The following is a 71,409-nucleotide window of genomic DNA, read 5'->3' as shown; positions in this document are numbered from 1 at the left end:
TTGTGTGACCCAAGAATTTAATCTCCTTCAGCCAGAATTCACACTTAGACAACTTAGCATACAACTGATGGTCACGCAGTCTCTGAAGTACAGTATGCAAATGTTTGGTGTGCTCGGCTTCATTCTTGGAATAAACTAGAATATCATCAATGAAAACGACCACAAACTTATCTAGCTCCGGCATAAATACTGAGTTCATCAGGTACATAAAATAAGCCGGGGCATTGGTCAGCCCAAAAGACATCACCAAAAACTCATACAGCCCATATCTGGTTGAGAAGGCCGTCTTGGGAATATCGCTGGCACGGATCTTGATTTGATGGTATCCTGAGCGAAGATCTATCTTGGAGAACACTTTGGCTCCTACCAACTGATCAAACAGAACATCAATACGGGGCAGTGGGTATTTGTTCTTGATAGTCACCGCATTAAGAGGGCGGTAGTCAACACACATCCTCAAACTCTCATCCTTTTTCTTCACAAATAATGCTGGACATCCCCATGGTGAAGTGCTTGGACGAATAAACCCCTTGTCCAACAGTTCTTGCAATTGCTTCTTCAATTCTGCCAATTCCGCGGGAGGCATCCTATAGGGTCTCTTAGAGATAGGAGCAGTCCTGGGTTGCAATTCGATGGCGAACTCAATATCTCGGTCAGGTGGCATCCCTGGCAATTCATCCGGAAAAACGTCCGGGTAGTCACGGACCACTGGGATCTTTTCCACTGGGGACTCTATCATAACAAAGGCACAAGAATGGGTGCATCCCTGGTCGGGTAGATATAAGGTGATCTCGCCATCCAAAGGGGAGCGGATTTCTATGGCTCTGGCTGCGACATCAATCACCGCGTGGTGTCGTGATAACCAATCAGTCCCTAAGATGATATCCACACTATCCAATCCCATTATCAATAGAGTGGTTTTGAAAATGAGACTACCCAGCTTAATTGGTACGTGCCTATTGATCTGATAGGTGGCAACCCTGCCTCCTGGTGTTGAGATGGTAATACCCCCATTGGTGTGGTGAAAAGGCAATTGGCACTTGGCACTAAATTTGGTACTGATAAAATTGTGTGATGCACCAGAATCAAAAAGAACAATAGCAGGATAATTCAAAACTGTAAAGATACCAGTCAAGACGGGTGCTCCCTCTGGGATATCAGCCATGGTGGTGAAGTTCAGCCTGCCCTGCCTCACTTGCACCTTCTGTCTCTTGCCTTGATTCTGATTAACGTTCTGCCCCTGCCTCTGCTGGTTCCTGGGGCAATTCTTGGCATAGTGTCCGGTGTTGCCACATGCGAAGCACCTGTTATCATTTGCCTGGCGGTACTGCTGCTGCTGCTGATTGTTCCTCTGAGCTGGAAACTGGGCGCGGTTGGGTGCCTGCTGCTGCTGCTGCTGAGGTCGGATCACCCATCGCCCTTGCTGCTGTTGGGCTCCCCTGCTCTGAGTGTCGGACACAATCCTGAAGCGCTGTGGCTGAGCTGAGGGTCCTGCCACAGGGGTCTTCCTCTTCTTCTCTGCCTGTCTAGCTGTAATGCAGTCCTCTTGGGAGATAGCCATGTTGACTAACTCATTGTAACTGTTGGCCCTGACGGTGTTGAGACGGTCACGGAGCTTAGTGCTAAGCCCCCTCCTGAACCTGTCTCTCTTCTTCTCATCCGTATCTGCGTGATACCCAGCATACTGGCATAGGTCATTAAAAGCCTGGGCATACTGCAACACTGTCCTGTTGCCCTGAGTGAGTGCCAAAAACTCATTGAGCTTCCGGTCCATAATCCCGGCTGGTATATGGTGTCCTCTGAAAGCTGCCTTGAACTCCCTCCATTCTATCTCTCGGTCCTCTGGCTGCATAGCAAGAAAATGATCCCACCAAGTCCTTGCGGGTCCGCGTAGCTGCTGGGTGGCGAACCTGACTTTGGTGACCTCTAAGCAAGCTCCATGGAGTAGTGGGAATTTGGATTCCACCACTCGCGACCATACATCTGCATCAAGTGGGTCCTCTGCCCTTGTGAACAATGGTGGCTGGGTGCTAAGGAATTCCTGGTATGTAGCCGCCGCGGGGTGACGCTGATGGTCTCCACCACCATAGTGCTGAGGTGGTGGCTGACGTTGAGCCAGCTGCCTCAGGATCTCATTCTGCTGAGCCATGAGCTCCTGCAGAGTGGGAGGTGGTGGCGGCGGTGGAGGAACGCGCTCATTCTGGCCACGACGCTGCCTCCCGGCCGATTGAAAAACCACATACATGCTTAACACCACATCTCCAAGTTCAAGATTTTATCGCGGAGAAAAAGTTAAAAACAACATGATAGACTCCAACTTCAACAAAAGGATTTTAAAAGGCATAAATTCTTCCTTCCAAATTTAAACTGATGACAGCATCCATCAAACAAGCTTCCAAGAGAGTTTAGCATGATTACATCAATTTGTCCCAAAATGACTCAACTCTATCTAGCCTAGTACCCCAAGGGTGCAAAAGCTAGGCCAGCTGCGAGGAGTCCGACTCTCCAACTTCTAATCCTATCCTGAACACCTAGTGAGCGAACGAGGCAACACTCGACTCGGGGGAAGGTGGTCTTCCCGAGCCAGCAGTGTCCACACTGGAGGCAGGCTCATCTCCTCCCTCGATGTCGACGTCCTCGTTGGCCTCCAGGTCCTGGATCTCCTAGTGATGCATATCCAGGTGCTCGTTAGCCTCAGCAAGCTGCTGCTGAGTGTTAATGAGCTGATCCTCTAGAACCTCGATGGTGTTCTCCCTGGTGCCCACTAGCTCCTCCAACTCTTGGATATCAGTGGATAGCTGCTCCACCTGCAAGTCCTTCTCCACCATTTCTTGGGACAAGTCAACCACGAGTTCCTCTCTGTTGTCCAAGGTGATCTTTGTAGCCTCCAACAATGCCATTAGGTGGGACATCGCCTCACCGCGCATTACTTGCAGACGGTACAGCGCATTCATGCACCGTACGGTCAGGTGCGCAGTCTGTCCTGGGTAGATGGCCCAGATGTCCTTGGCATGCTCCACCCGATCTTTCCACATTGGGTCTTCCTCCCTCTCAGCGGGGAACAAGCCAATGGGGTGGGTAGCCAGCTCCAAAGGATGGAATCCGCAGAAAGTAGTCAATCCATGCAGAGCGATCGCCTCGATCGTGTCCTCCGCTCGGTATCCGAAAGACTCGAAGTCCAAAGAGCGCCAGCCTGGCTGCAGGGGATGAGGCTCCAAGGTCATCCTCACCCTACAGCGGGGCACTCGGTGCTTCTCGAACTGCTGCACCGCGTACTGAGGGGGTGTCGCGTATCCGGCCCCCTGAAGTACCTCCCACAAAATGCGGGGAAAGCCCTCTCGTGCAAGCCCGTCAGTGTGGGTTAGTGCATTTCCGTCATCTGAGGATCCGTGGGAAGTCATCTGTGTACGGTTAAGCGTAAGTAAAAGAAAAAGAATTATAAAAAGAACAAGAAAAATAAAACTCAGCCTTTCTCTAGTTAAAAAAAGGCACCGGGGACCTAGTTGGTTGTTATCTTGTTTTTGAGTCCTTACTCAGTTATCCATTTGCTTAATTAAGAATGCATGCATGCTCGTCCTGAACGACCTCACAACAAGATAAAAGGAATAGGGAAGAACTCCCATCCTGTAAAAGCGGCCTGTAGGGCCTAGTTACTTAGCCACCTAGCTACCCTTCTATTACCCTAAGGCTTCACGTCCTAGGTATATCCTGCTCGTCCTACTATCTATCCAACCTTGTTTCTATCAAGTTTTACTTGGAAAAAAATGATGGTATTTATATTTTATTGATTCCTCTGTGGTGGTACAAGCTCCGATACCAGCTGTGGCGGAACTGCCCGAATTATTCCAACTTAAGTGTCTAAGTCCCACTTTAAAGGCTAGACCACACTTAAAGGGGAATAACCCATCAATCCCTCGGATCTAGTCCGACACGGCCACTGACAGGATCAAGTACCACAATCTCACTCGATGGTGAGTCACAGAGCAAATACAATAAAGCATAAAACCATGCATGACAGAGTATTAAGTTATTACATCATCATCGGAGTTTTTCAAAAGTAGCCATCAGTGTTCGAAGTGCAGCGGAATAAAACTAACGGTAATTAAACAGAGAGATGGGGAAGCCTGTCCCATCACTCCTCATGCTCCTCCTCAGCCGAGGTAGGGTCCCACTCGACAGTCCAACCCGGTGGCAAGATGGACGGCCAAGTCACTCCAGCAACCATGTCCTCCAGAGAACCTGTAAAAAAATTATGCCACAAGCAAGGCTGAGTATACTAATACTCAGCTAGACTTACCCGGTGTGAGGAGTCTACTCCTCTACCTCTAGACATGCAGCTGTTTGGCTGTGGGGTTTGGTTGCCAAAAGCACTAGCTGAGTTTCTAAATCAAGTTGTTAACTTTGTCAAAATTAAGTGTGACTCTCTTAAGGCTAAAGATGTACTATCTACTCATACATAGTAGCAAACATTATTAGCAATCAACATCTTATATCAACTCATCATATTTCCACTTGTTACTCAATGCAGTACAATGGATCAAGCAGTCTCATTAGCTGCGAGAAGCAGACGATTCGAATCGAGTTTTTATCTTTGCAAGGTAAACCTATACACACGACATGTAGGGGCACTCCGTCCCCACACATATCAACCGTCCCCATCGATTCCCTGGCAACAGATCAGGGCTCACCGCCTTGGCGTACAATGCCTCACTGACCCCGACTGCCGTCGTGCAGTGACCGCACTTGTACCCACCATAACCGGAATGGGAGACCACGTCTCAGGTCGCGTGAGGGGCAAAGTCTACGGGCAGGTTCACTCAGGTACTAGGCTTGCCGATTTACCATATTTCTCGGTATGTGTTTAGTACGTTCAAACGCTTGACACAGGTATCCGCACGTTAATCCTTATTCCATTTTCCCATCTCGTAGACAACCAATCCCCATGGATTGTTGTCCACAACTAAAATCATGATAGTATGAAAGTGGGTACAACCAATTTCCTGATCTCGCGCGAGTGCTGGAAAAATCACTCGTCTTCTACCGAGCTCCTAATTAAATAAGCAACTACTCGGCCTATCATACTAGTGTCCATTTCAAAAGGATTCCTGAGATCATGCAACTAGAGTTTCAAACAACTCCTACACCTAAGTGCACAATCAATCCTACAATCATTAAGTGAAGTAAAATAGCATAAATAACAGGTTATGCATAAACCGGGGCTTGCCTTCCAAAGCAGTGGCAGGCAGGTCCTCTGGTGCAGGCTCGGGTGCTGGATCCGGGGCTATCTCCTGAGCAGCTCCTTGCTCCGGCACGAGGATGTACTCTCCGTCAGCAAGGTTACAGTCTATCGAATGCAATGAATATGTATGTCATGATTATGCAGGATTCAATAACATTATGCTAAAAAGAAACTAAGTCAAGAAGTAACTTAGGGTTTCTTGGTTATGTGGGGCTTCTAGTGGGTTAGACTTATCACCTTTAGGCTTAGGTTTTTGTTGAGGATAAACATAGGGAATTTGTATTGCTCTTGTATCCTTCAGTGGATAAGATATAAAGGATTTTAGGATGGCACCATTTTTCTATTACCCACTTTTCCCTTTCTTTTATTTTCTACTTATGGTTTCTAGGGTAGGTTTAAACTATGACAGGGGTTTAATATTTTCCAAAAATTCTGTAAAAAGTACAGTGGGTTGCCATTTGCTATTCTAGCTTGTTTTAAGAATTTGAGGCTTAAAGTACAAAGGCTAGGCTTTAAACAAAAATAACAAGAGTTATGCAAAATGGGCCACTTTACACTACATCTCTTAGTTAGGGGTGGGTTCTGTCCTAAAGGTTATTTTTGCTGGCATCCAATAGTAATAATAGGCTTCTGTGCTAAAAATCAAAGAAGGCTAAGGGGTGGTTATTTAGTTATGATTTTCTAAAGTTTAATGTAAAAAAGACACTTTCTACTACATTGTTATTTGAAAAATGTCAAACAGCAGATTTCATATTTTTCCTAAGTTCTTAATAACAAAACATTAGCTATCCCAAGGGTGGGGGTGTTTTCACCTTGGGGTTATTTTTGTAGGGTTTTTCTAAGTTATCCTTATTTTATTAAAATAAAAGGTATCCTACTTATTTTATACTAAACCAGGGTATGATAGATTTTTCCAGTGAACTATATTGAATAAGTATCCCAACAAAAATAGAGGTGGTCTCTGGTTCATTATTTATACCCCCTTTTCTATTTTCCTTAATCCTAAGCATATTGCATAATAAGGGGTAAAGACTAACTTATTGGGGTGGACAGAGAGGTTTAACATTTTAAACAGGTCAGTAGGTAGATATAAACTTCTCCAAATTTTTCTAACCCTAGTCAAATAGCACAACTATTTTTCTTTCTATTATTGAGCTTTTGGCTAAAACTATCATTAAATCAGAACTTTAAAGTTTTTTATAGTACCAAGGGGTTTTATATTTTTCTTAAGTAGGTTACATTAATTAAAGTCTGGCAAAATTGGTTTGACCAAATTTGGATGAACTAAACTGAAGTTATGAATTTTTAGAGTTTCTGTTCAAATTAAAAACAGACTTAATAAAGGTTTTCTGGAAAAAATAGTTTACACCGAGGTCCCTGGGTTTAAACTAAATCAACCTTCGCAACTCTACCCTTGCGCCACTATTCCCCTGTGTCTCTGACATTTCACAAAACCCCCTGACCTTCTCTCCCTCTCACCCGCAGTCCTCCCCCAATGTAAACAGTAACCGCGGGAAAGAAAAGGGTGGCGCGGCTTACCGGCGGCGAGGGAGGTCCGGCGAAGGGTGGGGTTGGCTCGGGGAGACTCTGGCGGTCACGTCGAGGTACGGCTTGACGTCGGGGATGGCCGGAATCGCCCGGTCCACGCGCGCAGGCGGGTGTTCTCGTCGGCGGCGAGTGTACCGGCCAAACCACGGCGAACTGGTTCAATACGGTGAGCTTCACGGGGTAACTTAGTGACCGTGTGCACAAGGAATCGAAGGATGGTTGAGTGGATTACCCGGTCCACGTACTCCGGCGGGGTTGAGAGCTCCGGCGAGCGTGGACTGGCCTCTCCGGCGAAGCAAACTCCGATTCCTCGCTCGGGGAGCTTCACGGAGGTGTGCACAGTCTTCTCCGAGGGCTGGACGGGGTTGGGAATGGCTCTATTGGCCGGTCTACGGTGGCAGAGGGATTGGGCGGCCGCGGACACGCTGCGCACGGGCAAACGGCGGCGAGCTAAACTCCGGTGAGGTTTGAGGGGGCGCGGAAGAGTGCAGTCGAAGCCTGGGAGGGCTTTATAGGCGCGGGCGCGGGCCATGGCGCTGGCTTGGCTCGGGCGCGGCGCTGGGCATGCGGGGGCGCGCGCGGGCGTGCTCTGGCGCGGGCAGAAAGCGTCGAACACGTGGAGGTGTGTTTCTTCCATTGTTCAAACGTCTGCAGAGATCGCAAACGTGCGAATCTTGCCATGAATTCGGCGCAGACCTCTTCCTGGCACCTAGGGCTATCTCTCATGTGTGAGTTCCAATGGAGGATACGCCCTAGATCAGGAGATAGACGGGCGCCAAATCTGGCTTGTCTCACTGCCCACCTCGCGACAAAACTGATGCCAATACCTGTCAAACGTCAAAGTCTCGGTTTCCACTTTTTCCAGGGGGTGCCTTAGGTGGTATGCCACACTTTTGGTATAGAACCCAAGTGGTTTTGGTGCCATCTTCAAAGTGAACACGGTTGATCTTTAAATTAGGGTTAAAAATTGGACTTAGAGAGAAATAGAGAGCTCTAGCTCTCTCTCCACTTGGAGATTTGATTTAGGGTTTCTCTAGGGGTCTTTTTGCAATATTTCCCTCCCCTAAGTGCTGGTTATAAGGTTACTTAAGGTTTGGGTAAATGTTACTCATGCTTTGCACACTTTCCCACTCTCTTTTCCCTCTCATCAAGGGTTTTGGGAGATAGGGTTTAAGAGAGGTCTAGGGTTCTTCTCCCCTCTTATCCAAGGTAGTAAGTGTGCAAGGATTAGGGTAAAGCTTCTTAGGTCATTGGCAACTTGATTAGCACATGATCTCCAAAGTTCTTACGTGTTGCCCTAAGCCTCTACCACATATAATTCACAGTCCTTAGTGCCAAGGTGTGCTCTAGCCATGGTAACACCTGGGGTGTTACACTTTCTTATGTCTTTTGATCTTGATATGCATTGAATTAACCTGATAGGTTTATAAATGAAATATAGACAATTTTACTGGCTTTCTAAAAAGTCTAGGAGCGCCTGAATTGGATGACTGAGACTCCAATTATGGATTTTTTGAAGTGAGTAGTTAAATTATGTCCAAGTCTGGACAAAATTTACGTTTCGCATTGTTTGCCCTTTCTAAGTGTCAAATCTTGTGGTGATGATAATACCAAGGGTATAGTGGACTTTGTAAGCTTTCCATAAAGTCCTAGTTTACTTCTATTGGATGCATATTTTGTGAGTTATGAGGAAAACCAATAACCGTTGTGCTGCTGTCTAGAATTATGCAAGCATTAAATTGATCTTTTGAAGTTACTCTTGTTTGGATAGGTTTGGTTTAGGCTATTTGAGCACAGTATGTATTGTATTCATATATATATATTTTCATTGAAGTACTTGCATGTGTCAATGTTGATTTGGTGTCAGGAAAGCTTTGTTCGAGTTATATAGGACCGTCTACTATCTTAGCCCGAGTTGGCAGCTTGGCTTAGCACCTACAATTGTCGGAGTCTATGATCAGAGTACACCATGTATTCCATGTCTTTATGTTGAGGAAGTATTTGCGGAATCCAGACCATCAAATCGAGCTAGAGCCGATTCCTGTGTAGCAAGACCAGACTCTAGAGTGTCGTCTGCTACGTATCTTAGAATCCTAGGAGCTTGAGGAGCTGATGCGGCAGAAGTACCCGAACCTTTCTTTATGTGTGAGTTTTGTTGATTCATTGATCTTTCCTTGTCGTTCCGATACAAGCGTCGGAATTCGAGGTCGGATTCTTTTTAAGGGGGGTAGAGTGTGATACCCAATTTTCTGAAAAGAAGTTAAATTTATTTTTCCCTTTGCTTTCGTGATCTGTGTAGTTGGAGTTGGAGTTTTTTAGGAAGCATTCACCAGTAAAACAGTAGAATACTTGTTGGATTTGTACGCTGGGGTCGGGAGCAGACGTGAGAGCGAGTTTGGGCCGTGGATCTCGATCTGGCGGTGGGGAGCCCATTAGTTCCCCCCCCCCTTAACCCTAGCCGCCCCCTCCCTCTCACTCTCCCACCCCTTTGGCCACCCCCCTCTCTCTTCCTCTCTTCCACTCTTGCAGCCGCCCCCATCCCTCTCCTTCTTCCCCAAGTGATTGCAGCGCCACCCCTCAACCCTAGCCCCCCTCTTCCTCTCCAAGGTGGAGCCTCCCCACTTGGTGTCCGTCGTGTGGGTGCGAGTCTTCCATGGGAGTTTGGAGGGAGGAAGAAGGAAGAAAAGAAGGAGGAAAGGAGGAACCCAAGGTGATTTTCGTGATCATTTTGTTGTATTTGTGCTGCAATCCAATTGGTTACATGTTTACCTATGCGATTTGGTAGAGGTGCTGTCCAGAAATTTAGTGGGTGGACGAACAACAGTAGTTCTAGGGATTTCTAGGAATTTTTCGTGGGCAATTAGTGGGGATCAGTGGGAGGATCATTTAGAGCTTTGTCATACCTTTCCAACGAGTACTTATGCGCTCGATTCGGAGTTATAATTTAGGAGATATCGTTGTTTGAATTCGGTTATGTTGCTGTCCAAAAAAAACAGATTTTTCAGGTGGGTGAACAGCAGTAGTATTAGCATTTCTGGGAATTTTTCATGGGTAATTAGTGTTAACCAATATGATAATCATGTAGGGCTTTGTCTTATCTTTCCAATGAGTACTTATGTGCTTGATTTGGAATTATATTTTAAAAGATATCGCTGTTTGAATCCGGGTATGTCGCTGTCCAAAAGACAAAAAAAAAACAGATTACAGGGTTCATCTTGTGGACTGTTTTGGGCTAATTAGATGTTGAAATTGAATTATAAATTGTATACAAAACTTGTGGGGAATTTTATGTAGATGCCTGTGGAGTTTTTGTTTGTTACCACTGCTGTCACAATTTTAAGGTTATGAAATTATTAAGAAGCGTCGCTGCAGTTAGGTGGGTGTGGGGAGGGATGTAACCCGCGGCGGGGTTTGAGTTTGTGCGTAGGTGCGACGTCGTTTATGAGCCTGATTATGTGAAATTGGTGCACTAAGTTGTGTGTCAAAAACAGGTGGTGGACTTCCGGATCGTACTTAGAGATTTTCCCGAACTTCCGGTAAAGGCAAGTAAATACAGTGGTGGTTGCTACCGTTTAGTTTGCATCCTATTTCCTGTCATTGAGTATGCATAAGTTTTAATTATGTTAATCATTGAATTCTATGATGAAGTTTATTTATTTGGAAGTATTAATTCTCAATTGTCTAATATTGTGGATGATCATAATTTGGTAATGATATATGTGGTTGATTCTCATCTTGGATGAAGTTGAAGTATCTACTTTGGAATCACGTTATATAAAGTGTTGTAGGCATGACATGCACATCACATCATCCATCTTGCATTTTGAAGTTATGTCGTGATCTTATGGTCCGACCGTACCGGTACATTTTTAGCATCGTACGTTGCCCGAGGAGGGGTACGATGCGTCTTCATATCCTTCGAGGTATGAAGACAGAAGTCATCCTTGCATTTGCAGACATTTGCACTCATGAGGTATATATGAAGTGTGACATTACTATGTTACTATTGTGTTCTACCCACAAGGTGTGGTGACTAGGTGTGTTGTACGTTGTATACGTGCTGCACCTTCGTAATAATAAAGTTGTGGAATCAAGTGGTGGTAAAACAATGTTCTTATGTGGTTAAACAGTTTGATATTATTTTACTTGCTGAGATGTGTCATCTCACTCTTGCATTACTCAATACAGGTACTTGATACATGTTGGGAATGAGGGGAGTAGCAGCACGTCCACTTTCACTCTCACAATAACGCTGCCCAGGCGCAGCTATGATTTAATTAGAAATTTATTGTCAAAGGAAGTTTGTTTTTTTAACTAGTCGTGTGCACTAGTTAATTCAGTTCATGTCGTATGTTTAACTTCTCTTTGCTAGCCGATTAATAATACTTAGTATGTTTTTGTCATGATATATGTTTATACACTGTTGCCCCCTCATTTATGCAATTTTGCAAAGGGGATGCTGCCAAAATTTTATATATAGATGTCAGAAGTGTTGTTTAGTAGCATTCCGGGGTGTTTGTGGACCTCAGGGTGTTACACATTTGTTAGTCCTAACACATGTTCTCCCTTTAGAAGTTTGTAAAGGTTCTTCATCCCCACATGTGCTAGACGACGATGCCACAGCCAGCCCATGCTAGTCTTAGCAATTAAGCATGCATCTAGACCGGCCTCCTCTTTTGCAAAATCAACTAAATAAAGTTTGACGTCTAGTACACCCTTAAAAGCTAATGAACCATCACTCCTTATAAAGACAAACACATCTACATTTGTGAATAAGCAATTATAACCCATATTACAAAGTTGACTAACGGACAACAAGTTGTACCCGAGCGACTCAACTAAAAACACATTAGAAATGGAGTGCTCGGAAGAAATAGCAATTTTTCCTAGTCCTTTAACCTTGCCTTGGTTCCCATCACCGAATATGATTGAATCTTGGGAATCCTTGTTCTTGACGTAGGAGGTGAACATCTTCTTCTCCCCCGTCATGTGGTTTGTGCATCCGCTGTCGATAATCCAGCTTGAGCCCCCGGATGCATAAACCTGCAAGGCAAATTTAGGCTTGGGTCTTAGGTACCCAACTCTTGTTGGGTCCTGCAAGGTTAGTGACAATAGCCTTAGGGACCCAAATGCAAGTTTTATCTCCCTTGCATTTTTCCCCTAATTTCCTAGCAATCACTTTCTTATCCTTTCTACAAATTGCAAAAGAAGCATTGCAAGCATGATAAATTGTAGAAGGTTCATTACTTGCTTTCCTAGGTACATGAACAACATTTCTCCTAGGCATATTATGCACAATAGAAGAACTAGAAGCAGGCATAGCATATGAATCATAAGAATAATTCCTATAAGCATTTCTAGAGAATTTTCTATCACTATAAATGAAAGCATGATTCTTTTGAACACTATTAGCCATAGGGGCCTTCCCTTTCTACTTGGCGGAGATGGGAGCCTTATGACTTGTTAAGTTCTTGGCTTCCCTCTTAAAGCCAAGCCCATCCTTAATTGAGGGGTGTCTACCAACAGTGTAGGCATCCCTTGCAAATTTTAGTTTATCAAATTCATTTTTGCTAGTCTTAAGTTGGGCATTAAGACTAGCCACTTCACCATTTAGTTTTGTAATAGAAGTAAGGTGCTCAACACATGCATCAACATTAAAATCCTTACACCTATTGCAAATCACTACATGTTCTACACAAGAATTAGATCTATTTGCTACTTTTAGCTTAGCATTTAAATCATCATTAACACTTTTTAAACTAGAAATAGTCTCATGGCAAGTAGATAATTCACAAGAAAGCATTTCATTCCTTTTAACTTCTAAAGCAAGAGATTTTTGGACATCTACAAATTTATCATGCTCTTCATACAAAAGATCCTCTTGCTTTTCTAACAATCTATTCTTGTCATTCAAGGCATCAATTAATTCATTGATTTTATCAATTTTGGTTCTATCTAAACCTTTGAATAAACTTGCATAGTCTATTTCATCATCGCTAGATTCATCATCACTTGAAGAGGCATATGTAATAGTATTCCTAGTGCATACCTTCTTTTCCTTTGCCATGAGGCAGGTGTGATGCTCGTTGGGGAAGAGCGATGATTTGTTGAAGGCCGAGGCGGCAAGTCCTTCGTCGTCGGATGAAGAGCAATCTGAGTCCCACTCTTTGCCAAGGTGTGCCTCGCCCTTCGCTTTCTTGTAAGTCTTCTTCTTTTCCCTCTTCTTTTCTTGATTCTGGTCACTATCATTATCAGGACAGTTAGTAATAAAGTGACCAACCTTACCACACTTGAAGCACGAGTGCTTCCCCTTCGTCTTGCTCTTGTTGGGATGCTCCTTGCGACCTTTGAGCGTCGTCTTGAAGCGCTTGATGATGAGGGCCATTTCATCTTTATTTAGCCCGGCCGCCTCAACTTGCGCCACCTTGCTAGGTAGTGCCTCCCTGTTACTTGTTGCTTTTAGAGCAATGGTTTGAGGCTCGTGGATTGGGCCATTTAACGCCTCATCAACATATCTCGCCTCCTTGATCATCATTCGCCCGCTTACGAACTTTCCAAGTATCTCCTCGGGAGTCATATTGTTGTACCTAGGATTTTCACGAATAGAGTTTACAAGATGCGGATCAAGGATGGTGAAGGACCTTAGCATAAGCCTGACGACGTCGTGGTTCGTCCATCTCGTGCTTCCATAGCTCCTGATTTTGTTGACCAGGGTCTTGAGCCTGTTGTAAGTTTGAGTTGGCTCCTCCCCCTGATCATCGCGAACCTTCCTAGTTCGCCTTCCACCAACTCCATCTTGGTGAGTATGGTGACGTCGTTCCCCTCATGCGAGATCTTGAGGGTGTCCCAAATTTGCTTAGCGTTATCCAAGCCGCTCACCTTATGATATTCTTCCCTGCACAATGATGCTAACAAAACAGTAGTAGCTTGTGCATTTTTGTGAATTTGTTCATTGATAAATATGGGACTATCCGTACTATCAAATTGCATTCCATTTTCTACTATCTCCCATATACTTGGATGGAGAGAGAACAAGTGACTACGCATTTTGTGACTTCAAAATCCGTAGTCCTCTCCATCAAAGTGAGGAGGTTTACCAAGTGGAATGGAAAGCAAATGAGCATTGGAACTTTGCGGAATACGAGAATAATCGAAGGAAAAGTTCGAGTTAACCGTTTACTTTTTCTCCTTGTATTCGTCGTCCTTTTGGGAAGAGGAAGACTCGTCGCTGTCGTAGTAGACTATCTTCTAGATCTGCATCTTCTTCTTTTGACTCAAGCTGGAGTCAGTGGCTTTGTCGTCTCTCGGCTCGTTGAAGATGGACTCCTTCTCCTTATCGTTGACCACCATCCCCTTTCCCTTAGGATCCATATCTTCAAGCGATTAGTCCCTTTCTTGAAGAGAACGGCTCTAATACCAATTGAGAGCACCTAGAGGGGGGTGAATAGGTGATCCTGTAAAAACTTGAAACTTAAAGCCACAAACTTGATTGAGTGTTAGCACAATGAAATCAAGTGGCTAAGGAGAGCTCTTGTGAACCACAATTGACACAGTGAGAACAAGCACAAGAGACACAAGGATTTATCTCGTGGTTCGGCCAAGTACAATACTTTCCTAGTCCACGTTGTGGCGTCCCAATGGACGAGAGTTGCACTCAACTCCTTTCAAGTGATCCGATGATCAACTTGAATTCCACGGTGTTCTTTGTTTACTCTTTCCCGTTTGCGAGGAATCTCCACAACTTGGAGCCTCTCGCCCTTACAATGATATGATCACAAAGAAGCACAGATGTAAGAGTGGGAAGAGCAACACACACAAGCCTCAAAGCACGAGCACAAACACGCACACAAGTCACAACTTGAGCTCTAAGATCACACACGGAGTTCTCAACTCAAGAGGAGCTCAAATTGCTATCACAACAAATCAAATGCGCTAGAGAGATGTCTTGGTGCTAAGAAATGATCAAAGAATGCTTGGTGTGCTCCTCCATGCGCCTAGGGGTCCCTTTTATAGCCCCAAGGCAGCTAGGAGCCGTTGGAGAGCAATCCAGGAAGGCTATCCTTGCCTTCTGTCGGGTGGTGCACCAGACAGTCCGGTGCACCACCGGACACTATCCGGTGCTGATTGCTTTCCTAATCTGGCGCCGCCGACCATTGAAGACTTGGAGCCGTTGGCGCACCGGACACTGTCCGGTGCACACCGGACAGTCCGGTGCCCCCATCAGACCGTTGGCCCGGCCACGCGTCACGCGCGGTCGACCGTTGGCTCGGCCAACCGTTGGCTCACCGGACAGTCCGGTGCACCATCGGACAGTCCAGTGATTTTTAGCCGTATGCCGACGACGAGACCCGAGAGCAGGCAGTTCACCAGACGCCAGCCTGGCGCACCGGACACAGTCCGGTGCACCCAGACTGAGCAGAGTCTTGGCTGCTCGAGCCAAGTCTTTTTCATTTGTCTTTTCTTTGATTCTAGCACTTAGACAAATATGTTAGTACACAAAAACCAATGTACTAAGTCTAGAATCATACCTTTGTATTGATTTGCACTTTGTCCACCATTTGGCATAGTTTAACACATAACCATTTGTGTTCGACACTTAATCATCAAAATACTTAGAAATGGCCCAAGGGCACATTTCTCTTTCAACCCCTCCTCGAGGCGAATTTCAATTGGTATCAGAGCCCGGTACTTCATTAAGAGCCTAACCGCTCGAAGTGATGTCGGGAGCTCACGCCAAGAAGGAGATGGTGACCGGCGAGAAGCCCGCCACAAGCCACGGGAAGGCTCCATCGGGGGAGTCCGTCAACAAGAAGAGGGAGGAGTCACCTCCCCGCGTGAAGTCGCACCGGAGTGGTGACAAGAAGAAGAAAATGAAGAAAGTGGTCTACTACGAGACCGATTCTTCGTCGCCCTCCACCTCCGGCTCCGACACGCCTTCCGTCATTTCTAAGCGCCATGAGCGCAAGAAGTTTAGTAAGATCCCCTTACGCTATCCTCACATTTCCAAACACACTCCTTTACTTTTCGTCCCACTAGGCAAACCACTGGTTTTTGACGGTGAATATTATTGTATGTGGAGTGATAAAATGAGGCATCATCTAACCTCACTCCACGCTAGTATTTGGGACATTGTTGAATTTGGTGCGTAGGAACCATCCGTGGGGGATGAAGGCTATGACTCGGACGAGGTAGCCCAAATCCGGCACTTCAACTCCCAAACCACTACTTTACTCCTCGCCTCTCTAAGTCGAGAGGAGTATAATAAGGTGCAAGGGTTGAAGAGTGCCAAAGAGATTTGGGACGTGCTCAAGACCGCACACGAAGGAGACGAGGTGACCAAGATCGCCAAGAGAGAAAGGATTAAGGTGGTGCTCGGTCGCTTCATGCTTCATCAAGGGGAGGAGCCACAAGCGATGTACAACCGGCTCAAAACCTTGGTGAACCAAGTGTGCAACCTCGGGAGCACACAGTGGGATGACCATGAAATGGTCAAGGTTATTCTTAGATCACTCGTTTTTCTTAACCCTACTCAAGTTCAATTAATTCGTGGTGATCCAAGATATAAACTAATGTCTCCCGAGGAAGTGATAGGAAAATTTGTGAGCTTTGAATTGATGATCAAAGGCTTCAAGAAAATCATCGAGCAAGGCGCCACCTCTTCATCCGAGGTGCAACCCGTCGTGTTCAAAGCGACGGAGGAAAAGAAGGAAGAGTCTACATCAAGTAGGCTTCCCATCGACGCCTCCAAGCTCGACAATGAGGAGATGGCTTTAATCATCAAAAGCTTTCGCCAAATCCTCAAGCAAAGGAGGGGGAAGGATTACAAACCCCGCTCCAAAAAGGTTTGCTACAAGTGTGGTAAGCCCGGTCATTTTATCGCTAAATGCCCTTTATCTAGTGATAGTGATAGGGATAACGATAAGAAGGGAAGAAGGAAGGAGAAAAAGAAGTATTACAAGAAGAAGGGTGGTGATGCCCATGTTTGCCGGGAGTGGGACTCCACCGACTCCTCCTCCGACGAGGACGCCACAAACATCGCCGTCAACAAGGGTCTTCTCTTCCCCAACGTCGGCCACAAGTGCCTCATGGCAAAGGACGACAAAAAGAAGAAGGTAAAATCTAGAGCTTCCACTAATATGCAACATCTAGTGATGAGGCTAGCTCTAGTGATGATGAGGATGATTTGCTCACCCTTTTTGCCAACTTAAACATGCAACAAAAAGAAAAATTGAATGAATTGATTAGTGCCATTCATGAGAAGGATGAACTCTTGGATAGCCAAGAGGACTTCCTAATTAAAGAAAATAAGAAGCATGTTAAGGTTAAAAATGCTTATGCTCAGGAAGTAGAAAAGTGTGAAAAATTGACTAGTGAGCTAAGCACTTGCCATGATGTTATCTCAAACCTTAGAAGTGAAAATGCAAAATTAATTGCTAAGGTTGAGAAGTTTGATGTTTGTGATGATTCCATTGTTAGTCTTAGAAATGATAATGCTAATTTGATTGCTAAGATTGACAAATTGAATGCATCTCTCCCTAGCCTTAAAATTGAGAATGAAAAATTAATTGCTAAGGCTAAAGATTTAAATGTTTGCAATGATGTTATTTCCAATCTTAGAAATGAAAATGTTATGTTACATGCTAAGATTGATGAATTAAATGTTTGCAAACCCTCTACATCTACCATTGAGCATGTTACTATTTGTACTAGATGTAGAGACATTAATGTTGATGCTATTCATGATCACCTAGCTTTAATTAAATAACAAAATGATCACATAGCTCAACTTAGTGCTAAAATTAATGACCATGACTTAGAAAATGAAAATTTTAAATTTTCTAGAAGCATGCTCTATAGTGGGAGACGCCCAGGCATTAAGGATGGCATTGGCTTCCAACAGGGAGACAATGTCAAGCTTAATGCTCCAAAGAAATTATCTAACTTTGTTAAGGGAAAAGCTCCCATGGTTCAGGATAACGAGGGTTACAATTTATACCCTGTCGGTTATTCCGAACATAAAATTAGGAGAATTCATTCTAGGAAGTCTCACTCTGGCTCTCATCATGCTTTTATGTATAAGAGTGAGGCATCTAGTTCTAGGCGATCCACTCATGCCAAATTTCCTAAGAAGAAAACTCCTATTGCATCAAATGAACCTAATATTTCATTTAAGACTTTTGATGCATCTTATGTGCTCACTAACAAATCATGCAAAGTAGTTGCCAAATATGTTGGGGGCAAACACAAGGGGTCAAAGACTTGTTTGGGTACCCAAGGTGCTTGTTTCTAATGTGAAAGGACCCAAGACCATTTGGGTACCTAAGAACAAGGCCTAAATTTGTTTTGTAGGTTTATGCATCCGGGGGCTCAAGTTGGATAATTGATAGCGGGTGCACAAACCACATGACTGGGGAGAAAAGGATGTTCTCCTCCTACGAGAAAAACCACGATCCCCAAAGAGCTATCACATTCGGAGATGGAAATCAAGGTTCGGTCAAAGGACTTGGTAAAATTGCTATATCTCCTGACCATTCTATTTCTAATGTTTTTCTTGTAGATTCTTTAGATTATAACTTGCTTTCAGTTTCTCAATTATGTAAAATGGGCTACAATTGCCTTTTTACGGATATAGGTGTTACTGTCTTTAGAAGAAGTGATGATTCAGTAGCATTTAAGGGAGTGTTAGAGGGTCAGTTATACTTAGTTGATTTCAATAGAGCTTAACTCGACACATGCTTAATTGCTAAGACTAACATGGGTTGGCTCTGGCATCGCCGACTAGCCCACGTTGGGATGAAGAATCTTCATAAGCTTCTAAAGGCAGAGCACATTTTGGGACTAACAAATGTTCATTTTGAGAAAGAAAGGATTTGTAGCGCATGTCAAGCAGGGAAGCAAGTTGGTGTTCATCATCCACACAAGAACATAATGACGACCGACAGGCCGCTTGAGCTACTCCACATGGATCTATTTGGCCCGATAGCTTACATAAGCATCGGCGGGAGTAAGTATTGTCTTGTTATTGTGGATGACTATTCTTGCTTCACTTGGGTGTTCTTTTTGCAGGAAAAATCTCAAACCCAAGAAACCTTAAAGGGATTATTGAGACGGGCTCAAAATGAGTTTGGCTTGAAGGTCAAAAAGATTAGAAGCGACAATGGGACGGAGTTCAAGAACTCACAAATAGAAGGCTTCCTTGAGGATGAGGGCATCAAGCATGAGTTCTCTTCTCCCTACACACCTCAACAAAATGGTGTAGTGGAGAGGAAGAATAGAACCCTACTTGACATGGCGAGGACCATGCTTGATGAATACAAGACTTCGGATCGGTTTTGGCGGAAGCAATCAACATCGCTTGCTACGCCATCAACCGTTTCTACCTTCACCGAATCCTCAAGAAGACATCATATGAACTCCTAACCGGTAAAAAGCCAAATGTTTCAAATTTTAGAGTCTTTGGTAGCAAATGCTTTATTCTTGTTAAAAGAGGTAGAAAATCCAAATTTGCTCCTAAGGTTGTAGAAGGCTTTTTACTTGGTTATGACTCAAACACAAGGGCATATAGAGTCTTTAACAAGTCCACTGGACTAGTTGAAGTTTCTTGTGACATTGTGTTTGATGAGACTAACGGCTCTCAAGTAGAGCAAGTTGATCTTGATGAGCTAGATGATGAAGAGGCTCCATGCGTCGCGCTAAGGAACATGTCCATTGGGGATGTGTGTCCTAAGGAATCCGAAGAGCCTCCACATGCACAAGATCAACCATCATCTTCAAATCAAGCATCTCCACCAACCTAAGATGAGGATCAAGCTCAAGTTGATGAAAATGAAGATCAAGAAGAGCCACTTCAAGAGGAGGACAATGATCAAGGGGGAGATGCCAATGATCAAGACAAGGAAGATGATGAGGGTCCAAGGCCACCTCACCCAAGAGTGAGAGCACCTAGAGGGGGGGTGAATAGGTGATCCTGTAAAAACTTGAACTTTAATGCCACAAAACTTTGTTAGGAGTTAGCACAATAAAGCCAAGTGGCTAGAGAAGATTTCTTGCAAGACACGATAACCACAAGAAGATCAACACAGATAGACACAGTGGTTTATCCCGTGGTTCGGCCAAGTCCAACACTTGCCTACTCCACGTTGTGGCGTCCCAACGGACGAGGGTTGCAATCAACCGCTCTCAAGCGGTCCAAAGACCCACTTGAATACCATGGTGTTTTGCTTTTTACTATATCCCGCTTGTGAGGAATCTCCACAACTTGGAGCCTCTCGCCCTTACAATATGATGTTCACAAAGAAGCACGAAAGTAAGGCTGGGATGAGCAACGCACACAAGACACAAAATCAGAGCACAATACGCACACAAGTCACAACTCGAGCTCACAACACAACCCAAAGAGTTCTCTACTCAAATGGAGCTCTAGTTGCTATCACAAAGAATCGAATGTGCGGAATTGGAGTCTTGGTGCTTAGGAATGCTTAGAGAATGCTTGGTGTGCTCCTCCATGCGCCTAGGGGCCCCTTTTATAACCCCAAGGCAGCTAGGAGCCGTTGAGAGCATTCCAGGAAGGCAATTCTTGCCTTCTGTCGCCTGGCGCACCGGACAGTCCGGTGCACCACCGGACACTGTCCGGTGCGGATTTCTTTCCTTCTTTGGCGAAGCCGACCGTTGGAGATTCAGAGCCGTTGGCGCACCGGACACTGTCCGGTGCACACCGGACAGTCCGGTGCCCCTTCCGACCGTTGGCTCTGCCACGCGTCGCGCGCGGATTACACGGCCGACCGTTGGCTGGGCCGACAGTTGGCTCACCGGACAGTCCGGTGCACACCGGACAGTCCGGTGAATTTTAGTCGTACGCCGCCGACGAAGTCCCGAGAGCAGCCAGTTGACAGACGTCAGCCTGGCGCACCGGACACTGTCCGGTGCACCACCGGACATTCCGGTGCACCCAGACCGAGCAGCCTTTTGGCTGTACACAGCCAACTTCTCCAAAATTGTTTTTCCTGTTTCTAGCACTTAGACACAATACATTAGTCTTCAAAACAATGTACTAAGTCTAGAAACATACCTTTAATCTTGATTTGCACTTCTGGAGTCCTTGGCACAATTTAACACTTAGGCACTTGTGTTGGACACTTAATCACCAAAATACTTAGAAATGGCCCAAGGGCACATTTCCCTTTCAAAGAGTCCACCAAGCAATACAAAGAGATCACCCCGTGAAGACCATCCTCGGCGATATTCAAAAGGGGGTAACCACTCGATCTCGTGTTGCTCATTTTTGTGAACATTACTCCTTTGTGTCTTCTATTGAGCCATACAGGGTGGAAGATGCATTAAGGGATTCGGATTGGGTGTTGGCAATGCAAGAGGAACTCAACAACTTCACAAGGAATGAGGTATGGCATCTTGTTCCACGTCCTAACCAAAATGTTGTAGGAACCAAATGGGTCTTCCGCAACAAGCAAGATGAGCATGGTGTGGTGACAAGTAACAAAGCCCGACTTGTGGCCAAGGGATATACACAGGTCAAAGGTTTGGATTTCGGTGAAACCTATGCACCTGTAGCTAGGCTTGAGTCAATTCGTATATTACTTGCCTATGCTACTTACCATGGCTTCAAGCTCTATCAAATGGACGTGAAGAGTGCCTTCCTCAATGGACCCTACTTACCAATCAAGGAGGAGGTCTATGTTGAGCAACCTCCCGACTTTGAAGATAGTGAGTACCCTAACCATGTCTATAAACTCTCTAAGGCGCTTTATGGGCTCAAGCAAGCCCCAAGAGCATGGTATGAATGCCTAAGAGATTTTCTTATCGCTAATGGATTCAAAGTCGGAAAAGCCGATCCTACTCTCTTTACTAAAACAATTGCCAATGATTTGTTTGTATGCCAAATTTATGTTGATGACATTATATTTGGGTCTACTAACAAATCTACATGTGAAGAGTTTAGTAGGATCATGGTACAAAAATTCGAGATGTCTATGATGGGGGAGTTAAAGTATTTCTTAGGATTTCAAGTGAAGCAACTCCAAGAGGGCACCTTCATCAGCCAAACGAAGTACATTCAAGACATACTCACCAAGTTTGGGATGAAGGATGCCAAGCCCATCAAGACACCCATGGGAACCAATGGACATCTCGACCTCGACACGGGAGGTAAATCCGTAGATCAAAAGGTATACCGGTCGATGATAGGATCTTTACTCTATTTATGTGCATCTCGACCGGATATTATGCTTTCCGTATGCATGTGTGCAAGATTCCAAGCCGATCCTAAAGAAGTTCACCTTAGGACCGTGAAACGAATCTTGAGATATTTAGTTTATACTCCTAAGTTTGGCCTTTGGTACCCCAGGGGATCCACATTTGATTTAATAGGATATTCAGATGCTGATTGGGCAGGGTGTAAAATTGATAGAAAGAGCACATCAGGTACTTGCCAGTTCTTGGGAAGATCCCTGGTGTCTTGGGCTTCAAAGAAGCAAAATTCTATAGCTCTTTCTACCGCTGAAGCCGAGTACATTGTCGCAGGCCATTGTTGCGTGCAATTACTTTGGATGAGGCAAACCCTTAGGGACTATGGTTACAAATTAACCAAAGTTCCTCTCCTATGTGATAATGAGAGTGCAATCCGCATGGCGGATAATCCCGTTGAGCACAGCCGCACTAAGCACATAGCCATACGGTATCACTTTTTGAGGGATCACCAACAATGGGGGATATCGAGATTGCATATGTTAGCACCAAAGAACAATTAGCCGATATCTTTACCAAACCATTAGATGAAAAAACTTTTACCAAACTTAGGCATGAGCTAAACATTCTTGATTCTAGGAATTTTGATTGATTCCTTGCACACATAGCTCATTTATATACCTTTGATCATCTCTTTCATTTGCTATGACTAATGTGTTCTTCAAGTGCATTTCATGCCAAGTCATAGATTGAAAGGGAAATGGAGTGTTCGGCGAAGACAAGGCTTCCACTCCACTCCATCATGTTATTTACACTTCGCCGACACTCCGCATCGTTCTCCAATTTGGTATAAACTTCACTCATATATTATTTACCAAAGGGGGAGAAAGTTTGTTAAGGGCTTATATTTCACTCACAAGTATCCGTTTTTGGCGATTCATGCCAAAGGGGGAGAAAGTATTAGCCCAAAGCAAAAGGACCGCACCACCACCAATTTCAAAAATGTAGTCTTTCAAATTTGTATTAAAAGAAGATTTTTCATTGGTATCTTATTTTTGATAGAATTTTCAAATTGGTATAACCTCTTTCAAAATTAATATCTAAAACCCTCTTGAACACTAAGAGGAGAATTTCATTGAGGGGGAGTTTTGTTTAGTCAAAGGAAAAGCATTTGAAACAGGGGGAGAAAATTTCAAATCTTGAAAATACTTCTAGAAATCTTATTCATTTACCTTCGACTATTTGCAAAAAGACTTTGAAAAGAATTTCCAAAAAGAGTTTGCAAAAACAAAAGAAGTGGTGCAAGCGTGGTCCAAAATGTTCAAAATGAAGAAAGCATCCATGCATATCTTATGAAATGTATATTGGTTTAATTCTAAGTAACCTTTGCACTTACCTTATGCAAACTAGTTCAATTCTGCACTTATATATTTGCTTTGGTTTGTGTTGGCATCAATCACCAAAAAGGGGGAGATTGAAAGGGAAATAGGCTTACACCTTTTCCTAAATGATTTTGGTGGTTGAATTGTCTAACACAAATAATTGGACTAACTAGTTTGCTCTAGATTATGAGTTCTACAGGTGCCAAAGGTTCAACACAAACCAATAAAAAGTCCAAGAAAGGGTTCAAATAAAAAGAGCAAAAGACACCCGAAGGCAGCCCTGGTCTGGCGCACCGGACTGTCCGGTGCACCAGGGAGACCAACTCCGAACTTGCCACCTTCGGGAATTCTGGGAGCCACTCCGCTATAATTCACCGGACTGTCCGGTGTGCTAAGCGGAGCAACGGCTACCTGCACCAACGGTCGTCTGCAATAGCTACAGGAACAGTGAACAGTGTGCGACTGCGCGCGCAGAGTCAGAGCAGGCGCCAGAAGACGCACCGGACAGTGACAGTGACTGTCCGGTGCACCACCGGACTGTCCGGTGGCACACATGTCAGAAGCTCCAACGGTCGAACCCTAACGGTTGGGTGACGTGGCTGGCGCACCGGACAGTGTCCGGTGGCGCACCGGACAGTGTCCGGTGGCGCACCGGACTATTCGGTGCGCCATACGACAGCAGCCTTCCCCAACGGCCATTTTGGTGGTTGGGGCTATAAATACCCCCAACCACCACACTTCAATGCATCCAAGTTTTTAGTCATCAAACCTCATACAAGAGCTCTAGACTTCATTCCAAGACACAAATAAAGAGATCAAATCCTCTCCCAAGTCCGGAATCACTCCAAACAAATTAGTGACTAGAGAGAGAGACTTTTGTGTTCTTTTGAGCTCTTGCGCTTGGACCGCTTTTCTTCTTCCTCTATTCTTGCTTCCAAGTTCTTTGTAATCAAAGCAAGAGACACCAATTGTGTGGTGGTCCTTGCGGGGACTAAGTGTCCCAATTGATTGAGAAGAGAAGCTCACTCGGTTTAAGTGACCGTTTGAGAGAGGGAAAGGGTTGAAAGAGACCCGGTCTTTGTGACCACCTCAACAGGGAGTAAGTTTGCAAGAACCGAACCTCGGTAAAACAAATCACCGTGTTATCCGCTCTTATTCGCTTGTGATTTGTTTTCGCCCTCTCTTTCTGTCGGGGACCATAATTAGGGGTACCCTCAAGGCTCCTAATTCTCATCTGGTAACCCCCATCAGCACAAAGCTGCAAAGGCGTGATGGGTACGACTAAGCCAGGGATCAGTCCATTCGAGGGACTCAATCACGCCTTGCCCGAGCCCAGCCTCGGGCAAGGGCAGCCGACCCCGGAGGATCTACGTCTCGCCCGAGGCCCCCCTCCAGCAACGAACATACTTCCGGCTCGCCCGAGGCCCAGTCTTCGCCAAGAAGCAACCCTGGCCAAATCGCCACGCCAACCGACCAAATCGCAGGGGCATTTAATGCAAAGGTGGCCTGACACCTTTATCCTGACGCACGTCCTCCAGTCGACAGAGCCGAAGTGACCGCAGTCACTTCGCCGCTCCACTGACCGGCCTGACAGAAGGACAGCGTCGCCTGCGCCGCTCCGACTGCTGTGCCACTCGACAGAGTGAGGCTGACAGGCAGTCAGGCCCGGCCTCAGGCACCATAGGAAACTTCGCTTCGCCCGACCCAGGGCTCGGACTCGGGCTCAGCCCCGGAAGACGGTGAACTCCGCTCCGCCCGACCCAGGGCTCGGACTCGGGCTCAGCCCCGGAAGACGGCGAACTCCGCTCCGCCCGACCCAGGGCTCGGACTCGGGCTCAGCCCCAGAATACGGCGAACTCCGCTCCGCCCGACCCAGGGCTCGGGCTCAGCCCCTGAAGACGACGAACTCCGCTTCGCCCGACCCCAGGGCTCGGACTCAGCCCTGGCCTCAGCCGACGATCTCCGCCTCGCCCGACCCAGGGGCTCGGACTCGACCTCGGCCTCGGAAGACAGACTCGACATCGCCCAACCTAGGGCACGGACCGACCACGTCAACAGCAGGCGCCATCATTACCCTACCCCAAGCTGACTCAGGCTACGGGAAACAAGACCGGCGTCCCGTCTGGCTCGCTCCGCCAGACAAGCAATGATGGCGCCCCGCACGCTCTATGACGACGGCGGCTCTCAGCCCCCTTACGGAAGCAAGAGGACGTCAGCAAGGACTCGACAGCCCCGACAGCTGTCCTTCCGCCAGGCTCCAGCGCTCCTCCGACGGCCACGACACCACACGAACCGGGTGCCAAAACCTCTCCGGCTGCCACGATGGCATGTACTTAGGGCGCTAGCTCTCCTCTGCTAGACACGTTAGCACTCTGCTACACCCCCCATTGTACACCTGGATCCTCTCCTTACGCCTATAAAAGGAAGGACCAGGGCCCTCTTACAAAGGGTTGGCCGCGCGGGGAAGAGGACGGGACAGGCGCTCGCGTGAGGCCGCTCGCTCCCCTCCCGCGTGGACGCTTGTAACCCCCTACTGCAAGCGCACCCGACCTGGGCGCGGGACAAACACGAAGGCCGCGGGACTTCCACCTTTCACTCTCTTCGTGTGCCTTTTTCCCCCCTTCGCGCTCCGTGTCGCGCCGACCCATCTGGACTGGGGCACGCGGCGACATTTCACTTGTCGGCCCAGGGACCCCTCGGTCTCGAAACGCCGACAGTTGGCGCGCCAGGTAGGGGCCTGCTGCGTGTTGATGAACAGCTTCCCGTCAAGCTCCAGATGGGCAGTCTCCAGCAACCTTTCCAGCTCGGGACGGTACTCCGTTTCGGGAGTCTTGAGTTCATGTCCCTCGACGTCAGCTACGACATGATACTCCTTCCCCCGTCATGCGACAGCGACAATGGCGGTCGACAGCCCGCCCGCCGGTGGCAGAATCGACGATGTCTTCCCCGCGTGGTGGAAGAACAACATTCGAGCTCACCCCGCCCTCTCCCCCGCCGACAGAGGAGGAGGCGGGGTAACCAAGGCCAAGCAGGAGGCAGCGCCTCGTCGGCTGTCGAGCGAGTCGACGGCGCCCCAACGGGGGGCACGTCGGGCCTCGACCTCGCGTCTGAGGCGAAGACGAGCGCCGACTCCCTGCAACACGCCAATCCCGAGCAAACGGACGACGCCAGCACGCTCGCGAAAGGCTTGCTGGGCGTCACCCTCGTACCTGAGACGACGGTGCAGTCAGTCCCTGACGTGACTTCGCCACCGCCCGTCGACTAAGAGGTACCCACCGATTCCCATCTCACGCCTTTTGGATTCAGCCTCGACCCGCCAAGCGACTTCGCTTTGGTGGACGCTCTCATAGAGGCGAGTCCAAACCCTCTGGGGTGTCGTATGCGGTCACCCTGGGACCGGCTGACGGACGTCTCGACCTACGGGCCCTCGGGGTCCGAGGAAGATGACGAGCTCGACTTCCGTTGGGATTTCTCCGGACTTGGTAACCCCAGTGCCATGCGGGACATTATGACCGCGTGTGACTACTGCCTTTCCGACTGTTCCGACGGTAGCCGCAGCCCCGGCAACGGGGACTGCGGCCCAAGTCGTGAATGTTTCCACGTCGATCTAGGGGGTCCCAACGAAGGCAACCATCTTGGTGTGCCGGAGAATGGTGATCTCCCTAGGCATGTGCCTCGCGTTGACATCCTACGGGAGCTAGCTGTGGTCCCCGTTCCGGCGGGGGTTCATGACCCACAGCTCGAGCAAATCCGCGGGGTGCCGGCCAGGCTCGACGAGGGAGCAGGAACACTTGAGCCGATCCGCCGGGACATCGGGCAGGAATGGGCGGGCCAACCTCCGGCCGGAGAAGTGCGTCATCTACCCCAGGGTATCCAGCACCGCATCGCCGACGATGTCAGGATGAGGCCGCCGCCCACTTCCAGTGGAGTCGGCCAGAACCTGGCTGCAGCGGCAATGCTTCTCCGTACGATGCCGGAGCCGTTGACCACCGAGGGGCGGCGAATCCAGGGAGAGCTCAAGAATCTCCTGGAGGACGCCGCGGTCCGACGGGCCGAAAGCTCCGCCTCCCGAAGGCAGGGGTACCCCTCGGAACACCGCGCCGCGACTTCCTGATTCATGCGGGAAGCCTCGGTCCACACCGGGCGCACGCGCAACACAGCGCCTGTGGCCCCGGGTCGCCTCGGCAACGAGCACCATCACCGCGACCGTCGGGCCCACCTCGACGAGAGGGTGCGCCGAGGCTACCACCCCAGGCGTGGGGGACGCTACGACAGCGGGGAGGATCAGAGTCCCTCGCCCGAACCACCCGGTCCGCAGGCTTTCAGCCGCGCCATACGATGGGCGTCGTTCCCGACCCGGTTCCGAACCCCGACTACTATCACAAAGTACTCGGGGGAGACGAGACCGAAACTGTGGCTCGTGGACTACCGGCTGGCCTGCCAACTTGGTGGAACGGACGATGACAACCTCATCATCCGCAACCTCCCCCTGTTCCTCTCCGACACCGCTCGCGCCTGGTTGGAGCACCTGCCCCCGGGGCAGATCTCCAACTGGGATGACCTGGTCCAAGCTTTCACCGGCAATTTCCAGGGCACATACGTGCGCCCTGGAAATTCCTGGGACCTCCGAAGCTGCCGACAGCAGCCGGGGGAGTCTCTCCGGGACTACATCCGGCGATTCTCGAAGCAGCGCACCGAGCTGCCCAACATCACCGATTCAGATGTCATCAGCGCGTTCCTCGCCGGCACCACCTGCCGCGACCTGGTGAGCAAGCTGGGTCGCAAGACCCCCACCAGGGCGAGCGAGCTAATGGATATCGCCACCAAGTTCGCCTCTGGCCAGGAGGCGGTTGAGGCCATCTTCCGGAAGGACAAGCAGCCCCAGGGCCGCCCACCGGAGGATGCCCCCGAGGCGTCAACTCAGCGCGGCGCCAAGAAGAAGGGCAAGAAGAAGTCGCAAGCGAAACGCGACGCCGCCGACGCGGACCTTGTCGCCACCGCCGAGTACAAGAACCCTCGGAAACCCCCCGGAGGTGCCAACCTCTTCGACAAGATGCTCAAGGAGTCGTGCCCCTATCATCAGGGGCCCGTCAAGCACACCCTTGAGGAGTGCGCCATGCTTCGGCGCCACTTCCACAGGGCCGGGCCACCCGCGGAGGGTGGCAGGGCTCGCGACGACGACAAGAAGGAAGATCACCAGGCAGGAGAGTTCCCCGAGGTCCGCGACTGCTTCATGATCTACGGTGGGCAAGCGGCGAACGCCTCGGCTCGGCACCGCAAGCAAGAGCGTCGGGAGGTCTGTTCGGTGAAGGTGGCGGCGCCAGTCTACCTAGACTGGTCCGACAAGCCCATCACCTTCGACCAAGCCGACCACCCCGACCACGTGCCGAGCCCGGGGAAGTACCCGCTCGTTGTCGACCCCGTCATCGGCAACGTCAGGCTCACCAAGGTCCTCATGGACGGAGGCAGCAGCCTCAACATCATCAACGCCGAGACCCTCGGGCTCCTGCGCGTCGATCTGTCCTCGGTCCGGGCAGGCGCTGCGCCTTTCCACGGGATCATCCCCGGGAAGCGCGTCCAGCCCCTCGGACAACTCGACTTTCCCGTCTGCTTCGGAACACCCTCCAACTTCCGAAGGGAGACCCTCACATTCGAGGTGGTCGGGTTCCAAGGAACCTACCACGCAGTATTGGGAGGCCATGCTACGCGAAGTTCATGGTCGTCCCCAACTACACCTACCTCAAGCTCAAAATGTCGGGCCCCAACGGGGTCATCACCGTCGGCCCCACGTACCAACACGCGTTCGAATGCGACGTGGAGTGCGTGGAGTACGCCGAGGCCCTCGCCGAATCCGAGGCCCTCATCGCCGACCTGGAGAGCCTCTCTAAGGAGGTGCCAGACGTGAAGCGCCATGCCGACAACTTCGAGCCAGCGGAGACGGTTAAGTCCGTCCCCCTCGACCCCAGCAGCGACGCCTCCAAGCAGATCCGGATCGGCTCCGAGCTCGACCCCAAATAGGAAGCAGTGCTCGTCGACTTTCTCCGCGCGAACGCCGACGTCTTCGCAGTCCCTCGGACATGCCCGGCATACCGAGGGATGTCGCCGAGCACTCGCTGGATATCCGAGCTGGAGCCCGACCCGTGAAGCAGCCTCTGCGCCGATTCGACGAAGAAAAGCGCAGAGCCATAGGCGAGGAGATCCACAAGCTAATGGCGGCAGGGTTCATCAAAGAGGTATTCCATCCCGAATGACTTGCCAACCCTGTGCTTGTGAGAAAGAAAGGAGGGAAATGGCGGATGTGTGTAGACTACACTGGTCTGAACAAAGCATGTCCGAAGGTTCCCTACCCTCTGCCTCGCATCGACCAAATCGTGGATTCCACTGCTAGGTGCGAAACCCTGTCTTTCCTCGATGCCTACTCTGGGTATCACCAAATCAGGAGGAAAGAGTCCGACCAGCTCGCGACTTCATTCATCACACCCTTCGGCATTACTGCTATGTCACCATGCCGTTCGGCTTGAGGAATGCGGGTGCGACGTACCAACGGTGCATGAACCATGTGTTCGGCGAACACATTGGCCGGACGGTCGAGGCCTACGTCGATGACATCGTAGTCAAGACAAGGAAAGCCTCCGACCTCCTTTCCGACCTTGAGGTGACATTCCGATGTCTCAAGGCGAAAGGCGTGAAGCTCAATCCCGAAAAGTGTGTCTTCGGGGTTCCCCGAGGCATGCTCTTGGGGTTCATCATCTCCGAGCGGGGCATCGAAGCCAACCCGGAGAAGATCGCGGCCATCACCAGCATGGGGCCCATCAAGGACTTAAAAGGCGTACAGAGGGTCATGGGATGCCTTGCGGCTCTGAGCCGCTTCATCTCGCGCCTCGGCGAAAGAGGCCTGCCTCTGTACCGCCTCTTAAGGAAGGCCGAGTGCTTCACTTGGACCCCTGAGGCCGAGGAAGCCCTCGGGAACCTGAAGGTGCTCCTCACGAACGCGCCCATCTTGGTGCCCCCCGCTGCCGGAGAAGCCATCTTGATCTACGTCGCCGCGACCACTCAGGTGGTTAGCGCCACGATTGTGGTTGAGAGACGAGAAGAGGGGCATGCATTGCCCGTCCAGAGGCTAGTCTACTTCATCAGCGAGGTACTGTCCGAAACCAAGATCCGCTACCCACAAATTCAGAAGCTGTTGTACGCGGTAATCCTGACGCGGCGGAAGTTGCGACACTACTTCGAGTCTCATCCGGTAACTGTGGTGTCATCCTTCCCCCTGGGGGAGATCATCCAGTGCCGAGAGGCCTCGGGTAGAATCGCAAAGTGGGCGGTGGAAATCATGGGCGAAGCGATCTCGTTCGCCCCTCGGAAGGCCATCAAGTCCCAGGTCTTGGCGGACTTCGTGGCTGAATGGGTCTACACCCAGCTTCCAACGGTTCCGATCCAACCGGAACTCTGGACCATGTTCTTTGATGGGTCACTGATGAAGACAGGGGCAGGCGCAGGCCTGCTCTTCATCTCGCCCCTCGGAAAGCACCTACGCTACGCGCTACGCCTCCACTTCCCGGCGTCCAACAATGTGGCCGAGTACGAGGCTCTGGTCAACGGGTTGCGCATCGCCATCGAGCTAGGGGTCCGACGCCTCGACGCTCGCGGTGACTCGCAACTCGTCATCGACCAAGTCATGAAGAACTCCCACTGCCGCGACCCGAAGATGGAAGCCTACTGCGATGAGGTTCGGTGCCTGGAAGACAAGTTCTACGGGCTCAAGCTCAACCACATCGCCTGACGCTACAACGAAACTGTGGACGAGCTGGCAAAAATAGCCTCGGGGCGAACAATGGTTCCCCCGGACGTCTTCTCCCGAGACCTGCATCAACCCTCCATCAAGATCGACGACACGCCCGAGCCCGAGGCACCCTCGGCCCAGCCCGAGGTACCCTTGGCCCAGTCCGAGGAACCCTCGGCTCGGCCCGAGGCACCCTCAGCTCGGCCCGAGGCACCCTCGGTTCAGCCCGAGGTACCCTCGGCCCCCGAGGGTGAGGCACTGCGCGTCGAGGAGGAGCGAAGCGGGGCCACGCCTAATCGAAACTGGCAGACCCCGTACCTGCAATATCTCCACCGAGGAGAGCTACCCCTCGACCGAGCCGAAGCTCGGCGGTTGGCACGGCGCACCAAGTCGTTTGTCTTGCTGGGGGATGGGAAGGAGCTCTACCACCGCAGCCCCTCAGGCATCCTCCAGCGATGCATCCCCATCGCCGAAAGCCAGGAGCTCCTACGAGAGATACACTCGGGGGCTTGCGGCCATCACGCAGCACCTCGAGCCCTTGTTGGAAACGCCTTCCGACAAGGTTTCTACTGGCCAACGGCGGTGGCCGACGCCACTAGAATTGTCCGCACCTGCGAAGGGTGTCAGTTCTACGCGAGGCAGACCCACCTGCCCGCTCAGGCTCTGCAGACGATACCCATCACCTGGCCTTTTGCCGTGTGGGGTCTGGACCTCGTCGGCCCCTTGCAGAAGGCACCCGGGGGCTACACACACCTCTTGGTCGCCGTCGACAAATTCTCCAAGTGGATCGAGGTCCGACCCCTAAACAGCATCAGGTCCGAACAGGCGGTGGCGTTCTTCACCAACATCATCCATCGCTTTGGGGTTCCGAACTCCATCATCACTGACAACGGCACCCAGTTCACCGGCAGAAAGTTTCTGGACTTCTACGGGGATCACCACATCCGGGTGGACTGGGCCGCCGTGGCTCACCCCATGACGAATGGGCAAGTAGAGCGTGCCAACGACATGATTCTACAAGGACTCAAGCCTCGGATCTACAACGACCTCAACAAGTTCGGCAAGCGATGGATGAAGGAACTCCCCTCGGTGGTCTGGAGTCTGAGGACAACGCCAAGCCGAGCCACGGGCTTCACGTCGTTCTTTCTAGTCTATGGGGCCGAGGCCATCTTGCCCACAGACTTAGAATACGGTTCCCCGAGGACGAGGGCCTACGCCGACCAAAGCAACCAAGCTAATCGAGAAGACTCGCTGGACCAGCTGGAAGAGGCTCGGGACATGGCCTTACTACACTCGGCGCGGTACCAGCAGTCCCTGCGACGCTACCACGCCCGAGGGGTCCGGTCCCGAGACCTCCAGGTGGGCGACCTGGTGCTTCGGCAGCGACAGGACGCCCGAGGGCGGCACAAGCTCACGCCTCCCTGGGAAGGGTCGTTCGTCATCGCCAAAGTTCTGAAGCCCGGAACGTACAAGCTGGCCAACAGTCAAGGCGAGGTCTACAGCAACGCTTGGAACATCCAACAGCTACGTCGCTTCTACCCTTAAGATGCTTTCAAGTTGCTCGTATACCTCGTTCCCACGCAAAGTTTAGTCATCAAGGAAGGGTCGGCCTTGCCTCGGCAAAGCCCGACCCTCCCTCAGGGGCTAAAAGGGGGGGGACCCCCTCTGCGTCGAAATTTTCCTCGAAAAAAGATCCTTTCTGCTAGAATGTCTTTCGTGCTTTTTGACTACTTCGAAAGTGGATCCTGAAAACGACGGAGTACACGTAAGCAGCCAAGGCTGACCGAGCCGAGGGACTCCTACGCCTCCGGGATACGGATACCTCACTCATCACCTTCTGCGATAAGTAACTCGCGTTCGGATAAGAGATTTCGTGGACCGAACAAGTCTTCACGCTCGAAAGCTCCTCTGCCGAAGCGATTCTTCGGGCCTTCTCGACTGCGTCGGTGACAGAACCCTATGGACGGGTAGGAGTACGCGTAAGCGGCAAGGCCGACCGAGCCGAGGGATTCCTACGCCTCCGGGATACGGATACCTCACTCATCACCTTCCATGAAAAGCAACTCTCGCTCGCACAAACAATTCTGTTACCGACGAAAAAGTCCAGATACTCGAAACAAGAGGAAAAGAAGCACAGCTTTACAACACGACGATGGTGTGTTTGGGCCTCGGCGGCCGCAGAAAACATACACACACTACAAGATACTCTGATCCTGCAGGCTCGGATCTTGACAGTTGAAGGGAGCAGCAGCACCCTCGGCGTCGACTACACCTTCGGCGAGGTCCGACCTAGCCTCGGACGGCGACGCGGTCCGAGGATCCCCACTCTGAAGGACGACGTCATCGTCACGCCCGGGCCATCGCCGCCAGGGTCTTCTCCAAGAATCCGGCCCGAGCAGGCGGCTCGGCTGGCCACCCCGAGGCCTCAGCCAGCTGTCTCCCGAAGACATCAGCCCGGCCCGAGGCCTCGGTAGATCAACTCTGGCGTCGGTCCCGCAAACGGACGACCCGGCCAGGCTCCGGCCGACCAAGTCTTCTTTTCGAGCCAACTCTGCCTCTGTCCGTGCTGACACCGCTACCCCTGGCTTCAGCTCATCGAAGAGCGGCCGAGGGGTTCCTTTAACTAAGCAAGAGAAGCCTCGGACAGCAGGGCCGACCGAGCCGAGGGACTCCTACGCCTCCGGGATACGGATACCTCACTCGTCACCTTTGCACGGGGCGACTCACGCTTGGTGAAGCGGTTCAGACAACCAACAGGCGAGTCTTAGTGCTCGAAAATGAGGAAAAAACACGGCTCCGCGCCAAAGATACATACATGTTCAGGCCCCGACAGCCACAATGAACAAAAGACCGGCATTCAAGGTGCCATTACAAACGGAACACTCGGGTCGGAGAGCCAGGCACGCGGCAGCTGCCAGCGCCACGAACGGCGAACGCCCTTCCCCCCGATCACTGAGGGAAGGAGCGGGCCGCCGCCCACGCAGGGGCCGACCCCAACTCGGCACACTCCCCTCCCCAGCACTGATGATGAAAATCCTTGAGGCTGAGGGAGGGGCAGAGGCCGCAGCCCGGTTTGCTTTCCCCCGCCATCAAACTGGAGGTCACCGTCTTGGGTGACCGCCGGCGGAGGGGTGCAGCGGGCTGCATGATGAAAATCCTTGAAGCCGAACGATGGCTGAAAGGTACCAACTCCCACAGAGTTGTGTTCCTCCACCGACAAGGCGGAAGGATTGCGGGTGTCCTCCATTCGGGGGCTCGGAAGGTGGAAAGACACGATGCATAAGGGAGCGCGAAGACATGGTCGCCTTTCAAGGGGGTCATCCTCCTTTTAAAGGTGACTCTCCCTACTTGCGTCCCCAGCCGTCATGGGCTAAGTCTTCTCCAACACGCTCCAAGCTCCTCCCCTATGGCGCGGGGGCTGGGTCCCACACGTCATGCAAGCTGGCCTAGGGCAGAAGAAGCCAAACCGCCGCGCGCGCAGTGCATGGAACCGCCCAGTGGTCACAAGCGTCCCTCCACTTTCGCCCAGACCAGCGGGTGAAAGGGCGGGCAGCCATGCAGGCGGCATGCAACCGCGCCAAGTGGGCACGCCCCTCCGACTTCCAACGCACCCAGCATGGGGGCCCACGCCCACGTGTCATGCAACCGGCGCGCCGGTCGCTACGTGCAAGCAACTGCACCGCCGCTTGCACCACTACCACGCCTCCTCGACTGCGGAACCAGTACCGTGACTCGAGGCGACCCTGCGCACGACCCAGCAGTGCCAGCCTGGCGCGACGGTCAATACGGCCAAAAATGGGCCGGCAGTAATGGCGGTGGCAGGCGGGCAGGAGCAGCGGTCGCGTCGTCAGCCAAGTTTACGTCCCATCCAGGGACAGCGAGAGAAACCTCTCTCACGGCGTGAAGAAGGCGTGCCTGTGTTCCGTTCCTCGAACGGCTCGCGCACGCGCAACGACCGCCCCGCGAACCACTTGCCCCGTCCCATTAACTCCACGGCGGGACAGGCGGCGCCTCTAGCAGGGGAAGCGAGCGACGCTTCACCTTCGCCATAATGACCGCGTCAAAAAAGGTACGCCACGTCATTCGATTTCGTATCCTTTTCTTTTTCCTCTTTCTCTCTCTTGCAACAGGGACCGGGAAAGGGGATACCCCGAAAAGGATCCTTCTCCGTGAAGGAAACAGGCTCCGAGCCTCCCTACTGATCAGAGGTTCGAAGGCTGGCCCCTCGGAGGGGTTTAACAGCCGCCTCAGAGCGCGTGGGCTCCACACCCACTACTGGTCAGAGGTTCAAAGGCCGGCCCCTCGGAAGGGTTCAACGGCCGCCTCAGGCTACTCGGGCTCCGCGCCCACTACTGATCAGGGGTTCGTAGGTTGGCCCCCGAAGGGTTCACAGCCGCCTCAGACACAGAGCGAGGGATGACCATGGGTACGTTCGATACATAACCAAGGCTCAGGCTACACTCCCGAGGTACCCTAGGACATTTCCGAGACCAGCGGGAATGATCTTGTAACGGAATCCCATCAGAGGGAGGCATCGAGCCCTCAGACCCCGTCGACAGGGGACCGGGTCCGGCAGATCACCCACCGGTACTTTTGGGCGCGCCTCCGGGCCTCTAGCCGACCCCTAGCAAATGAGGCACGGGCGTCCACTCGGATTACCCGCCAGCAGCTCACCGGAGACACCATGTTCGGCGCCCTCCAAGGGCAACATGGCGCTTTCCCCCCTCCTCCTTGCGGAAAGGCGACGCAGGGGCGTATGTAAAAAAGTCGAGTTTGTCCTTGACCGTCCTCTCGCCCTGTGCGGAGGCTCGGGGGCTGCTCTCGCAAACCCGGCTCCGGCCAAACCGTTGACAGCGTCAACATACCAACCCGAGAACTTGGGACCCGACCGTGCACCCGGGCTACGGGCAGCTCGCATGAGGGAACGACCAGACCAGCCGAAGCATAGCGCGAGGCATTAAGACCTCGGAGGAGTCAAACCACTCCTCCGAGGCCTCGGGGGCTACACCCGGCGGGTGCGCTCGCGCGCACCCACCGGAACAAAACGCAACCGAGAAAGGCTGGTCCCCTTGCAAAAAAGTGCGACGAAAGCCTCCAAGCGAGTATTAACACTCCCTTCGAGGCTCGAAGGCTACTGTTGGGGACCATAATTAGGGGTACCCTCAAGGCTCCAAATTCTCAGCTAGTAACCCCCATCAGCACAAAGCTGCAAAGGCCTGATGGGTACGACTAAGCCAGGGATCAGTCCATTCGAGGGACTCGATCACGCCTTGCCCGAGCCCAGCCTCGGGCAAGGGCAGCCGACCCCGGAGGATCTACGTCTCGCCCGAGGCCCCCCTCCAGCAACGAACATACTTCCGGCTCGCCCAAGGCCCAGTCTTCGCCAAGAAGCAACCCTGGCCAAATCGCCACGCCAACCGACCAAATCGCAGGGGCATTTAATGCAAAGGTGGCCTGACATCTTTATCCTGACGCACGTCCTCCAGTCGACAGAGCCGAAGTGACCGCAGTCACTTCGCCGCTCCACTGACTGGCCTGACAGAAGGACAGCGCCGCCTGCGCCGCTCCGACTGCTGTGCCACTCGACAGAATGAGACTGACAGGCAGTCAGGCCCGGCCTCAGGCACCATAGGAAACTCCGCTTCGCCCGACCCAGGGCTCGGACTCGGGCTCAACCCCGGAAGACGGTGAACTCCGCTCCGCCCGACCCAGGGCTCGGACTGGGGCTCAGCCCCAGAAGACGGCGAACTCCGCTCCGCCCGACCCAGGGCTCGGACTCGGGCTCAGCCCCGAAAGACGGCGAACTCCGCTCCGCCCGACCCAGGGCTCGGACTCGGGCTCAGCCCCGGAAGACGGCGAACTCCGCTCCGCCCGACCCAGGGCTCGGACTCGGGCTCAGCCCCTGAAGACGATGAACTCCGCTTCGCCCGACCCTAGGGCTCGGACTCAGCCCTGGCCTCAGCCGACGATCTCCGCCTCGCCCAACCCAGGGGCTCGGACTCGAGCTCGGCCTCAGAAGACAAGCTCGACCTCGGCCTCGGAGGAGCCTCCACATCGCCCAACCTAGGGCACGGACCGACCACGTCAACAGCAGGCGCCATCATTACCCTACCCCAAGCTGACTCAGGCTACGGGAAACAAGACCGACGTCCCGTCTGGCTCGCTCCGCCAGACAAGCAATGATGGCGCCCCGCACGCTCTATGACGACGGCGGCTCTCAGCCCCCTTACGGAAGCAAGAGGACGTCAGCAAGGACTCGACAGCCCCGACAGCTGTCCTTCCGCCAGGCTCCAGCGCTCCTCCACGGCCACGACACCACACGAACCGGGTGCCAAAACCTCTCCGACTGCCACGATGGCATGTACTTAGGGCGCTAGCTCTCCTCCGCTAGACACGTTAGCACTCTGCTACACCCCCCATTGTACACCTGGATCCTCTCCTTACGCTTATAAAAGGAAGGACCAGGGCCCTCTTACAAAGGGTTGTCCGCGAGGGGAAGAGGACGGGACAGGCGCTCGCGTGAGGCCGCTCGCTCCCCTCCCGCGTGGACGCTTGTAACCCCCTACTGCAAGCACACCCGACCTGGGCGCGGGACAAACACGAAGGTCGCGGGACTTCCACCTCTCACTCTCTCCGTCTGCCTTTTCCCCCCTTCGCGCTCCGTCTCGCGCCGACCCATCTGGGCTGGGGCACGCGGCGACATTTCACTCGTCGGCCCAGGGACCCCCCGGTCTCGAAACGCCGACACTTTCAGACTCGATTATATTTCGAACGCTAACCCCGGCTTATAGTTGTGCTTAAACTTTATAAATTTCAGATTTGCCTATTCACCCCCTCTAGGCGACTTTCAGAAACAGATGTGCTCTTGCGTGATGCAGCGGGGGAGGATCAGATGTGTGCTTCGCGCGTGTGACACAATTGTTAGGCGAGAAGCAAAGGGGGGGACAGATGTACGCTTCGCGTGTGCCACATAACGACCGCCGAAACTGGTGTTTAAAGGAGTAGAGAAGTATGGAAATGACAACACTATTAAATATTAAGATTTAAAGAGAACATATAAGTAGCAACCGTATACATTGGTGCAACCAAACATAGAGGTGGGAGGACCATTTTAAAAAAATCATTTCAAAACAAACCACACATTCTCCTAGATATTTTAAAAAGATCCTCCCATCTTTATGTTTGTGTTTTTTGGTTGTACGGTTACACCAATGCACATAATTGCACATGATAACATATGTATATATGTGTTAATTCCAGGAATTAGAACTAAGTGAATATTAAAGAAATTGTAACACCGAAAGAAAAGATAAATTAGACAACTTGTAATACCCTAAAGATTTTTGAATTAAAATATATTTCCTTACCTTCTATAAATGTGTCTTCTAATAAAAGATCAAATAAGATACCTAAATGAACCGGGATCATTCCTTTGTGGAACTACATATAGGTATTCAATGAAGGTTTTGGTAATACCCAAAGTTTTAGATCAATAAATAATTGTTCTTAGTGAAATGCATGCATATTCCATATCGAAAGGTAAAGTTCATTAAAAGGAGAGAGAAGACTAAATAAGTATAAATATTTTAAAGGGAATTAGTGATTCTCATGCTGGATTTTCCTTGATCGTGCATTTACATTTGTGAACCAGAGTTGAATATAGTAATTCAAAATTTAGAATAGAAAGAAAACAAGTAAAATAAAAAAATAGAGAAAAGGAGAGGAACCGTACCTAGGCAGATTTCCCCCACCAGCCCAGCTTTGTTTTACCCGCAGCCCGGCCGGTTGGGCCTCACCCGTGTAGGCTCATGTTGGTATACGGTTTCCTGGTTATTTCTTTATGCATTCTGGCCGGAGCCTATGTCATCGTGAAGGATGAGGCGTGCGAAGGATGTTGTGATGAGTTCATGAGTGGTCTAGACCGTCGTCTCCCAGTCAACTATATATGGTTGCTGGATCGTTGTCTACATATGATGTAATTATTTAGCTATTTTGTACAGAACTCCTATTATATAGTAAAGATGTGACATTCGTTTCTATACCATAAGTCATCATATGTGTGAGACTTGGTCCCATCACACTTGGTGATTATGTCGCGCCCGAGTTTTGGACCCCTAGAACCCGGGTGTGACACAACTTAAAATCTACTTCTTAAATCTAATACCTCTAATTTTATACTAGTCAAAACTTATGTAATAAATAAACTATCTATATATAAACTATGATTTCGACTAAGTTAGTTGTCACAATGAAGAGTTGTGGGATCCAGGTTCCAAGCCTACCAAACTATGTTAAGAAAGTAAAGCACACAACCAAGATACACAGTTCAAATGCATGGGTAGCGATCGAAACTTCCATCAACGACTTCAGTGTTTGTATCGAGGTATTGAAAAAGCGTAAGCTTTCTGTAGTACTCGTTGGAGCCCCTCACAAAGATGTCACCATAAGGGCCAAGCTCCAGGTTGGGTAGCTTCATGGGTATCCCTAGACCTTCCCCACATGCAAATGAATCTTCAAGATGGTCTCAGACCGCTTTCCATTGTCTTCACTATTGAGATTTTAGCCAAAACGTTGGGCCCCTCATTTATTCTGGTATACAGCGGTGGACACACCACAAAAGTGGCTGGTGTGATATCGCAAGACTATAATTCCCTCTGAGTACAATAATAGTGCAATAAGCGGTTGTATAACTGACCTAACCACTTTATAAAGCATCTACACTAATTACCAAATTATTCTTTAAGTGTTTAAGAGTCTATAATTAGTAGAGAAGAGTCACAACACCCTTGATATGTTGATAAGTTCCCACGCTCCTCAAATGGGTGATTAGTGTCTTATTTATAGCCGTCAAGGTGAGACATAGTCATTGGAACTTTAACATGCATATCTACATGCAGTTGAACCATCTGATGCATGGTCATCAAACTGTTTGACGCACAACCATCAGACCACTATTATAGAGTCTAATGACTCTTAATGGCTATTATATCAGCACAAGTTATTGTTGGCCATTGTGGCATGCTTTCATAACATATAGTCTGACGTCCACCGTTGGACTAGTCCAACACACATTTTTCCTCTTTAGAACCTCTCTATCCACCAGCACTACTATGTTTGATGGTTCAATACTCTTATTTGCCTTGATCTAATGCTCTACTGAGCATGAATAGTGTTTTCATTTGGTCTGACACTATGTTTCTCTTGTAGTCCAACAACTAGAACAACACTCCTATGATCACCCCTTTAGGGTTTGCTTAGTCGTATGGTTCGAAGTCCCTTAGCATGTGGTCTAAAACTAAAAGTTGTCTAAAGGGGAGTGAATAGGCGAAACCTAAAATTTTAACTCAAATAAAAAAACTTGATCTGAGAATTATCGCAATATGGGTTAGAATGAGAATGGTAAGTCTAGGAAAAAAATCCAAGTTCAATATTTGCTATTGTTGCTAAAGAACGGAAGTGGATAATTGATGTTGGCAACAATATAGGATGTAAGTGTAGAATAAGTATAACTTCGAGAAGAAAGGGGCAAAACAAATGACAAAGAGAAAGCATAAAGAGACATAATGATTTATTTATCGAAGTTTGATTTCACAAAGAAATCCATGTCTCCGTTGAGGAGTTCCTAAAAGATAGGGTCTCTTTCAATCCTTTCCTCACTCAAGTGATCACCAAGATCAAACTTGAGTCTTTACCTTGCTCAATGCTGGGACATATGTCTCGCAAGGTTCTCCACACAACTTAGAGCTCTTGCCCGCTTTACAACTAAATGAGAGCTTCAACTCCTAGACAAAAAGACACCCAGAAGGTCCGGTGAACAGGAGGAGGACGCACCGACGAGGACCCAGAGACCGAAGCCTTGTCGCCAAGCCAAGAATTAGCTAGGACACCACCTTGTAACCCTTAGCTCTACCTCCACCACGATAAGAGACTTGGGAGCCTCTCCTCCCTCTGTTGCTCGCTTGTAACTCTTACTACGAGCTTTGATATCAATGGTGCCGGTAGCGTAAGCCACCGATGAATGGAAGTATGGACATTCTGCCCGAACTAGTATAAATTCTGCGTCCACCGCGCACATCGTCTGGAGCCTGGAACGAGCACAATAAATTTACTTGTTGGAGCAAGGTTTGAAACATCGACACTTCTCTTGCTCAACTTGTGGCTTTGGTTGAGGCTTCACTTGTGGCTTCACCAATTTCTTGGTTGGGCACATTGAGGTGAGGTAACCCCAAGTGTGACACTTGAAATATTTGTCATGGTTTAGCCTCTCTTCTTCCTTCTTTAACTTGAGCTTGTCCTTGTTGGGACATGCCTTGGCAAGATGACCCATCTCATGGCATTGATAACACATGAAATGAGATAGCATATTTTCTTTTAGCTTCAAGCGCTTGCCTTTGCTATTGCTCTTGTTGAAACCAAGGTCACTCTTATCACTATATCTTCTTTGATTTTTTATTATAAGATCATGTGTGACTTTTGATTTATGTCACCCCTCAAATTTGTTGCTCAATCTTTGATTTATATCTTCTTCACAATCTTCTTTAAAGAGCTCAGTAGGGAACCACCACCAAGCCGTCTAGAAGGTGACAACCTTTAAGAGTAACAAGCCAACGACCTTGCTTGATGATCTCCCTAGTGCCTCAAAGCTCAACCAACTGATACAGTACACTAGATGGCTATCAATCTCACTAGAATGCAATCCCAAACAATATGAGTGGGAGAGAGAAGAGGAAGGCTCTAATATGCTTATAAGTGTTCCAAATGGCCTCCTTAAGGTGCCCAAACCGGACACCAAGTATATATAGTCCCCCTCTCAAAACTAGCCATTATGGTCACTTTTCGAGCAGACCGGGCATCCTCGGACAATCTACATTTCAAGCTCGGACTGTCACACAAGAATCCCAACGGCTATAAACGACTATAATATGTTAGAGCACCCCAAATTTTTTTGGGGACGGTCTGCCCCATAAAGCCGGACAATTCGTAATACATTAAACCGAGGCATACTGAGGTTCTACTGACTTGGCATGGTTGCTGAAATTTGTACTCCATCAAAACCGGGGAGCGTTAAATGGGGAAAGTGAGATGCAGACAGTGACACTACTCGTGATACCTATGGACGCTACCACGACGAGGTTGGATCACAGAGATTGACACATAAACCAAGAACAAATATCTATTTTGACTAAAATGTTATACTCCTCCCTTTCTAAAATAATAGTTGTTTTAGCTCTTTGTTTTTATGTCTATATTTAAATGAAGGAATATATATATGTATATATAAACATAAATCAAGTACTGTATGAATCAATTAATTAACTAAAATAAAATTTATTTGGGAGAGAGAGTATATCTGAAATGCCTATATAGCCAAATACTTTTATACTAGTATATTTTTATATCTATACTATACTTAAAGCACCAGTTTCAACGGTCGTCCCGCGTCACCTTTTTACAAATAACCCCTCAAAGCTATTTCAAATTAACCCGTTGCACGCCTATAGATGGACTCCATGGTGTTTGAGGTTGCTGAATTGGATGGAGCAACAATGATTTGTCACACTAACGGTAAAATGAAATGTAATTTGTTGGTTTTAAACATTAGTAATTGCTACGAAGTAGCATAATTTATATGGAGCGCATCAAATTTTTATTGATGCCTTACTTTAGCAATCACTCCATATTTTGATCTATCTTTTTTATAAGTTTGAGTTCATATGACTTAATTTAGAAATTTGAGCTCACAAATTTTCTCTTATTTGGTCTCTGTATGGTGGAATTATGTCATTTTATAATCTCTGTTCGTTCAGTCAGTCGTTATGAACTCTCTTCTAATCGCTCACTTCATTAGTCGTGTTGTACCAATAGATATTGGATGGAGTAATCAATAACATTAGTTAGCTAAATCAAAAAATATTATATAGAGAGCGGAGACAATTAATTTTTTTAATTTTTTTGGTAAATAATTTATATATATATATATATATATATATATATATATATATATATATATATATATATATATATATATATATATATATATATATATATAACGGACAACCCACTAGTATGTACAAATTTTAAGATCGAAACTGTCTTGTATTCCACCGGTACAACCTACGTACCAATGTACCAGCTGACCAGCTCCTGTTCCCCTTGCCCCTGAACTTCGAGAGTATTCCAATCCAGCACCGAACCATCCAGAAGCAGCCGCCTCCTGCTCTTAAAAAACTCTCGTCTCTGGTCATCCATTCCACACACCCAACATCACGAAACCACGCGCAGATCCAAACGAACCCGAGCCCTTCCAAACCCTAAGCTCGCCTCCCCTCCCCCCCAAACACCACCGCGCACCTATGGCGAAGTACGGCGAGGGCGACAAGCGGTGGATCGTGGAGGAGCGCGCCGACGGCACCAACGTCCACAACTGGCACTGGGCGGAGCGCGACTGCCTGGAGTGGTCCCGCGCGCGGCTCTCTTCCCTGCTCGCGGGCCTCACCATCCTCGACGGCGAGGGCGGCCTCAGTCTCCGCACCGTCGCGCTCGACAAGCTTGATGGCGAGGCCTACGTCAACATCCGCAAGGGCAAGGTCATCCCGGGGTACGAGCTCTCGCTCACCCTCTCCTGGGAGGCCGAGGCCGCCTCGGAGTCCGGAGCTGCGAAGGTCACCGGCACCGCTGAGGTTCCCTACCTCGCCGACGAGAACGCCGACGAGGACCCCGACCTCCGCGTCACCGTGCGCGGCGACGAGACGCCCCTCGCGCTCCGCGCCAAGGACGCCTTCCTCTCCCGCGGGAAACCCATGGTGCTCGAGAAGATCCGGGAGTTCGTCGCTGCCATGGCCAAGGGTGGACCGGCCAAGGACGAGCTGGACTCCAAGAAAACTCCCACGAAGGTCGCCGGCTCCGCACCGGCGAAGGAGGCGGTACTGGCTCCTGCGCCGGCTGTGGAGAAGAAAAAGGCCAAGGGGAAGGACAAGGAGGGCTTCAAGACCATTGAGATGACGGAGAAGTTCTACTGCCGCTCAAAGGACATATATGAGATCTTGATGGATGAGAACAGATGGAAAGGGTTTACGCAGAGCAATGCGAGGATCAGCAGAGAGGTTGGAGGGGAATTTAGCCTCTTCGACGGGTCCATCACTGGCGTCAACGAGGAGCTGCAGGAAGGGAAGCTGATTGCACAAAAGTGGCGGTTTGGAAGCTGGCCTGACGGCTTGTACTCCTCGGTAAGATTCATGACATGCCTGGGTCCCTATGCCAGCTACTCATTTTGCTATTGCTCTTGTATGCTCACTAATTTAGGTACTTAATTTGGGTGCTGAGATTTAGGAAAATATGACGAATAACTCTTAATTCGTTTGTTGATTAGTAGTTTGTTGAATTCAAGACAATAAGATTAACATTTAATAAGACTATTCAAGAAAATACAAGTTTGATGAACCATGTCGTTGTTTCCAACCATTTTGAACTGTCATTAAAATATCAATCTAAAGATTAACACTAATCAATATATGTTCATGTAGCTCCCTCCTATGAATCCCTCCACTCCATATTATAGTTCACTTTAGCTTTATTCTAAGTCAGTTTCCTCTAACTTCGGCCAAGTTTATAGAAAAATGTATTAGCATCTACAAACATCAAACTAGTTTCCTTTATGGCATATTATTCTGATAGTGCATTTATTTGAACCTGCAAAAATTAGAGCCTGCTTGGTTTACAAACAAAAAATGCCATGCCAAATATTTGGCAAGCAAAAGTTGGGCAAAAAAATGTGCTATAGATTTGGCAATCCAAATGTGGGATCTTGGCAAGTTTTGGAAGCCAACAAATTAAAAGCCAAATCATGGCCTGTCAAATCTTTGGCTTGGCATATTTTGGAAGCCAACAAAGATGACCCTTAATTCGTTTTTTTATAAAAAAAAACGGTTAAAGTTAGGGAAGTTTGACTTAGGGTGAAGCCAAAGAAAACTATAATTTGGAATGGATGGAGTATATTTTAAACAAGCACATGGCACCATCTAGTGAAATACCATCTAATGTGTATACTGTATATTATTGAAACAGTTAGGTGCTCTAATTGAGCACTGTATGTTGCTGAATTTTCTCGCTCTAGTTAACATGTGCTCCCTCTTTAACAGAAAGAATGGAATTCTCGCTTTACAAACTATTCCAGATCTGCCTATATATGTAGGAATACTTTCAACAATTTTATCTTCAGATATATTTATTATGAAAACATAATCCATGATTAATGTAGTGATAATTGTTATGTAGTTAGCACTTATTTTTGTAAATATTTAGTCAAAGTTAGGATTGCTTGACTTCTTGGGAAGTGAGATTTCCATTCTTTTGGGTGGATGGAGAAGTTGCCAAGCGCACCGGCAACGTATGCGCACTGTCAACGTGTAGTCATGTACTATGTGGAAACATGCAATGTGCACCATTTATCTTGAGTTGAGTTTAGCAGTAATCACAACAGTTTGGTGAATTGTCTTCAGTCGGTATGCAATATTTCTTTGTGGTTTGTAGGGTCATGTAATTCTTATTTTGATTTCAGCAGTAATTTAGCAGATGAAATTTTGAATTTTTCGCAGTGGGTATGCAACACCTCCAAGCAATGCATAATACTGTATTAATGTATGTGGGGCTGTGGGCTCATCTTATTTGGAACGTGTGTGTAGTAGACTTGTGGATTTATATACTTGGCCGCCTCTTCTCCTTTCAAATGCTGCTCTATGGTTACTGCTGTAGGAATGTAGGATTTCACTTGAGTTAAGATATAGTGGCAGATGCTTTATGTGCACAAGGCATCTATCTATAATTATGATCACGCCTGTGCATACGACCTGGACTATGTTCGAGTGATGTGACGGAGTCTGGATTTCACCCGAAATGCAGGTCCGGTTGGTGTTTGATGAGCCCGAGTCTGGAGTTACAATCATAAAGCTCAAACAAACTGATGTGCCAGAGGAAGACAAGTATGTTGATATTCCTATGCTTCGAACACCAAATCTGTTGATGCTTGTCTCTTGTACTTACGATCTGTTTGCTTTTGAGTACTTGCAGGTATGGAAATTCAACTGTGGTAGAGAACACCGAGAGAGGCTGGAGAGAACTCATATTCCAGCGGATACGCGGAGTGTTCGGTTTTGGGATCTAAAGAATCTAAAGAGGCGATTTGGCATGAAGTTAGATTTCAAATTTTTACGGGGTCAGACCATGCACGTCATAGCAATCCATGTTTTATTCACCCATTTGTTTTCCATGTCCTTAAACACAGAACACTGCATATCGTGGGGGGTTTAAAAACATCTGTTATTCGAACGCTGCAATGTTGCTTGCTCCCGAAATGAGTCGACGCTGATCTGGGTTGGTTATCTTGTTGCAATGATTAAGAATGTGTGTCGGTGTGAAGCGTTTTAGTGGCTATATACTCGGTCCTCGTGTTGTGTTTTCGTTGCATTTGGACTTCAATTGAGTCGCTGTGTGCTATAGTAACGATCAGATCATATCCTTGTCTCGTGCTCGTGCCACTCGGAATCTGGCACTCTATACTTTCTTTATTCCAGATGTGCTGCCATGATGGTTTTAATGAGGACTTGTAAATCTCTATTACTATTATGTGACTAATGTAGGCGTTCACAACCCCATGGTGTACGTTCTGCCGGGCGCGCACCTCCCGCCCGCGGCCGCATCCCCGCCGGCAGCCCCGCATCCCACTGCCCTCCCATGCTCCCTTCCATCCTCGAGCCTTGAATCCCGCACTCCCTTCCATCCTCGCGGCTGTAGCCCCGCAGCGACGAATCCCGCGAATCACGCCCGCAGCTGCAGCCCTGCAGCGACGATTCTCGCCCGCAGCTGCAGCGACAAATCCCGCCCGCGGAGGCTTCCTTCTATGGCGAATCCCGTTGTACCCTCGATCCTGGTACTACCTCCTCCCCCCCCCCCCCAAACCTCGTTGCTCCCACTAGATCTGGCCACAGCGGAAAGATCCGAGGGGTGGAGGGTGGTGGCAGGCAGTGTCGGGGTCCGTGAGGGTAAAGGGGTCGTGGGCATTGGATGAGGACGAGCTGCTACGGGTCGTGGAACTGGATTATCTTCAGCGCCTAGAACCCTAGCTGGAGCGAACACGGAGTCGAGGAAGAAGGCCGATCGAGGAAGAAAGCCGAGGCAAGGAGGAAGGAGGAGGAGAGGGATGCTGAGCTGGCTTCGGGACTGCGGTGTGGTGTAATCCAGAACCCCAGGTCGGGTGAGTTTGCTGCTTGCCTGCTCTCAACCTTGCTTTGCTTCATATTCCATTCAGCTGTCATAGCTCCCGTGTATAGTTGCTTTTTGCTACATCCTGACCGCTGCTTGACTCCCTAGCTTTCATCACCTTTTGGAAAAAGTTCAGCAATCCATTGCGAGCTAAATGAACCCTACTTGTGTGTGTATATATATACAAGGAATAGAATCGTTCATTTCAGAATACATACATGCATGTGTTTTCCTAGATCAATCTAAATATTCTCTGAACAAACTTCGCATGGTGCATACATTGTTGTGTCCTGTATGGATAACAAGTAAATTTAGACCTTGCCATCTAGACTTTATGCCTTTCAAAATCTACTTGTACAATGTTCTCCATGTGAACAAGGGTCCCATAAAGGTTTACACTAACAACAAAATACTATTTATGGAACAAATACTGCATTGATCAATTGTCTGTGGACAAAGGCATAGAGTCTAGAAGGAACAAATACTGCATTGATCTAGGAACAAATACTGCATTGATCAACAAAATACTATTTATGGAACAAATACTGCATGGAACTAATACTGCATTGATCATTTCTTGTTAAAAAGAATCCTCCATTTATTCTATGACTGTTACCTACAAACCTACATCTGTGGTAGTTGAAATGGCAGCCATGTGCAATGGGTTTAGTTGTTAGCTGAGGTCTTGAATTTAATACATGATGCAAGGTTTAATAATCAGCATTGATCAATTGTCTCAAGTGCACTGGTGGTTAGTGTGCAATTTAGCAGGCCTACTTTGTTTAATAATAGCATTGATCAATTTGTAGAGACTATATCTAATGGAGGAGAAAGTACTATAAATTTATGACTTGATGTCCATCAGGAAGCAACTACCATATTCTTTTGCTTAATTTTAGTTGGTACAGATAAGTGGCATCGTTACTTAAGTTTTTATGTTAATAGACCATCGCTGGGAATTCAAATGCACAGACCAGTAAATTTAATGTTTAATATACTTCTCAAATTGACGGGGAATATGAAATTTTGGCATTGTGGGAACATAGTGCTAAATGATGGAAATCCATATGCCATGACAGTTTTGCCAGGTCCAGTTACCTTTTTTATGTGCCTTTTTTATCGATCTTTTCACCATTCATGTGATGCATCAATTAACTACCATATAGTAAGGCAAATAGACAATTGTAATTCTTGCATTCTGATATGCTGGTTCTATTTCACATGTTGCGCATATGCCACAACCACCCCCGCTCGCGCCATGCGTGCGCCTGATCGGGCATCGTTGTGGCCGCCGCTGGAGATGTTGTCGTTTGACCTTCGGCCCTGCCCGTATGCCGGGCTGGGTGGCGTCGAGATCTTCGAGAAGAGGAAGACGGTGCTCGTCCCGTCTCTCTTTCACTACTACTAGGAGTCGGTATGCCCTCCAGGTGTTGATCTTAATTAAATCCATCTAATTGGTTGTTTGTCTTTGTTAAACTGACTTCATGCGGTGAAATTAGATTAGTGTTACAAAAATGTGGGGTTCAGGGAACATGTGTTCACCTTCATCGCAAAGCAGTGTCATCTTTGGTTGGTGCGACACCAAATTTATACTTGGAGAAATAATTTTTAATGTGTTTTGCATTTGGCGGTTTAGCTTCACTGTGTTAGTTTTAGGGTGAAACTGGACATCTGGTCATGCTAAAGAATCATTGTAGTGCAACCGCCATGTAGTCTTCTGATATTAAGGGTGTGTTTGGTTTGGCTTTTGGCTTTGGCTTTTGCCCCCTAAAAGCTAAAAGCCAACCAAAGGGCTCGATCTAGGAAGCAGCTTTTTTTAAAAGCTGACTTTCTTGCAGTGCAAATCTGAAAGCACCCCTGGACCTGCTTTTAGTGGCTTTTCGGATGGAACTGTAAAAACATATATCGAAGAACTTTTAACGATTTTTAATGGTTTCCACCAAACAATTTTTAGCTTTTTAACAGCTTACAGCCTACAACAGCTTTTTTCACAGCTCAAAGCCCACTACAACTTTTTTCACAGCCACAACCCAACCAAACAGACCCTAAGCTTCTCTTCCCCTATTTTCAGTCTGAGATTTCCCGATTAGAAGATGATATAAATCGGTTGCATGACCAGGTAAATACAATCAAACTTTTCTTTGAAGTGTCATGCTGGCTTAGTAACCCCTTCATTCCAGAATCTGTTTTCCGTTGAAAAAACTATTCATAATTCAATTGTTCTGATGTATTTTCAAAAGCTAAGAAAGGCTGGAGTTGATCTGGATGATAATCCAGTAGTAAGCAACAAGAATTCCAGAAAAGATCTTGTAGTAGAAATTGATCCTGTCAATAATGAAAGACGGGAAAAAGTTAAAGAGGCAATGCTCCATGCTTGGAGTTCTTATGTTAAGTATGCCTGGGGAATGGACGAGCTTCAGGTTTGTTTAGTTGGTACTCTGTATTAATTCTGATCTGCATTTGGTTTTACATTTCCTAACTGATTCTAGATCTAAACTGCCTTCTGTCATTTGCTTTGCTCGCGTTGATTCCCAACCACAATCGAAGAATGGTATCAACAGCTTTGGTGGTCTTGGAGCAACCCTTGTTGACTCACTTGATACCCTATACATAATGGGCCTGAAAGATGAATTTCAGAAAGCTAGAGAGTGAGTTTTAATTGTTTTTTTGTCATGTATACCTTTATTCCCTTGTTCTTTCCTTTGGCTAGAAAAATTGAGCTAGCAGTCTGCTTGTAGCAATGTTCGGTTCAGTAGACTAGACCCAGTTCTCCTTGTATTTTTATCCTGAACTTAGAAAGCAATACTATTGGGGACACTTACATGCAAAATTCATGATTGTGTCTCCTTGACCCCTTATTATAGATGATTATACAATCTCTTATTTGCTTCACATTTCTTCATTATTCTATCATTTTCATCTGTTCCATATGAGAAATGACATTTATCCTGTATGTTTTATATTTCTATTTTTGTATGGTAATACTCCTTGGGAATATTTCAGTGCTTTATTCTGATTTTATGTTGTACACGGAATCTGATTAATGCCTATGTCATATAACAGCTGGGTGGCAGAGTCATTAGACTTTGACAAGGATTATGATGCGAGTGTTTTTGAAACGACCATAAGGTTGCATTATAAGGTTTACCTTTATTATAGTGTTTATTTATATCCTCATCTTAGTTTGTTCCCTGCAGATATTTGGCTGAAAAGGCCAATGCTATCTGGATATACCTTCATTGTGATCCCTATACAAAACATAACTACAGCTAGGTTGTCTAATTTTTGTTTTTATTTTGTTTGTTTATCTTCAGGGTTGTTGGAGGCCTGCTTAGTTCATACGATCTATCTGGTGATAAAGTATTTCTTGATAAGGCTAAAGATATTATAGATCGACTCTTACCTGCTTGGGATACAACATCTGGCATCCCTTATAATAGAATAAACCTAGCTCATGGACGAGCCCTAAATCCTGGATGGACTAACGTGAGTTACTGCTATTCTGTATTTCCAATGAGTAACCACTTATATTTCAAATGCCTTCTTAAACATACTGTAGTTCACAAGGTGTGCTGATACTAACCTTATTCAAATCATCCCATGCTGCATTTTTATCTTTCAAAAATTTATTATTCATTATTCACTTTGTAATTTGAGGATTTGATTTCTATCTCATCACATAGAAATGTTAATTGTACTACTTATGATTTCAAACTCCCACTCTCTATTTCAAACTCCACTCTGTAAACAGTGAAAACAATTTTTTTTCTAAGCACGACCTAAGTACACCAGCATACCTCATAACCTCATTTCTCGTTATTTTGGGAAGTCTGCTGAGTGTGTTATGCTTGAGTCTGATCCAAGAGTCTGTTAAAACTTGGATGAACTTGTAGAGTGTCATGCAAATTGCGATTATCCTGTGAGAGCACAAGATGATTTTTATTCAGGGTATAAATTAAAGTTTTTTGCCTGCATTTCTGATTCCACTGCTTTTTTGCTTCTTTGTTTTAGGCAATTGCTGAGATCAATTAGTATGGAAGATCCAAAGGTGAAGACGGTAAGTTTGTCATTAAGTCATTTTCTATTTTTATTGAGTAATAACATGGATCTGACTGTCCTTTTCTGAGTGTTTAAAATTCCTTTCTATTTAGTGCTATCTGCTGACAAATTTATATGTTGATGCCTATGTGCTTGAAATGATAGCAGAAATTTTATATCAGGGTTTACACATTTCTCCGTTACGAATATATGTTGGACACTACCAGATCACCATGGTCTCCCAAAAACATGCCTCATGAAAATTTAAGATGAGGTCTTGGGTGTTTCGTTTGTGTTTGGGACACTTTGTTATTAAACATATATTTGTAAACCGGTTTCTAAAATCTACTCTATGTTTCATTTCTGATGAAAATATGTATTGAAGAACCAGGAAGCTATCAGTCTCATGAAGTCAATCAAGGATCCCCAGGCAGCAGCGAAGTGAATAAGTGATTGACCACTAAAGCGTTGGTAATGAAGATCAAGGATGATATCTCTTGCGTTGTCATCTATTTCCACTGCCGAGTTACCCTCTCCAAGATACCGTGTTTGTTCAGCAAATTGTATTGGAGTGGAAATCACATGCTTGTTACAGGTTATGAATATTTTGAGAAGGAAGGCAATCGAGCTATTGTAATAGATGAATTAGCTTCTGTACGTGACCTTCCTCCCTGTTATCTTTTTATTAGATCAGTTTGGTGGACCTTCCAGTATTTCCTGACATATTATTTATTATACATGCTATGGAGTATTTCATTATCAATAAAGTTTACTTGTTATCTCAGGAATTGGGCCTCAGCCCTTCAGTGCCACTACATGTTGTTCTGTAAGATTGGATCAGGCATACGGATGGGAAATTAAGTTTTCTTGGATTTGTCAAGTTGTTGCATGGCATGTCCAGCAGGTCCCTATCAAAGATGAGATAGTTGTCGATAATCTCTAACGACAGCGCATGTTTACACCGTCCTGTTGACTTGGTTCACAGGCAAATTAACATGGTTAAAGAATAGTACGATTGGAGCTTGCCTAGCAGCACCTGATCTGACACTAATTTAACTATAAAGTTATGTTTATTGTTGCCTGCCTACTGATCATTTAGTCGATAGCCGATAGGGAAATAAAAGAAAATCTCACCCATGTCTGCAGCATGTGATGTTTCTAACAGCCTTAGATGAGACGTCATCTTCTGTTATGATTCTGGGAATTTTGTAATGCTTCTTTCCTCGAATTGGAGCAAGTTAGCTGCAGGTTGGCGTCTGGAGCATGGACATACCACTGTCATTGTGACATTGTTACTGTGTCATTGTTCCAACAGATGAAAGTGTTTGATATGGTATGTCAGGTTCTCTATGTGTATATATTGATTGATGAGATGGAATTGTGCCATTTTTAAATATCGGAATATTAACATGTCAACTTGCACTCTCTAAGGCTCCTTTGGAAAGCAGGATTTTAGAAAAAATGATATAAATTTTTTACATGAATCAGTTCATTTTCGGATTATGAAACATTTTTTCATAACAATATAACACATATTTTGTATATAAGTTATTATGGTATTATATGTAACCGTTGCAACGCACGGGCATTCACCTAGTGGTTTTAATATTTTTACCGGGATGGTTTTAGTGCGACGTCCAAAACCGGTTCGTTCCTTGTTTTTCATCTGTTGATTTGTGTATGCCATTAGTTTGTCCACCGTTGGACGACCACATCAATCTTGCTTTGACTTTTTGGTAAAAAAAAGGGTCAGTACATGTATGTGTAAAAAATCTTTCTTGAACGGCTAACAGCAATTTTACACTCTACTAGGGCTACATCGATCCGAGCGTCATTCCTACTCGACGACTCAACAAAATCCTGGGCGTGGTAAAGAGTGCTCTACGACCTCGGCAGTATCTTGCCGTTATACATCTTGTCGAGCAGCTGCTTGGCTTCTGGGCGTCGCAGGAGCCCCTTGTTGTTTGGCAGGCCAGTTCCGAGACAGACAGGGCACACCAACTTTCCGCGGCCTAACAGACATAGCGACATGATCAGTTCTTGACAACTTCAAAGATGGGTCATACCAAAATATTGAAATGCTCAAATAAACAACATGAAAGATGTGTGCTTTCTTTGTTCTCAAAAGAACACAGTGCTCATTTTTTTTAATGAACTTGGTTTAATTTAGAAAAGTTTGGTTTGTTTGAAATCTGGAATTGCATTCTTTTTGAGGGAGTAGTAAATAAAAGAGTAAAAACGATTGGTTCTGAATGCATGAGGCTATGCATCTCAAACTACATGCCGCATTTGCATAAACACTAGAAAGGCAGAAAGAACGTACCGTAGCAATTCGGGCACTCGGTGAATTCATAAACATCTTTCGCCCTCTTCCGATTGAGGGCCTTCCATTTCCCTGTGCCACCACACATGTCGCCTGAACACAGATGAAATCGAATTATTCATAGACACTATTTCTGTATATATACATGGCATTATACTGCAGGCTTTTAGACATTCCAATGAACAAAGCTGTTGGTTATATTAGCTTCCATTTCCTACTGAAGGTACATCCCTATTGGTAGTAGTAGGTCCAGGAGTTTGGAGCTGACGAAGTGAACAAGCGCCACGAGACCCTTACATATCACAGCACCACTGCCATTACAGTTCCTGCAAACAGCTTTCTGTACCCCGGCCTTGTTCATCGCATCCGCAGCGAGTCCGTTTGGTGGTCCTGTCGCGCTGATCAAGGTAACAGCGCCGAGACAGACCAGACATCTTCGTCTTGATGAAGGCGTAGTTTCTTTTTCTTCATTCTGTATAATGAGTAGATGGTGGTGCATCAAACAACGTAGTTAACAGGGACATACAGGTCAAACCCGTATATATTTGGGATGTCACTTGTCAGGTTGCTTCAACTGAACAGAAATGTAACGCTTCTTCTGTTTGTTCTTGTAAATAAAATCAATGACTAGAGTCTAACGTATCTGATGTTTAGCATATGCTACTACGCATAATACGAGATCATGTTCTCTTATTCTTTAATTTTTATCCATGCCTTCCCAACTCTGATTGTATAGTTGGAAGAGAAAGCACTGAGAAAGGGATGAATTTTGCCTTGAATTGTTTAGCAAACGTTACTGAACTAGACATCAGAAGAAAACACTCACAGTCTCGGCCTTGGAAACGTTTGCGCACCCCTTCGAATCCTCATCTCTAGCAAGACACCTGACCTGCGATTGCACTGAGAGCGCAAAGCACATGCCAAGAACTGAAAGTTATTAACCTCAAGTAGCCCTCAGCCATAAAACCAGCCGCGGTACCTTTCTCCAAGAACACTGAGAATAGCAGCAAATAAGTAGGCGCGCTTTGGTCTAGTCTATCACTCTATCTCTGCCACAAACGATGTAGCAGTGCCGAATCCCGCGAATTTGCTGGCCATCCTTGAGCAGAGCGAGCACGTTCGAGAAGAGAGCTCACCTTTACTCGCCCGGCTGGCTCCTCCACCGACGGCGGCCGCTCGGTGTCGCGAGAAGAGCGCAGGCGAGATTGGTGAGGCTGAAGAGAGGAGCGAGTGGCAGCTGCCAGAGCTCGCCATTGCCACTCGCCTCTCTCTGTCTCGCGCGCGCGCACGAGGACCAGGAGAAGAGGGGAGCGAGCGGCTGCGGTGTTGAAGATAGGGGGGAGCCTGCCGGGGAGGCCAAAAATATCCGGTCCGGTCCGGTCCGGACTTGAGAGTTCAGACCTAGATACCATTGAGTGGTCGGGTCGAATCCAACCTAGGGTGCGTTCGTTTATGCCGGATTTGGCCAAGAATCATTTCAGCTCATCAACCCTTATATAAATTAGACAAACAATCTAGCTAGGAATTATTTCGGGTGCTCAATCCACTGGAACCGAACAGGCCCCTAGCCATCGCGTTGCCGGGCGATCGAGCCAGACCCAAGTGGCCAGCGGCGAGGCGAAAGTAGGGCCTAGTTCGCTGTCTAATTTTTATATGAATGGCTAACCCTAAATAAAGTACGATACAGTGTCTATGCGTGTAGGAACGACGCGTTTGTTTGAGCTGTGGTTTTTAAACTTTTTAAAAATACATTGTTAGACTTTTGATTCTAAGAAATTAATGATAGTTTACTGGTTTTCGGTGGTATCTTCATAAACTCAGAAAACAAAGAAAATCTATAAAACTAGATTTTTCAGCTTTTTATATACACTCAACTTCTTACATCTTCTTTATATTATAAGTTAAACCAAGAAGCTAACTAAAGCTCAAACAATCATTGTCTAGTCCGTTTCCAAGAGCATATCCAGTCGCGCTTCTATTTAAGTCTCTACTTTGAAGATTGAGAGGGAGAGAGAAACTCATGTTGGACCCCTTTCTCTTGTCTTCGAATTTAAGAGAGCCCCCAGATCTTCTTTCAACATTAATTCCTATGGGATCTTTATGGACCCTCAAACTTTTATTATGGTAGTTTTACGTCGCATGTGTATATGGGAATTTCTCCACTAGATATGCTCATGACGACTTTCTTCTTTAACATGCTCTACCGGATCGACCAGGGTGGCTTCTACTCTGACTCCAACCGCATGACTAGGGCTAGAAAAAAGCTCGAAACTCACGAGCCGGCTCGAGCTCAGAGCGACTCGCGAGTCTCGAACGAGCCGAACTAGTTTTTCGAGCTTGTTGGGGCAACGAGCCGAGCTGAGCCGCTTTTTGCAGCTCATTAAGTAGGCAAGCTGAGCCGAGCTCGGTCACCTAGTGAGCCATACCGACTCATTTCTAGCCCTACGGACGACCTCAAGGTATGGGCATGATTCATCCACCACGACCTCATTCCTCCCGTAGCACCTCCCCTCTTTCTTCTAGCATGGCTCATGTGTCAAAGAGCCTGAGTGTCCCCTCTCCTCCCCTTTCTCTGGTAGGTGCCACTATGGCAGATCTCTCTCAATGAGTGGCCAAGCCCCATAGCGACAAAGGCATAGGGCCCTATGAGATGAGGGACTTGCACGATATTCTGTCACACTCCCCAAGATGGTCCTAGTGTAGGATGCCCCGAGCATCATGTGTGTCCCCTACTAGGGTACTGCATGTGGTGCTGAGACATTAAAATAAGGCTTCCATTTATAGTATTTAATGCGAAAGGCGACATAGCGATAAAAATACATTACTATAGCCACCTCTCTAATCATAGTTGTACTCATGAGAAATATGTGAGAGCACCTAGAGGGGGTGAATAGGTGATCCTGTAAAATCAAACACTAAATAGCCACAAACTTGATTATTAAGGTGTTAGTGAAATCAAGTGGCTATGGAACACGCTCGTGCGAACAAATCAATCACAAGAAGCAACACACGAGACACGCGATTTTTATCCCATGGTTCGGACAAGTAACACTTGCCTACTTCCACGTTGTGGCATCCCAATGGACGAGGGTTGCACTCAACCCCTTTCAAGAGATCCGATGATCAACTTGAATACCACGGTCTTTTCCTTTAGAGTATTTTTCCCGTTTGCGAGGAATCTCCACAATTTGGAGTCTCTCGCCCTTACAATAGATATCACAAAGAAGCACAATAGTAAGGGAGGGAAAGCAACGCACACAAGACTCAAATCCGCAGCACAACCACGCACACAAGAGAAGAAGTGAGCACACAAACACAGCGCGAGGAGTTTACAACTTGAAAGTGCTCAAATCTCAAGAACTATGATCCGATTGCGTGAATGCAGAGTCTAGGTGTCTTAGGATGTTTCTTGTAAGCTTAGTGTTATGCTCCATGCGCCTAGGGACTCCTTTTATAGCCCCAAGGCAGCTAGGAGCCATTGGAGGCCAACTTGGAAGGGCATTCTTGCTTTCTGTCGAGTGGTGTGCCGGACAGTTCGGTGCACCACCGGACAGCCACTGTAGCAGTCTGGTGCGCGATCTCCTTCCATACCGGGCGCTGCCGACCGTTGCTCCTCCGTGCCAGATGGCGCTGTCACACCCGGATTTCGGGGCACCAAGACCCGGGCGCGAACATAATCACCAGGTGTGCTGGGACCAAGTCTCACACATATGATGAATCATGGCACAGGATCGAATGTCACAACTTTACTATATAATAGGAGTTCTATACAAAATAAATAAATAATTACATTATAAGGAGACAACGGTCCAGCAACCCAAAGTTGACTGGGAGACGACGACCTAGACCTCTCACGAACTCGTCACAGCATCCTCCATGCGCCTCATCCTGCGGTACCTGTTCTTGACCTGTGGGGGTGTGTGAGACAGCAAGAGTGAGCTCACATACGTTCATCGCTCAACAAGTTGTGGGGAATAATGTGCATGAACTCGCCAAAGGTGGGAGCTCACGTGAAGTGTAAGGCTTACCAACGGAGATGGTTGAAGCTGAGCATTGCTTTTAATGTTGGTCAAAATTTTATTAGCAGTTACTAAGTATAAGTAAATACCAGCCCAATTAAGTAGTAGAACAAAAGTAACAACTTCACCTGCGATGCAATGCATATGACGAATTGAATTTAGTTCCATAAATTAATCATGTGAGGGTCCGAGCTGCTCATGACCGTGAGCACGGCTAGTATACCAGTTTTACACTCTGCAGAGGTGGCGCATCTTTACCCACAAGTCATGTTACCCATCTGCCAAGGGATCGCGACTTCCCATACACCTCTACCGAGGAGGCGAGGCAAGGTAACACTACGAGGCCTTTACAAAGTTCCACTAGCTTCAGAAAACCCGCTACAGTTTATAGGAAGCTCCAATGCAGGAATCCCTTGCAGGACCGCCATCGCAGCAAAATCCTCCCGAGGGCCTCCCTACACTGACCACTCCCCTACTGCCCTTGCCCCTTTCGGGTAAGGTAGTCCTCCACTAGCTTTCCTAATTAATCAGCCAAGGGCGTCCCATTAAACCCTTGTGGTAGCACTGTTTTCCCGGGTGGTCGCTCCATGTTCCAATTAACATAATGATCTTATCATGAACGATAAATAACAACGGATAACAAAAGTATAATCATGAGTAATGTATCTTCATACCCAAAACCACATAAAGCACTAGCAAGTACTACCCAAAAAGTTCAGTGGTAACAAGGTATAAAGATAATCAAACTAGGGTAACCTATTGGGTCCCATCAAAATTAACCTATGCAGATCATTATGATTAATCAGAACATGAGTAGGTAAAAAGAAGTGATCAAGGGCACAACTTGCCTGGGACTTGAGATTCCAGGTACCACTTGCTTTTCAGATGACACGTGTCCTCGCGCTAGTTGTAGCAATACAAACAAACATGGTATAGATAAACTTAACATCACGCCAAACATAAGAATATACTACATAATAATGATCTACGCGCTTGTACGAGACTAACGCAACTTGAACGGATCAAATCGGAGTTAAAACGAAGAAGTTATGAATTTATAAAAGTTATATGTGTTTATATAAGATTAAATAGGATATAAATTTTAATGCGACCTTCATGTCACAACAGAGTTACTACGTGATAAACAATAATACTATATAATTATAGAAATTGGAATGAACTTATTTGGACTGAATATGAATTTTATATGAATTAAACAAGCCTTGGTATTTATTTTTACACTAAAAGTATTTTCCTAATGAATATATTTAATTTTCTAATTATCTGGACCGAGCGCACCATTACCAGAGAGTCCAGGGGCCTCGGGGCAAAACTTCCCAAGACACAGAACTACATCCTTACGGACGGCGGGTTGATTTCTACTAAGTGCAGGGGCTCTTCTGCAATAATTACACGGCGAAGGGGTATCCATAAATTCTATCCGTTGGATGCAATTCTAAGGGCCACGATTAGATCCAAACCAGCCAACACACCTGAGCCACTGGATCAATAACTGACGCGTTGGATTTTAAAATGCCTAGGTTGCTCCGCAAGCGCCCAATCATGATCCGAGGGTCAAGATCCAACCGGTATACATGCTCAGATCGTGGCCGCTGATCCAAACACGTGTGGCCCAGATCTATACCCGAACGGATATGAGTAGGAGCTAATCTTAACCGTTGATCAGCGAACCAACGGTATCCAGTTCATCACCCACCCGGATCTAATCGCGCGCGCCCATCATGGATCTAACGGCTGGCACGCCATCACCCACCCCCCAGCTCGGGACGGCGGCGCCACCCAAGAACCATGGCGGTGCCATGGCTGGCGAAGGGCCGATTAACCCACGGGCGCTCCTATTTCAAAACTGACAGGCGCTACACCAAGCTACGGTTGCGACAAACTATGGAGGGGCCAAATTTACCGGATTTGGGAGCTGGACGAAGCCACCCACGATGCACGGCGGATCGGGGTCGAGGTGAAGACTCCGGCGTGAAATTCCCCTCGACTGAGGAGACCATCCCCACATGCGGTGCACTCCAGCGAAGCCTCTAGCGCCATCAGAAACCCCGCCGCCATGAATTCCGTCAATCAGCCGATCTCCTCTCCCTTTCTCTCTCGGGTGCTACGATGGTGAGGGCTCACGGCGCTCGGTGGACGGTGGCTGTCGGGGAAACGGTCCCAGATTTATACCCCGAGAGGTGCACCGAAGTCGGGAGGGTAGTTCCGCCGGTTGCGGACCCTGTAGCGGAAGATGCGGCTGCGCACACCTGAGTTCGCGGATTCACGCCGCCGGATGCGGGTCTGTTCGCGGGTTGAAGCCGGACCTGACCGATGGGGTCTACTAGTCAGTCGCCACGAGGGAAACGGGTTCGGTTGCGCGGTTTGACCAGTGGGTCCCACGTGACCCACGGACGAGCGACGCGGGCGTCAAGCTCCCAGGAATCGCGCGGGGAGCGGCTGGCGTGGTGGGTCCGGATTGTCTGTGAGAGAAGAAGGGTAAAGAGGGCAGTGCTGAGCCGGTGCTAGGCGAGGCTGAGCAGTGGGGTCCACCCGTCGGCCACACGTGTGAGTGGGCGCGAGAGTGCAGGCCACACAGGGTAGAAGTGGGGTAGTTGGGCCGAGGTGGGCTAGTTTTGGCCCAACAGTAGGAATGTTTGCCCCCCCTTTTTCTGTTTTCTCTATTTTATTTGAGTTTCAAATTTGCTTTGAAATTCAAACACCAGTTTTAATGCAGCAAACAAAGAACCTCAAAATGAATTTATGATGTATTTTATTTATTTATTGGTCAATTATCCCCCCTAAATGAATGCTCCTATGTGCATAATTCACAAGGGATTGATTTATACATTACTTATTTAGTTTAGGAGAATTTTAATATCAAATCTTCATTATGATTTATTTCTCTTTTGATCCAAATATTTCTAAGGAGTGCTCTAATATTTATATTTATATAGTACTTATTAACTTAAATAAAGGATAATTCATTTAAGAATCCCCTTTTATTGAATCTTTATTATAAAACATTTTATTTTTAGGAGATGTGACTTCAAAAGTTTTGGAAGAAGAGATACAAAAATATTCTAACACCAAATCTTTGGAAAATTTTACATAATTTACAAAATAAGATTTTGAGGTGTTACAGGCGCACCGGACACTGTCCGGTGCACACCGGACAGTCCGGTGCACCCAGTCGACCGTTGGAGCTGGCCACGTGTCGCTTTTTGATCGCGCGGACGACCATTGCCGCTGGCGCCATTGCCTCACCAGACAGTCCGGTGCACCACCGGACAGTCCGGTGAATTATAGCCACGCCGCCTTTATCTTTTCCCAAGAGTGACGAGTTCGCCACTGACGACTCACCGGACAGTCCGGTGCACCACCGGACGATCCGGTGATTTATAGCCGCGTCACTCTCGAGAGCAGCTGGGTCACCGTCGGCTCGCCTGGGGCACCGGACACTGTCCGATGCACCACCGAACACTGTCCGGCGCGCCAGGCCTGAGCTGGTGTTGGCTATACACAGCTAACTCTTCTTCAATTCAAATCTTCTCTTCTTGGCTCTGTTTCTAGCACTAAGATGAGTATGTTAGTACTCAAAAACAATTCACTAAATCTAGAAACATACCTTGTTCTTTGATTTGCACTTATTGCTCGTTTAGCACATAAGAGTTCAAAACATTGTGTTGAGCATCTAATCACCAAAACAATTATAGAAATGGCCCAAGGGCACATTTCCCTTTCAATCTCCCCTTTTTGGTGATTTATGCCAACACATCAAAAAGCAACAAAAGAAGTGCAATATTAATGCAAATGAAGACCAAATATTCTTTACTTAGGATTTGGTATATTTGGATCGCTCTTTGCCACCACTTGGTTTGTTTTTGCAAATCAAATTCTTTTTCCTATCTCTAAGTCAAACACTCTTATTTGTGCAAATAGAGAGATACTCCAAGAGTGAAATTTGTCAAGTGTCAAAAACTCCCCCTTTTCCCGTAATCAAAACTCTCCCCCATAAGAGACCAAATTTTACAATAAGAGTATTTTGAACAAATCACAAATTCTAACTCTACTCTTTTCAAAATCTACAAGTGGTTGGCTGATCCATTTGCTTTGGCCTTAATTTCTCCCCCTTTGGCATTAAGCACCGAAACGGGATCATTTTTGGCCCTTTAACCCCATTGCCTCACCAAATATGTCAATTAAGAGCAAAAGGGCAATGAGAGCATAAGTATGAACTTGGAAATAAATACACTAATACCGGAGCGTAGTGGAAGTCTTTACGTTGTCCAAGTTCACTTTCCCTTTCAATATACCTTCGAGACTACATCAAGTGTACTCAAACAAACAAATTAGTCTCAAAGGGATCAAGTTGTAGCACTTGTACAACTTGAGCACCACAAACAAACAATAATTGATTTAAATGCACAAACTAACATGATCAAAGGCATAGAACACATGTATGTTATAGATCAATCTAAGTTACGCGAATCTAAGACATTTAGCTCACTATGCAACCTGCAAAACCTTTTCTCATCTAAAGGCTTAGTGAAGATATCGGCTAGCTGGTTCTCGGTGCTAATGTGGTACACATCGATATCTCCCTTTTTCTTGTGGTCTCTCAGGAAGTGATGTCGGATGTCTATGTGCTTAGTGCGGCTGTGTTCAATAGGATTATCCATCAAGCGGATTGCACTCTCATTGTCACATAGGAGTGGGACTTTGCTCAGATTGTAGCCGAAGTCCCGGAGGGTTTGCCTCATCCAAAGCAGTTGCGTGCAACACTGTCCAGCGGCAACGTACTCGACCTCAGCTGTGGATAGGGCAACGGATGTTTGTTTCTTCAAACTCCAAGACATCAGGGACCTTCCTAGAAATTGGCACGTCCTTGATGTACTCTTCCTATCAACCTTGCACCCGGCATAGTCGGAGTCTGAGTATCCAATCAAGTCAAAGGTAGACCCCTTTGGATACCAGATCCCGAAGCAAGGCGTAGAAACTAAATAACTAAGGATTCGCTTAACGGCCACAAGGTGACATTCCTTAGGGTCGGATTGAAATCTAGCACACATGCATACACTAAGCATAATGTCTAGTCTACTAGCACAAAGATACAGTAATGAACCTATCATTGACCGGTATGCCTTTTGATCAACGGACTTACCTCCTTTGTTGAGGTCAATATGCCCATCAGTTCCCATCGGTGTCTTCGTGGGCTTGGCGTCCTTCATCCCAAACCTCTTGAGAAGATCCGGAGTGTACTTCGTTTGGGAGATGAAAGTGTCGTCCTTGAGTTGCTTCACTTGGAATCCAAGGAAGTAGGTCAACTCGCCCATCATTGACATCTCAAACTCTTGCATCATTACCCTGCTAAACTCCTCACAAGACTTTTGATTAGTAGAACAAAATATTATGTCATCAACATAAATTTAGCAAACAAAAAGACCACCATTGCATGTCTTTGTGAAAAGAGTGGGATCGACTTTCCCAACCTTGAAAGCATTAGAAATAAGGAAATCTCTAAGGCATTCATACCATGCTCTTGGGGCTTGCTTAAGTCCATAGAGCGCCTTAGAGAGCTTATACACGTGGTCGGGATACATGTCATCCTCAAAGCCAGGGGGTTGTTCTACGTATACCTCCTCCTTAATTGGCCCATTGAGGAAAGCGCTCTTTACGTCCATTTGGAACAGCCTGAAAGAGTGGTGAGCAGCATAGGCTAATAAAATTCGAATTGACTCTAACCTAGCCATAGGAGCAAAAGTCTCCTCGAAATCCAAACCTGCGACTTGGGCATAACCTTTTGCCACAAGTCGAGCCTTGTTTCTTGTCACCACTCCGTTCTCGTCTTGCTTGTTGCGGAATACCCACTTGGTTCCCACAATGTTTTGCTTTGGACGTGGCACCAGGCTCCAGACTTCATTTCTTTTGAAGTTGTTGAGCTCTTCCTACATGGGCCACATGGCCAACACCCGGTCCGGATCCTACAAGGCTTCTTCTACACTGAAAGGCTCAATAGAAGAGACAAACGAGTAATGTTCATAAAAATTAGCTAATCGTGAGCGAGCAGTTACTCCCTTACTGATGTCACCCAGAATTTGATCGACGGGGTGATGTCTTTGGATCGTCGCTCGGACTTGAGTTGGAGGGGCCTGAAAGGGAATTAGGCTTACACCTATTTCCTAAATTGATTTTGGTGGTTGAATTGCCCAACACAAATAATTGGACTAACTAGCTTGCCCAAGTCTATGAGTTCTACAGGTGCCAAAGATTCACAATAAGCCAATAAAAAGACCAAGAAAAAAGGTTCAAACAAAAGAGCAAAGGGACAACCGAAGGCACCCTGGTCTGGCGCACCGGACTGTCCGGTGCACCACCGGACAGTGTCCGGTGCATCAGGGGACTCCAAGCTGAACTCTTCACCTTCAGGAAAAATCAGAGGCGCTTCGCTATAATTCACCAGACTGTCCGGTGCTCCAGAGGAGAGCGACTCTGAACTCGCCAGCTTCGGGAATCCGCTCCGCTATAATTCACCGGACATGTCCGGTGCACACCGGACTGTCCGGTGTGACAGCGGAGCAACGGCTACTTCGCGCCAACGGTCACCTGCAGAAGCATTTAATGTGCGCCTGCGCGCGCAGAGGAGCAGGGCACGCGCGGGTGGCACACCGGACAGCCTACAGGGCCTGTCCGGTGCACCAATGGACATCCTGGCGGGCCCACAAGACAGAGCTCCAACGGTCGGAACCCAACGACAGGCTGACGTGGCGGCACACCGGACACTGTCCGGTGGCGCACCGAACTGTCCGGTGCGCCCATCGCCAGCAAGCTTCTTCAACGGCCATATTTTGTTTGGTGGGTATAAATACCACCCCAACCGGCCACTTCAGTGTGTGGGAGTCCAAGCAACATTCCAAGTCATCTAGTTGACATACTCAAGCCCTCCCAACCACATATATTCATTGATCCATCCTATACACAAGATTTAGACCACTACAACCCACACAAGTGCCACAAAAGCGAGAGCAAGCAAAAGAAAGCCTCTCGTGTGATTTAGCTCTAGTGCCTTGTGAGATTCATTGAGAGATAGTATGTACTACATCTTTGTGTTCATTTGCGCGTGGAGTTTTGACTCCCATTGAACTTCCTCCAAAGTTTTGGAGGCTTGTAAAGCTAGCAAGAGACACCAAAGAGTGTGGTGGTCCTTGCGGGATCGAGAGTGATCCTTGAGGAGAAGAAGAGCTCGTCGATCCTTGGGTGATCGGTGGAGAGAGGGAAAGGGTTGAAAAAGACCCGTCCTTAGTGGACTCCTCAACGGGGACTAGGCCTTCGAGGGCCGAACCTCGGTAAAACAAATCACCTGTGTCTCGTGTGCTTATTGCTTGTGATTTGTTTGTCTTTTCCCTCTCTAGATTTCTCTTGCACCACTCTTTGCTAATTCTATTTGGTGTTGCTTTAAGTTAAACTCTCATTCAGTGAAGCAACACATTGCAAGAGAGAACTTATGTTATTGCTCTTCTTATCTAAGCCTTCTTGCTTTATTCTCATAAACTTGTTGGTAGTATTGATTTATCTCTTCCGCATTATTTAAGCACAATACTTTTTACAAGCAAGAACTTAGTTTTATACTCCGATATTTGTATATCTTGTTCTAACCACTAATCAAGGGATCTAGTTGGGGGATAAAGTTTTAATTTTCAGGTTTCGCCTATCCACCCCCCCTCTAGGCGACTTTCAATTGGTATCAGAGCTAGGCACTTCATATTGAGTCTAACAACTCGAAGTGATGGCTCGTAAAAGATCCCAAAAGAACAAGAAGACATCTTCCAAGGAAAACAATGAGGTAACTCTTGAAATATTGCTTTCCGATTGTTCTAATTATGATTCTTGGTCTACTAGGGTGATAAATGCCTTTAGGACCATAGATCCACAATTAGAACAAATTATAGACAAGAGTATCTTTCCCTCTAATTATAATGGAAAAATAATTTCGGAGGAAGATCAAAGATGTTTTCGCTTAAACTACCTAGCTTATGACATCTTAAGTAATTCTCTTAGCAATGAAGATTATCATGCCTTCATATCAAATTATGATGAATCCATTCATGATGCGCATGATATTTGGACTAGAATAAAAATCAAATTTGATGAGTCCAAACATGATAGTTCATTTTGTACTTCTACTTCCTTTAGTCTTTGTGATACTAACCCTTGCAAGGAAAAAGAAGAAAATGAACGATGGAGACCAAACGATGAATCCACCTCTCCAAAAGGTTTGTCTTCCCATTTCGATTCCCACATATGTTGTGTGGCTAATGAAAATGATAGCGGAAGCACAAATGAGGATGAGGAGGAAGAAAGAAGCTTTGTGCAACTCTACGCTCGCCTAAGCCAAGAAGATAAGGCGATCATGCTCAAACTTCTAGAAAGAGCGAGAGAGCAAAGCGAAGCTCGTCAAAGGCTTGAAAGTATTCTCTCCATGAAAATGCAATGCTATGACGAGTTGACTAAAAACATGAGGAGCTAAAGTGCTCTCATGTTGATTTGGTCCAAAGGTATGAAACTATTTCAATTGAGCAAGATAACTCTTTACATTGTATCGCTCAATTAGTAAATAGGAATGCCTTACTTAAGGACCAAGTAGAAAAGCTAAAATTTGAAAATCTAGCTTTTCAAGAAAAATATGATATGCTCCAATGTTCTCATGAAAATCTTATGGATGATCATATCATATTGAATATTGCTCATGAGGTTGTGATAGAAAACTTAAAATCCCAACAACCTCACTCGTGCACATGTGTTCAAATTGAAACTACATTACCATGTGCTAATGCTTGTTGTGCGTCGACAAGCAAATCTTCCTGTGAGCTAGAATTTGCAGGAACAAATGATGATACATATCAAAAGCTCAAAGAAGAAAATGAGAGGCTAAAAATGAGCTTGACACAACTAAAAGGGAAGTGCATTGCTCAACCTTCTCAAGATAACCGTGATCACATGGTGAAGAAGCTTGAGACGGGAACAACCGTGGCATGCACTACATCCCTTGAAGAAAATGTCAAGGACTTGAGGATTGCCAAGAGGGAGAAACGAAAGATGAAATTCAATACCTCCTCCAAAAGCCTTAACCACGCCTCCACAAAAGGTAACTTCCAAGGTAATGATCAAGCCACACTTCACATTAAGAGGTGTAGTGAATGCTTTGAAAAGGGGCACTTGATTAGGTCATGTCTCTACATTAAAAATGGCTTGATTATTAACAAGGATGATAGACTTTGTTTTAAATGCTCCAAGAAGGGACACTTACTTAGATCTTGTCCCCATATAAAACAAAGAGGCATAGGGTTAGAAAAGGAAACATTCACTAACCATATAGCAAGCAAGAAACAAGGGAGGAAGAAATCTTCAAGAGTTGAAGATCGCCTATGCTACATATGCCGAAAGAAGGGACATCAATGCAAGGATTGTCCCATAGGTAAATCTCCCACTCCTAGCTTGTCAATTAATTCTCATGACACTAGGCAACCCAAAATTGCAACTTGTGCTAGAAAGGTAATGAGTTTACCTAGTGCTAACACAAAGGACGTTTGGGTTCCTAGATCTTTGTTGACTAACCTTGACGGACCCATCAAGAGATGGGTACCAAAATATGCTTGACAAGCTTTGTAGGAGAAGGAGATGATATGAAGCTTTGGGGTGCTTGATAGAGTTATTTCAATTTATTATATTCAAAACTCATATCATCTCGGGAAGATATTGATGTTGTAGGAAATAAAAGATTATCATATGCGGAAAATCAAGGCCTACAACATTGAGAAATGCCAAAGGATGGTAACTCTTATGCTTTTAAGTGCAAGTATCTTAAATTATTATTTCTTAGGTGTCTTGTGTAGTCACATAGAAATGTGTAGCACTTCAAATGTCTTTAAATTTATATTACCATTCTTTGAAGAATTTCCTCTCATATGGTAGATTGCATACTCATCATTTCCATCCTATGGCAATCTACATGCTTTAAATTATTGCAAGTCTAATGGCATGTTTTTCGCTAGTCATTCTATTATTGCCATGATTCTAGATATAGAGAGATATTTCAAGTTCTTAAAAGAATAAGGTGTCATGTAAGGAATTCAAATCCTTAGGACACTTATAAAAGGAAAACTCTCTCTATAACTAGAATAGTGAGACTAATGATTTTATCTAAGTAACCCAAGTAGTCTCACTTGTAGAGAATAAGCTTCTCTTTGGAAATGTGTAATCTAACATGAAAAGAAAAATCAATCCAATGATTTATGATGTGTTTCTACTTGCTTAAATTGGATATGATTCTTTCACATTTATCGCTTTCCATATCATGAATTAGATTTATTCCTATAATCTTAACGGATTATTTATGCTTGTTTTATGAGTTAAAATTGAGCATAACATCATCTATGGATAATCTAGTTCATGCTATGAAGTTTCCATGTTTTAGTAATCTAGCTTTTCATTCCTTATCAAAAATGATTACAAAAATGGAAACTAGTGCTTGTGTTACTAACAAAGTATCTCTTGAGTTTACTTATGAAAGAGAAAGTGCACAAGCCTCATGGGTTGCTCTTCACCCAAAGGAAGAAAGGTAAAAGCAAAGGTATGGGAACTCATCTTCTTAATCAAATTTAATTCCCATCTCAATGGGTTTTTAATCTAAACTATCATATTCTACCCATGTGAGGAATAGATTCTTTATTGGACCTAAATCAGCTAGATGTGCATTCAATCTCACTCTTTTAAATGCTCATGTCCATTAGAATCTATTTAATGCCTTTGCGATATTTATATATGTTATCATATTGATTTGCTTCCAAGTAATGATTACTAAATTCAATATGATGAAGTAAAATCTCCAATGATTATTAAAATGCTTAAAAAGTGCATGTTCCTCTTTCTCAAATGAAATGCACTAATGTTAAGGATTTTACTTCATATCTGTGTGACTTATAAATGATGAATTGTTTATATTTCCTATCTAAAGAAATCATCTTTCATCATATGCTCCCTATGCTATTAACATCTTTCTTGAGTATTTTCAATAAGTTTGAAAGGAAAAAGAAACAACCACAAAGGGAGGACTCTCAAATGAAAGTGGAGGACATCAAGAACAACAACACCTACTTGGATAATAAGATCTACAAAACAATCAATGGTGTGGTTGTGAGTATTCTAAACCCTTTCATAATGAGAATTATAGGCTTAAGTTGTTTATTGCAAATTTTATAAGCCTTGATCAAGATGTATAATGCTTCTCCCTATATGTCTTTAAAAGTGAATGCATTGAATCAATTCTTTCAAATACTCGATGCATATCTTTAGGGGAGTCTATTCTTATATCTTGATTATGTTGAGACTATTGCTTTATCTTAATAATTTCATATAGTCTCCTGCATGAGATTAAGTTTCTCATGAAGTATGCTACTTCAAATTAATCCATCTTGTTAAAGTAATGTCATCTTTATCAAGGATTGTAGCTTTCATTGCCAAAGTAGCATATTTGCTGGATTCTCCTACTTTAAGCTTATTTGATAATCTTATGCGTATGTTGTTCTTTTGATCACATATGTTATTTGTTTGATCATTGAATGACTTCAATTAATAATCATGTTTCTTAGTGTCGTGTATACTATCTATTGCTACTTGATATGCACTAAGTTAAAAGGAGAATTCATGATACTTTTATGCAATTTATGATCCATTTGATATATGCTTACAATAACTTGAAAAGGATCACTAGTTGTAGAACTCTCTCTTGTGCAAAATATATCCATATATTGTCATTGAGTATAGGTCTTAAGCATCTAAGACTAAGGACAAAGCACAATGAAGAGAGCGCCTCTATGTGAAGGTACAAAACGGTAAAACTGCTTCCTTTTATTTACACATGTACCTAAATCTTCCTTTTCTATACATTCTTTGTATGTCTTGTATAAAAGGAAGAGAAAGCATGTCCATGCATTATCCCTGCTTCATACCTAGTTTAACCTCTTAAAATTTCACTCCTGCATTAATGCATCTTTGCTTAAACTAGATGAAGTGATTTTATTGTCAAAGAGCTTAAAGCTTAACCTTGTAACGAGGATAAGCTACCTTTGTTCCAAAGGTGGATGGTCCTTAAGCCTCTTTGAAATCCTTAAGGGAAATGCTTAAATTGTTCATAACATGCTTTCATAAGTGCATAAACTGTCATGAGCATCACACTTATACTATGACACAAATGCACTTCACATTCTGTATGATATAGATATGTTCTCATTAACCTAATTATGTGCAATTGGCATTTAAGGCCAAAATATGTGTCTCTCTCCATGCACATATTTAGGGGGAGCAATCTATGATCATGCTTAATTTGATATATCCTTTTCATCATGTCTCTTTTATATATGCTATGACTAATGTGTTTTCAAGTGTATTTCAAACCAAGTCATAGGTATATTGAAAGGGAATTGGAGTCTTCGGCAAAAACAAAGGCTTCCACTCCACTCCATAACTCATCCTTCGCCGTCACTCCGAGCAATTCTTCGTCTTTGGTATAATCTTCACTCATATGTTATTTACCAAAGGGGGAGAAAGTAAAAAAAGGGCCTATATTTCACTCTAAGTATCCGTTTTTGGCGATTCATGCCAAAGGGGGAGAAAGTATTGGCCCAAAGCAAAAGGACCGCACCACCACCTAATTTTAAAACTTATAATTTTCAAATTGGTATTTTATTATGTTCAAAAAGGGGAGAAAGTAGCACCTTCAAAAATTGGTATCTTAAAACCCTCTTGAATACTAAGAGGAGAATTTTATTGAAGGGGAGTTTTGTTTAGTCAAAGGAAAAAGCATTTGAAACAGGGGGAGAAAATTTCAAAACTTGAAAATGCTTCACAAAATCTTATACATTTACCTTTGACTATTTGCAAAAGGACTTTGAAAAGAGTTTACAAAAGTATTTGCAAAAACAAAACATGTGGTGCAAGCATGGTCCAAAATGTTAAAATTATAAAGAACCAATCCATGCATATCCTATGAGAATTTATATTGGCTCAATTCTAAGTAACCTTTGCACTTACGTCTTGCAAACTAGTTCATTATGCACTTCTATATTTGCTTTGGTTTGTGTTGGCATCAATCACCAAAAAGGGGGAGATTGAAAGGGAATTAGGCTTACACCTATTTCCTAAATTGATTTTGGTGGTTGAATTGCCCAACACAAATAATTGGACTAACTAGTTTGCCCAAGTCTATGAGTTCTACAGGTGCCAAAGATTCACAATAAGCCAATAAAAAGACCAAGAAAAAGGGTTCAAACAAAAGAGCAAAGGGACAACCGAAGGCACCCTGGTCTGGCGCACCGGACTGTCCGGTGTGCCACCGGACAGTGTCCGATGCACCACCGGACAAGGTCCGGTGCACCAGGGGACTCCAAGCTAAACTCTTCACCTTCGGGAAAAATCAGAGGTGCTTCGCTATAATTCACCGGACTGTCTGGTGCACCACCGGACAGTGTCCAGTGCTCCAGAGGAGAGCGACTCTGAACTCGCCAGCTTCGGGAATCCGCTCCGCTATAATTCACCGGACATGTCCGGTGCACACCGGACTGTCC

At 46.6% G+C, this 71,409-nt stretch overlaps 3 protein-coding genes across 4 annotated transcripts; 2 read left to right on the top strand and 1 right to left on the bottom strand.

Annotated features, from left to right (window-relative positions):
- The first annotated feature begins 43,340 nt into the window (after positions 1–43,340).
- On the top strand, positions 43,341–46,786 carry LOC100285670 (Activator of 90 kDa heat shock protein ATPase). Its single transcript, NM_001158561.2, has 3 exons — positions 43,341–44,376; positions 46,049–46,128; positions 46,217–46,786. Exons 1-3 carry the CDS (start codon positions 43,504–43,506, stop codon positions 46,308–46,310), a joined length of 1,047 nt encoding a protein of 348 aa, NP_001152033.1. The 5' UTR covers positions 43,341–43,503; the 3' UTR covers positions 46,311–46,786.
- A 2,625-nt stretch (positions 46,787–49,411) lies between these two features.
- Positions 49,412–52,452, top strand: LOC103643125 (mannosyl-oligosaccharide 1,2-alpha-mannosidase MNS2). The gene is made up of 8 exons (XM_020547224.3): positions 49,412–49,526; positions 49,648–49,827; positions 49,943–50,055; positions 50,471–50,536; positions 50,722–50,893; positions 51,419–51,464; positions 51,831–52,099; positions 52,231–52,452. The coding sequence occupies exons 2-6, from the start codon at positions 49,771–49,773 to the stop codon at positions 51,437–51,439; spliced, it is 429 nt and encodes a 142-aa protein (XP_020402813.1). The 5' UTR covers positions 49,412–49,526; positions 49,648–49,770; the 3' UTR covers positions 51,440–51,464; positions 51,831–52,099; positions 52,231–52,452.
- A 621-nt stretch (positions 52,453–53,073) lies between these two features.
- Positions 53,074–55,141, bottom strand: PSA2 (Protein PHOTOSYSTEM I ASSEMBLY 2, chloroplastic). Of its 2 annotated transcripts, none has more exons than NM_001151121.2 (5): positions 54,905–55,141; positions 54,595–54,668; positions 54,066–54,240; positions 53,769–53,861; positions 53,074–53,457 (listed from the first exon to the last, which is right to left on the bottom strand). In NM_001151121.2, the coding sequence occupies exons 1-5, from the start codon at positions 55,020–55,022 to the stop codon at positions 53,327–53,329; spliced, it is 591 nt and encodes a 196-aa protein (NP_001144593.2). In that variant the 5' UTR covers positions 55,023–55,141; the 3' UTR covers positions 53,074–53,326. The 2 variants fall into 2 exon arrangements, with proteins under 2 accessions (NP_001144593.2, XP_020405138.1); XM_020549549.2 differs by having other exon boundaries at positions 53,147–53,457; positions 54,595–54,695; positions 54,905–55,140.
- Positions 55,142–71,409: the final 16,268 nt, after the last annotated feature.

This window comes from Zea mays, chromosome 1 (genome assembly GCF_902167145.1).
Source record: "Zea mays cultivar B73 chromosome 1, Zm-B73-REFERENCE-NAM-5.0, whole genome shotgun sequence".
NCBI classification, from domain to species: Eukaryota; Viridiplantae; Streptophyta; class Magnoliopsida; order Poales; family Poaceae; genus Zea; species Zea mays.
The sequence above is the reverse complement of the archived record's forward strand: the minus strand, read 5'-3'. Positions and strand labels throughout refer to the sequence as shown.

Coding starts and splice junctions, on each gene's coding strand:
- LOC100285670 (NM_001158561.2), top strand. CDS start 43,504: ATGGCGAAGTACGGCGAGGGCGACAAGCGGTGGATCGTGGAGGAGCGC. Junction 44,377..46,048: donor CTGACGGCTTGTACTCCTCG/GTAAGATTCATG, acceptor CCCGAAATGCAG/GTCCGGTTGGTGTTTGATGA. Junction 46,129..46,216: donor GATGTGCCAGAGGAAGACAA/GTATGTTGATAT, acceptor GAGTACTTGCAG/GTATGGAAATTCAACTGTGG.
- LOC103643125 (XM_020547224.3), top strand. CDS start 49,771: ATGCTCCATGCTTGGAGTTCTTATGTTAAGTATGCCTGGGGAATGGAC. Junction 50,056..50,470: donor GAATTTCAGAAAGCTAGAGA/GTGAGTTTTAAT, acceptor GTCATATAACAG/CTGGGTGGCAGAGTCATTAG. Junction 50,537..50,721: donor GTTTTTGAAACGACCATAAG/GTTGCATTATAA, acceptor GTTTATCTTCAG/GGTTGTTGGAGGCCTGCTTA.
- PSA2 (XM_020549549.2), bottom strand. CDS start 55,022: ATGGCGAGCTCTGGCAGCTGCCACTCGCTCCTCTCTTCAGCCTCACCA. Junction 53,862..54,065: donor TGGCAGTGGTGCTGTGATAT/GTAAGGGTCTCG, acceptor ATCTGTGTTCAG/GCGACATGTGTGGTGGCACA. Junction 53,458..53,768: donor CGAGTGCCCGAATTGCTACG/GTACGTTCTTTC, acceptor TATGTCTGTTAG/GCCGCGGAAAGTTGGTGTGC.